Source organism: Hevea brasiliensis, chromosome 7, assembly GCF_030052815.1.
Source record: "Hevea brasiliensis isolate MT/VB/25A 57/8 chromosome 7, ASM3005281v1, whole genome shotgun sequence".
In the NCBI taxonomy this organism is placed as follows: Eukaryota; Viridiplantae; Streptophyta; class Magnoliopsida; order Malpighiales; family Euphorbiaceae; genus Hevea; species Hevea brasiliensis.
Window position 1 is genome coordinate 8,570,536 of NC_079499.1, and position 70,064 is coordinate 8,640,599.

General features: G+C 30.9%; 7 protein-coding genes and 2 long non-coding RNA genes across 17 annotated transcripts in view; 2 read left to right on the top strand and 7 right to left on the bottom strand.

The window, feature by feature from the left end:
- Nucleotides 1-6,474: 6,474 nt before the first annotated feature.
- Nucleotides 6,475-10,856, bottom strand: LOC110633354 (uncharacterized). 2 transcript variants are annotated; one of them, XR_009150033.1, is made up of 3 exons: nt 10,351-10,831; nt 8,710-9,677; nt 6,475-6,819 (listed from the first exon to the last, which is right to left on the bottom strand). It is a non-coding gene; the product is annotated as an uncharacterized LOC110633354 (long non-coding RNA). The 2 variants fall into 2 exon arrangements; XR_009150032.1 differs by lacking the exon at nt 6,475-6,819 and having other exon boundaries at nt 8,413-9,677; nt 10,351-10,856.
- An 8,647-nt stretch (nt 10,857-19,503) lies between these two features.
- LOC110633342 (uncharacterized) lies at nt 19,504-22,602 on the bottom strand. The gene is made up of 14 exons (XM_021781901.2): nt 22,010-22,602; nt 21,728-21,832; nt 21,592-21,651; nt 21,397-21,495; nt 21,210-21,290; nt 21,008-21,126; nt 20,829-20,930; nt 20,642-20,758; nt 20,464-20,529; nt 20,296-20,362; nt 20,146-20,199; nt 19,956-20,045; nt 19,844-19,882; nt 19,504-19,768 (listed from the first exon to the last, which is right to left on the bottom strand). The coding sequence occupies exons 1-14, from the start codon at nt 22,031-22,033 to the stop codon at nt 19,670-19,672; spliced, it is 1,122 nt and encodes a 373-aa protein (XP_021637593.2). The 5' UTR covers nt 22,034-22,602; the 3' UTR covers nt 19,504-19,669.
- A 4,412-nt stretch (nt 22,603-27,014) lies between these two features.
- Nucleotides 27,015-32,716, bottom strand: LOC110633369 (uncharacterized). Of its 3 annotated transcripts, none has more exons than XM_021781945.2 (13): nt 32,498-32,704; nt 32,326-32,383; nt 32,188-32,243; nt 31,806-31,906; nt 31,582-31,651; nt 30,480-30,549; nt 29,717-29,773; nt 29,528-29,595; nt 29,344-29,424; nt 28,756-28,833; nt 28,458-28,613; nt 27,630-27,782; nt 27,015-27,217 (listed from the first exon to the last, which is right to left on the bottom strand). In XM_021781945.2, the coding sequence occupies exons 1-13, from the start codon at nt 32,657-32,659 to the stop codon at nt 27,137-27,139; spliced, it is 1,191 nt and encodes a 396-aa protein (XP_021637637.2). In that variant the 5' UTR covers nt 32,660-32,704; the 3' UTR covers nt 27,015-27,136. The 3 variants fall into 3 exon arrangements, with proteins under 3 accessions (XP_021637637.2, XP_021637638.2, XP_021637641.2); XM_021781946.2 differs by having other exon boundaries at nt 32,326-32,380; nt 32,498-32,703; XM_021781949.2 differs by lacking the exon at nt 27,630-27,782 and having other exon boundaries at nt 32,498-32,716.
- Nucleotides 32,717-35,656: 2,940 nt separating this feature from the next.
- On the bottom strand, nt 35,657-36,652 carry LOC110633361 (photosystem I reaction center subunit XI, chloroplastic). Its single transcript, XM_021781931.2, has 2 exons — nt 36,334-36,652; nt 35,657-36,232 (listed from the first exon to the last, which is right to left on the bottom strand). The coding sequence occupies exons 1-2, from the start codon at nt 36,484-36,486 to the stop codon at nt 35,861-35,863; spliced, it is 525 nt and encodes a 174-aa protein (XP_021637623.2). The 5' UTR covers nt 36,487-36,652; the 3' UTR covers nt 35,657-35,860.
- Nucleotides 36,653-36,943: 291 nt separating this feature from the next.
- On the top strand, nt 36,944-41,955 carry LOC110633360 (uncharacterized). Of its 3 annotated transcripts, none has more exons than XM_021781929.2 (9): nt 36,944-37,232; nt 37,444-37,525; nt 37,953-38,032; nt 38,401-38,503; nt 38,611-38,767; nt 38,917-39,045; nt 39,233-39,319; nt 40,982-41,026; nt 41,506-41,955. In XM_021781929.2, exons 1-9 carry the CDS (start codon nt 37,121-37,123, stop codon nt 41,644-41,646), a joined length of 936 nt encoding a protein of 311 aa, XP_021637621.2. In that variant the 5' UTR covers nt 36,944-37,120; the 3' UTR covers nt 41,647-41,955. The 3 variants fall into 3 exon arrangements, with proteins under 3 accessions (XP_021637621.2, XP_058005927.1, XP_058005925.1); XM_058149944.1 differs by having other exon boundaries at nt 36,985-37,232; nt 37,947-38,032; nt 38,611-38,752; XM_058149942.1 differs by having other exon boundaries at nt 36,996-37,232; nt 37,947-38,032.
- Nucleotides 41,956-42,612: 657 nt separating this feature from the next.
- Nucleotides 42,613-44,847, bottom strand: LOC110633339 (ubiquitin-like-conjugating enzyme ATG10). 2 transcript variants are annotated; one of them, XM_021781899.2, is made up of 7 exons: nt 44,703-44,847; nt 44,305-44,476; nt 44,162-44,207; nt 43,985-44,082; nt 43,746-43,845; nt 43,415-43,512; nt 42,613-42,956 (listed from the first exon to the last, which is right to left on the bottom strand). In XM_021781899.2, the coding sequence occupies exons 2-7, from the start codon at nt 44,455-44,457 to the stop codon at nt 42,753-42,755; spliced, it is 699 nt and encodes a 232-aa protein (XP_021637591.2). In that variant the 5' UTR covers nt 44,458-44,476; nt 44,703-44,847; the 3' UTR covers nt 42,613-42,752. The 2 variants fall into 2 exon arrangements, with proteins under 2 accessions (XP_021637591.2, XP_021637592.2); XM_021781900.2 differs by having other exon boundaries at nt 44,698-44,840.
- A 5,398-nt stretch (nt 44,848-50,245) lies between these two features.
- Nucleotides 50,246-54,335, bottom strand: LOC110633364 (rhodanese-like domain-containing protein 4A, chloroplastic). The gene is made up of 4 exons (XM_021781933.2): nt 53,531-54,335; nt 52,212-52,314; nt 51,104-51,343; nt 50,246-50,490 (listed from the first exon to the last, which is right to left on the bottom strand). The coding sequence occupies exons 1-4, from the start codon at nt 54,163-54,165 to the stop codon at nt 50,443-50,445; spliced, it is 1,026 nt and encodes a 341-aa protein (XP_021637625.2). The 5' UTR covers nt 54,166-54,335; the 3' UTR covers nt 50,246-50,442.
- Nucleotides 54,336-55,218: 883 nt separating this feature from the next.
- LOC110633368 (FRIGIDA-like protein 3) lies at nt 55,219-59,777 on the bottom strand. 3 transcript variants are annotated; one of them, XM_021781939.2, is made up of 5 exons: nt 59,563-59,777; nt 59,189-59,260; nt 57,099-58,159; nt 56,742-56,917; nt 55,219-55,835 (listed from the first exon to the last, which is right to left on the bottom strand). In XM_021781939.2, exons 3-5 carry the CDS (start codon nt 58,147-58,149, stop codon nt 55,419-55,421), a joined length of 1,644 nt encoding a protein of 547 aa, XP_021637631.2. In that variant the 5' UTR covers nt 58,150-58,159; nt 59,189-59,260; nt 59,563-59,777; the 3' UTR covers nt 55,219-55,418. The 3 variants fall into 3 exon arrangements, with proteins under 3 accessions (XP_021637631.2, XP_058005929.1, XP_058005928.1); XM_058149946.1 differs by having other exon boundaries at nt 59,189-59,296; nt 59,563-59,746; XM_058149945.1 differs by lacking the exon at nt 59,189-59,260 and having other exon boundaries at nt 59,563-59,747.
- Nucleotides 59,778-67,845: 8,068 nt separating this feature from the next.
- The window catches only part of LOC110633341 (uncharacterized), a 4,094-nt gene continuing 1,875 nt past the window's right edge, over nt 67,846-70,064 (top strand). The window contains exons 1-2 of the long non-coding RNA XR_002490809.2: nt 67,846-68,344; nt 69,795-69,927. This is a non-coding gene — a long non-coding RNA (uncharacterized LOC110633341). The remainder of the gene's footprint in view (nt 68,345-69,794; nt 69,928-70,064) is intronic.

The following is a 70,064-nucleotide window of genomic DNA, read 5'->3' on the forward strand; positions in this document are numbered from 1 at the left end:
CTCATCTTTGGTGGTCTTCTGCATTTCAGGGATGATATGCTTTATATTTTATGTTGGACCTATTGCTCCTTATTCAACTGGTTTGGATTGAATTGGGCTTATCTCATCTTAGTGTTCTCCTATAGTCTAAGGATGTGTTGCATTTTATCTGTCATCTAATTTTGTCTTTTGCTGACTGTGTAGGGTTCCTTAATGGTTTTGCTTTGTTTCATTTTATCTATTGGACCATCATTCTTGTATGTTGTATCTAGGGACCCTCTTTTTGTAATCCTTTTGATGGTTGTCTTGGTATGCTTTGTAATGTGCACTTTTCCAGGTTTTTCACTTAGCATGCTTTATATTAGGATGGGTTTCTTGGGGAGGCCTAATGACTTGGATATTGCATACTAAGTTTTTCCTGGATAATTTATTAATAAAATTGTTTTGCTTATAAAAAAAAAAAAAAGGCTTCTAGCAATTATAGAAATTATATTAGAATTAATTTGGAAGTTTCCTACTCTATGTAGGACTTATTAATGTTTTTCTACCTTATTTAGGATTTAGATTTCTTCCAATTTAATTTAGGACTCTTACTATATTTTAGTTTATTTAGTAGTTTCATATTCCTATTAGGTTTAAGAGATTAATATCTATAAATATCTCAGATTTTATGTACTTTAGAGATAGATTATTATTAATAAAAATTCAACAGAGATTTCTCTCCTTATTTTCACTCTTGAGTATAAAGTGTGTTTCTATCTGAGCTTCATGCTACGTCACTCTCCACCATGACAAACTCAAATATAAAAAATAAAATATGGAGCAAACTAATCATTCTACATATCCAATTGCACAAGCACGAAGAGGAAAAAAAGGACCCATGCGAGTGTAGCAAACCAGAAATGCTAAACCCAGGAGGGATTGTAAACAATGGAGGAGGAGCCACCATCATATTCACAAGCCTAGTCTACTTAAACTCCAAATTACTATTCTCAAACCTAAATTTATTAATTTTTAATAAAATACAGTAACTCCGCCTAAGTAGTTTGCGCTTAGCCGGTCCCAAGCCCGGATAAAGGAGGAGGGTTGCGGTAGGTGACAACCAGCGTAAAAATTTCGTCACACCCTATGATATGGATTCAAATGATATAAACGTTGGGGCGTCCTCTACTAACGACGCGCTACATCGGAGCCCGGGTGTAGTGATAAATATGCAAGGGTGTAGGGCGTTCACCGAAAGCGACGCGCCATGCCGGCGCCCGGGTGTGGTGTTAAGTGAGCAAGGGTTCCCACATCATGGACGGGTGTGGGTAAAGAAGTTAGTCCATAAGACAGATAATAGAACAAATAGTGGAACAGAACACAAGATAGAGATAGAAAATAATAGAAGATATCATAGAAGGAGACCAATTAGGAAGGAGCAGGATAGGAGGAGGATCAGGGTTGGTACTTGGAATGTTGGATCACTTACAGGAAAATTAATGGAGCTTGTGGATACCTTGGAAAGGAGAAGGGTGAATATTGCTTGCATTCAGGAGACTAAATGGGTAGGAGAGAAAAGTAAGAAAGTAGGTAATTCAGGGTACAAACTGTGGTTTACCGGAAAGGAGAGAAACAAGAACGGAGTGGGCATAATCATAAATAGAACATTGAAAGACGCAGAGTAAATGTGGAAAAGAGTAGGAGATAGAATTATACTAGTAAAGCTAGTACTAGACGGAGAAACAATAAATATAGTTAGTGCTTATGCCCCACAAATAGGACTAGACAGTGAGAGTAAACAAAGGTTTTGGGAAGATATGGATGATTTAATGCAAAGCATACCGAATGAAGAGAATGTTTTCATTGGTGGAGATTTGAATGGACATGTAGGAAGTGATAGGCAAGGTTATGAGAATGTTCATGGAGGTTTTGGTTTTGGCAGTCGAAATGAGGAGGGAAAAAGCATCCTGGATTTTGCTATGGCATACGACCTAATACTAGCAAATACCTACTTTATAAAAAGAGAGTCACATTTAGTGACTTTCAAAAGTGGGCAACATAGAAGCCAAATCGACTTCCTCTTAACCAGAAAGACAAATAGAGCTCTATGCAAGGATTGCAAAGTCATTCCAGGAGAGGCTTTAACAAGTCAACATAGGTTGGTGGTCTTGGATGTCAAGTTTAGGAACAATTCAAGTAAGGTCAGAAGAAATAGTGTAGCTCGAACAAAGTGGTGGGAGTTCAAAGGAGTAAAGCAAGTGAAGTTCAAAAATGAGCTTCTTGAGTCCGAAGTATGGAAGCTAGATATGGAAGCCAATGATATGTGGATACAGATGGCATCAAAGATTAGAGAAGTAGCTAGAAAAGTACTTGGGGAGTCTAAAGGACATGGACCACCCTCAAAAGAGAGATGGTGGTGGAATGAGGAAGTACAAAAGGCAGTGAAGAGAAAAAGGGAATGGTATAAGAAATTACCTAAATGTGATAATAATGAGGCATATGAACAGTACAAGATAGCAATGAAAGAGGCAAAAGGCGATTAGCCAAGCAAGAGCACGTGCCTTTGAAAAGTTATATGAGAAACTTGGAACTAAAGAAGGGGAGAAAGATATTTATAGATTAGCAAGGAGTAGAGAAAGGAAATGTCAAGATCTCAATCAAGTTAGGTGCATTAAGGATAAAGAAGGAAAAGTGTTGGTGAAAGATGAGGATATTAAAGAAAGATAGAAAAATTATTTTGATGATCTTTTTAATAATAGTCAAAATGGTAATAGCGTGAATATAAACTATAGAGCAATAGAAAAGAATGTGAATTATAGTAGAAGGATTAGATCTTTAGAAGTAAAGGAAACACTTAAGAGAATGAAAGTAGGTAAAGCCTGTAGACCCCATGGAATACCAATTGAAGTGTGGAAGTATTTGGGAGATATAAGAGTGGCATGATTAACTAAATTGTTTAATAAGATTCTAAACTCAAAGAAAATGCCCGATGAATGGAGGAAGAGTATTTTAGTACCCATTTTTAAAAATAAATGAGACATACAGAGTTACTCAAATTATAGGAGAATTAAACTCATGAGCCATACTATGAAGCTGCGGGAGAGAGTTGTGGAACATCGACTACGTCATGACACTTCTATCTCTCTCAATCAATTTAGCTTCATGCCCGGTTGTTCAACTATGGAAGCGATCTTTCTCATTAGAAGCTTGATGGAGAAATATAGAGATGTGAAGAAAGATCTACACATGGTTTTTATTGATTTGGAGAAGGCTTATGATAGTGTTCCAAGAGAGGTCTTATGGAATGCGTTAGAACAAAAGAGGGTATCTATTAGGTATATACAAGTATTGAAAGATATGTATGAAGGAGCAACTACTATTGTGCGCACAGTGGGAGGGGACACAAGAGATTTTCCGATCTCAATTGGATTACACCAAGGATCACCATAAGCCCTTACCTTTTACATTAGTTTTAGATGAACTGACGAAACATATACAAGAGAGTATTCCTTGGTGCATGATGTTTGCGGATGATATTTTTCTGATAGATGAGACACGAGAAGGAGTCAATAGGAAGCTAGAACTTTGGAGAAGTACTCTAGAGTCAAAGGGTTTTAAGTTAAGTAGAACGAAGGCAGAATACATGCATTGCAAGTTCGGTGAAGGCCAAAGCGGTGATATGGAAGGAGTTAGTTTGAATGGAGTGGCACTGTCCCAAAGTTATCACTTTAAATATCTAGGCTCAGTCCTTCAAGTAGATGGGGGATGTGAGGAGGATGTTAGTCATAGGATTAAAGCCGGATGGTTGAAGTGGAGACGTGCCACGGGAGTTTTATGTGATCGTAAGATTCCCAATAAATTAAAAGGAAAATTTTACCGCATGACCATACGACCTGGCTATGCTATATGGTAGTGAGTGTTGGGCACTGAAAGAGTCGTATGCATCTAAGATAAGAGTTGCAGAGATGAGAATGTTAAGGTGGATGAGTGGCCATACTAGACTAGATAAAGTCCGTAATGAAAGTATTAGAGAAAAGGTAGGAGTGGTGCCAATTGAAGATAAGTTGAGAGAAGGGAGATTGAGGTGGTTTGGTCATGTAAAGCGTAGACATACGGAGGCTCCAGTTAGACAAGTAGAGCACATTAGGCTAGAGGATAGAAAGAAAAAAAGGGGTAGACCTAAATTGACTTGGAGGAGAGTAGTACAGCATGACTTAGAAGCATTACACATTTCTGAGGATTTAACCCAAAATCGTTCAGAGTGGAAAAAGCGAATCCATATAGCCGACCCCAAATTTTTGGGATAAAGGCTTAGTTGAGTTGAGTTGAGTTGAGTTAATAAAATACAGTCCCAAAACCCTAATTACAGTAGTTTTGGTCCATTTCCCCAATGTTGTACCTAAGTCATCGAGAGCATCAAGCACATTTTCTCATTTGCAAGCTCCTAATTTTCTCTTCCTAGCCTATCATCACCTTCACAAGGTTCATTATTGCTCCAAGTTCGGTTTGTTCGTTTGATGATGAATAAGGGAGAGATCGTGTTGAATAGTGTAGGCTCTTTAATGCTTTTCTTAGCTCTTCTTCGATTTGATAGCCTCAGCCTAGCAAGGATCATAACATCTTGCAAGGATCACAATGTCGATTTGGCTCTCTATGAACTTGATATGGGTTTAGGCCTTCTAAAGTAGCCATAGAATCTACTTAATATCAACATGCAAAACCCAATTCTCAATCTCCATTCTCTACATCAACCCACTCCTTAATACCCACTTACCAATCTAACCATTCTTGGCACCACCAAGCATACTAGCCTTTCTTAAGGAAGCAAACAACTCGACTAACAGAAAACTGAAGACCAACCTTTAGAGATGATGTTGCATATAATTTTTTAGTTTTAACATTAGACAATATTTTGTTTCGTTACTACAAATGTTATTAAGATGTCGATCTTATGTATGAAGGTGAGGAAAGTTGATTTCATGAAGGTATGTGTGTTTCAAGGGATGTGAGGTCTATGTGGGTACTATGTATCGTGGGGAATGGCGGTGATAAAAGCAGCATTGGGAGAGAGGGATAACAAAGGGGGTAGAGGGAAATAACTGGCCTATGGGATGCTATGGAACCAAACAAAGTTAGATGGTGGAGCGAGATTGTGTGTGGAGGTGGCAAGAGATAGGGAGTTAAGCGGTAGTTGAGGAGAGAGAGTCGAACTTTGATGGGCGATGCTATCGAGATGGGCAAGGAAAATGGTTTCATGATCAAGGTTTGTGTTTGCTAAGATGAGGGAAATGGGTCAAAGGCGAAATAGAGGTGTTATTGCGTTGGATGGAGGTACATGTGTTTGAGAGGGAGGGTGAAAGGGGGAGAATTTGAGAGAAGAGAGAGTGACATGGAGGAGAGAGAAATATGAGCACGAAGATGACACATCAACAATTTACCTATAAGTCAATTATAACAGGTGATGAGGAGTTTCGCATTAAACAAATTGATATTTATGGAGTTTGATGTTACAAATTAAAGTTACTAAGAAGGCACATTAAATAATGGTTTAGTAACTTTATATTGCTCGGAAGGAAAGTATGGAAAGGTAAGGTAAAGTATAAATATTACAAAAATACCCTTACTATGTAAGAAAATATATTTTAATATTTAAATTGATCATAATTATTTAAAAAAATATATATCACATTATATTATATTGCATTAACTTACTAAACATACTCTAAAAGATCTATATTTAAGTGTTCAATATAGCTAATATGTGCTATGAAAATGACTAAACTAGAAATGATAATACTTAACCAATAATTTTAGTTCAAATGAGGCAATTGCTGACATATTTAGAATTTTGTTAGTGAAAAGAAAAAAAAAACTCTTTCCATTTAGCCACTCCCCATAGTTATTAAAGGCGCGTCTCGGGCACGCCTCAGGCTCAAGGCTCACCAGGCTCGAACCCTAGCGCCTTATGCGCCTAGGTGTGCGCCTTTGTTCTAGGCACAAGATTCTAGAAAGGCATGCTTTCTTTATTTCTATCTTTAGGGAGCACTTTCATTGGCAAAAAGGACAACCACTTAAACTCAAATCAGTAAACCCAATTCAAGATATATGTCAAAGGAAAAAAAAGAAAAACATCATATTTATTTGATTTTTATGAACTTTTTAAATTTTTTACTTTTGCGCCTCACCTCGCTCAGGCGCGCGCCTGAGTCTTGCGCCTTGCGCCTAGGCTCTAGGACTCCTTGGCGCCTTAGTGCGCCTTGAGCCTTTAATAACTATGCCACCCCCTTGGATTCGTCGATTAGTCCCATCTAATTCTTTCCCAGACTTAGTCCGACTTAGTCCAACTTAGTCCATCTCTTCTAGCCATTGAATTGGAGAAAAACCATTAATATTGAGGCCATCATCAATTTTGTAATAATTTACTTTTTCACGCTTTTGCCTTGTAATAATTAAATTTTAATATTAGCATCATTAATAATATATATATATATATATATATATATATATATATATATATATGTTAACGCTTCCTAAATTATGTTATTAGGATAATAGTGTTACAATTGAGTTTTACTATAATGAAAGAGAGAAAAGAAGAATATAGCCAATGTAAAAGAGTTAATTTAGAAATATATAATAAGGATAATATGTGTAATATAAAATTTATTATTTATTAAAATCTTCAAAATCTATATATATATGGCTGAAAAGTAAAGGTTTTGGAGGCTTTGAAAAACCTCAAAAACCTTACCTCATTGAAAAACTTTGCTCCCAAACATGTCAACTATATACACATTACCTTGAAAACCCACACCTTACCTCCAAAAACCTCCTCCCAAACAGTGTTAAACATCACATCTACAAACATACACATATAATTTAGTAAGATAGCAAATTACCCGTACATCAACCACAAAAGAAAGGAATGGAATGCAAAAGGCTTGATTTTTGGAATGAATGCAAAATGTTCAATCATTTATATTAGGCCAAGACATACAAGTGAAAAATTAGCACTTTTGGGATGGTATTAGTGGCTAAAATAGAGCGAAGGGAGAAGTTGCAATGGTGTTGTAATCTATATGAGATTGGCAAAGTGCTATGAATAACTAATAGAGACAATCGTGATGGAAATTGAAGTTCACATATTTTGGTAGTGTGCAACAAAAGCAAAGCAGAGACAATGGTTTTACTAGAACCACATATTTTGGTAGTAACAGGTTAATAATCATTGAAGTTCACACTTAATTTCATTTTGAATATATACATTCAATGTACAACAAATTCTTTCACATTTAGGCAATGTGCAACAAAGCAAAGACAATGATTTTACTACTGTTAATAACGACATATTTGGTAGTGACAGGTTAATAATCATTGAAGTTCACACTTAATTTCATTTTGAATAAATACATTCAATTTGTTGAAATTATGTCAAGTAATTTTAACTTGGATAAAAGATCAATTTACCACCTCATCTTGGCAGAAAGGCTCAAAAGTTGGGCCAATTAGACCATCCAGGTTGGTAAAATTGTCAATAAGCCCCCAAATTCTAGCTATGTAGAACATGCAATGTATAAGGACTAAAAACAATATTTTGACATTTCACAATTTGCTGCTCAAAGTTTATAAAAAGCTATAAATTGATCCCTCTCTTTATCTCTTATTTCCATCTCTCTACTTCTTTTCTCTTACCCCATGTATCTCTTTGTTTTCCCTCCAAAAAAAACCACAAGAACGGCAAAAAATAATACTAATATGAAAATTAAAATAAAAAAAATATCATCAATTCATTTTTCTCTCCCTCAATCTCACCTGAAAATTGAAAACCAACAAATCCAAAAATATTTTCAACAATTCAACAACAAAAACATTTTTTCTGAAAATATTTTCTTTGGAAAATTCTTTTCTTTTAAAAAAATCTTGAAAATAAATAAGGACTTATTACTTTTATAAAATTTCAAGAACAAAGTAGTATCTAAGAGTAATAATGTGAAGCACCATCCAAAATTTTGGCTACTTACGCACCTCTAGTGCATGTTGTGCAAATTAGGGCAAATTCACCACTTTGCCAACTTAGATGGTCTAATTGTTTCAGTGTTTACATTTTGGGTTTAATTGAACAATGCTGCCAAAATGAGGGAACAAATTGACCTTTTGTCCTTCTAACTTTGTCTCAGTTTCGATACTCTCATTTAATTCCTTACAAAATTCACCAAAATGTTGATCCACGCCACCATTTTTTAAATAACCAAAATTACTCATTTATCTCCACTAATATCCAAGTTAGAAAAAATGTCATATATATGTATACAACCCATAGAACCTGAAAATGCAAATGGATGTTGCTACAAAAGTAGGTTGAAAAAGATATGAAATGATTAAGACAATTTAACAAGTAGAAATCAAAGAAGTAACGCTAAAGCTTCTCCAACGAGACAAAGGAATAAAAAATTTGTCCCAAAAAAATGTTATCCCCTCAGAATTAAAAGTTTAAAACTCATAAAACACTCTTTCATAATACATTAAATTATAAATTCCTTTCTGAAGCAGAATTTATTCTTGCATTCCAAACATAAGTATGTTCCGGAAGTTTTTAAACCATACAACAGTAAGAAAACTATAGAAGAAGATTAATCACAAAATGCATGGATAAGAATTTGAATTATATAGTATATCATTACAAATTCCACATGAACAAGCATACAAAGAGAATCATAAAAAACCAAATTCCAGGTAAGAGTCAATCACCTGCTTGTCCCCCTGCCAATGAACATGGAGAAAGTGAAAGAAACCTACTTTGAGCACATTTTATGACAACGTTAGAGAGCACGCATGTAAACAGTCATGTCACTAGCATGAAATGTTGACAAACGTGCTCTCTCTCGTTGTCAACCAATGATGTCAAAGCTTGGAAATTATCTGCTAAAATAGGAGCATATACACATTGTAAAAACATATAGTAAAACAATCATGGCGGAAGGGAAATTATTATAGATGTCTTGCATTCCTTACCAAGAGAGAATATGAGTTGCCAAAACTTTCTTCAAAGCATAAGATCTTGCAAGCCAACGTAAAACAGTATCAGTGAGATTGTTATGATTGTCATTAACCAACAGTGTCCAACTATAGACACCATGAATAAATTCAAACTTATAAAACCACATCATATCATGCTAAAGGAAAAATCAAAATTTCTCTAAAAATTGGGATACTAAATTTTATAAGCAGAATAAATGAAATCTCTTCTACACGTAAAATTAACAATGGCAGTTATCAAGTACTGCAGCAAATTATAGAATTAGCAAAGGCAAATATAAATAATATAATTAAGAAAATTAAGCAAATATGCATAAAGAAATGATTTTAATCAGAAAAATAGAAGTTGGCTTACCCCATCATCTGGAAAAACAAAAAGAGGACACTGATCCACACCTTAATTTTTTAAACAACTATGATACCAGTATTTGTTATTCTAGATTTCATAAATAGAACAGCAACCTCTTACAAGCTAGAAAGTCCAGAAAATAATAATTCATTTTGAACTATGAATGCAAGCTATGAAATTAGACATGCTGGGACAGTGGAATAAGTATTAAGAAACAAAAGCAAGGAATAAGTATTAAGAAACAAAAGTAAGGGCTTCTTGCACTATATTATTAGAATAGATTTACCATTTCACCTTCTCAACCAAACACCCAAATTGACAAGCAGGTAAGCTACAAAAAACAAGATCTTCCAGGTATTAAGAGGAAGCCAACACATTATACGATTCCTTAAGGAAAATTTTAAGAAAGAAGAACATAAAATAAAATAAATTTAGTAGAAGAAATAAAAGAGGAAAAAAAACTACTCCTGCCCTATGGTAAATCAGAAGGCCAAAGTTTTCCAGCCATTCCGAACCCAAATTTCACAAACTTCCAAGCCTGGAAATTTTTTCAAACCCAAGAAAATTGTAACCAGCTTAAAACCGGATCAGACACAAGAACTCGCAAACAAATATTCAACAAACTTAATATATACCCTCTGAATAAACAAAAAAAAAAAAAAAGAAGAAGAAACATCTCCCAGTACCATGTTTAAGATCCTTTAAAACAAAAATCCCCACTTCATATGTGCTTTTCAAATATATTTTCAACATGCAATTCATAAACTAGCCCAATTAACATAAAAAGAGTAAATTCCAATTCACTTTCTTGGTTTTTCCTGAAAACAAACACCTTCCAAGATAAAAGAAAAGTTTCTTGAAAACCCTAGAACTGATAACCCATAGGAAAACCAACCCTTCTGCAAAGATCTACTACCCTAACATGAAAACATGCATAAAATTCAAGATATTAAGGAATATATCATAATACTTTGAATAAAATGATTAAGCACACAGAATCTTACCGTTCCAAACTCAGATCCAAATCCATTAAAACCAAAAAAAAAAAAAAAGATAAAAATAAAACCCTCGCCTCTCCTCTCCTCTCCTCTCACAAAGCTGGGGAGGGGAATACCAGTGGATAGTGAAGGATCTCTCACAGACGAATTTCAAAAGAAAACTGAGAGCTAGAGATACGGAGAATCGTGAACCTTCGCCAACCTTAGACAGATGCCTTTTCGGATTCCACGTTCAGGAGGGGGAAAAAAAAAAGGCCAGTACAATATGCGAGGCAAGAGATAATTAGGAATATAAATAAATAAATAAATAAATTTTTTATTTATAATTATATTTTGACGGTACCATTGGATATCAACCTCTTTTTCCAAAAAAATTTGTGCTTAGTGAGGAGGCCATTCATCTGGAAATCGGACGGTTGATTATCATCCACGTAGGTTTACATGTCACTAGGCCACGCTAATACAGTAATAAAGCAATAAATCAAGCAAAAGTACGAGACAAAGCAAAATTCATCACTTCACCTGAGATGTTCACCGTCCGATACCTGCTCGTGAAAAGCACGTACGAAAAATAGAGTCAACCGTCCATCCGTCAATGGCCAGTGTAGGAGGCAGGTGGCCGTAGCTCACTGGGTTGCAGATTTTGGGTCTGGTTACGGGTTTTAAGGCCTGAAGGCTGAAGAGGTTCCCAGATTCGCGAAATTGCCCCCGCATCATTGTACCATTTTGGCATTGTACCATTTTGGCATTGTACCATTTTGGCACTCATTCTTTCGTCCAAGTGGGCTGCTGGTCTGCTGACAACTTTTTAGAAAATATTTATTTTAACCTTAACTTTGTTAAAGAAAAAAAAAATGGCACACAAAAAATATAATTTATCAATTTATTTAATTATAATATTAAATTAATAATATATATTTATATATTTTTTATATTTTAATAAAATTGTTAATATTTGTAAAATGGAGGATAACTTATTATTTCTTAAAAATAGATTATTTTTTCTCCAATTAAAAAAAATATTTTCTTTTTTATTAATTTATTTTTTAAAATATTTTGAATATTAAAAAATATAAAAAATATTTTTCATTAAACAAAACGAACCTAACTATAAATAGCTATTCATTTTCTAAATACTTTAGTTTATAAAAATAGATTTATTTTTTATTTTTTTCTTCATAAATTTAGGTGAGAAAAGACTCGTATGATTTTTTATTGAGTTTACCGATTGGACTAATCTTGGTTGGCTAAACCATTTTTTAAATAATAATTTATTTATTAATTTATTGATGTCTATATTGAAAAATAAAAATTAAATTAATTCTATTAATAATTTAATAAAATGAGTTATTTAACTTTCAATAAAATAATATGAGTAAATGATTATATTGGAGAAAGATTAAATAAAATTTAATGTTAATTATAATAATTATATTTTCTTAAATTATAAATGTGAATATAGAAATAAGTATATTTTTAAAAGATGAAATGAAATTTAATAAATAATTGTTATTTCTTAAAATATAAGAAAGTATTTAATTTTTTTTTTCTATATTTTCTCATATGTGCCCTCATCGTTTTGTTAGTTTTTCCCAAGTAAGGTGTTATTGATGATAATGATATGTATTTTTATAGTTTTTATTAAAAAAGTTATTTTTCAAGTTATTTTAAATATGTAAATATAATTATAATTAAATTATTATTAATAGAATAATTAAATATAATCAAACTTATTTTCATAAGTTAAACACCCTTTAAAAAATTACAGATAATAGTTGGTGAAAAAATATATCAAAATTCAAAATAAAATATTAGAGTTATAATATAATGTTTTCAAATAATTGGGAATAAATTTTTCTTTATTTGAAAAGATAGAATAGGTTGAATAAAACTTTGAATTACATCATAAGAGTTTTTCTTTTTTTTAATATAAAAGTGAATAATTTTACCCTATGTAGATAAAAAAGAAACTTCAATATGTGAGCGTTTTACCATCGGGGTGGAAAGAGAAAAATAATTAACAAGAAAGGGGTTTGTTTAAGAAAAATTACGAAATGCAGGTAAGTAGGAAAAAAAAACCCTAGTCATATTGGTGTTAATTATGCAGAACACTAATATTAGTAGCGTTTTGAATGAAGAGAATCATTTAAGGGTTAGGATACTAATTATAATGTCATTTTGGTTCGGCGTAATAAGCATGAAATACATTTAAACATTGGGCGCTATTATAATTAGCGTTCAAGTATTGTAATTAGCGTCCAAGAATTAGCACTCTATGCTTGGATGCTATTATAATTAGCATTCTTTTATATATATATATATATATATATATATATATATATATATTTTTTTTTTTTTTTTTTTTTATGGGATGCTTGTAAGAATAGAGTCCACTAACAATAAAAAGCCATCTTTTGCCAATTTATGTTTACTTTTGCTTTAATGTTCTCTGGTCTAGTCAGTCATCTCTCTCGTCCATCTCCATTTCATGCTGTTTTAAGGTATGTTAATTAATTTTGTTTACTAACATCTATTTCTATTATTATTATTATTATTATTATTATTATTATTATTATTATTATTATTATTATTATTATTATTATTATTATTATGTTATTTTTTTAACATTAATGTTAATATTAATGGATTTTTTTAATATTTTTAGAAATATGTTAATTTATAGAATTTAAACATGTTAATTTTTATAATGTTCAGTAACACATCATAAGAGTAATAAGAGAGAATTTATTTAATCACTATGTGCAGAAAAAATATATCAGATTCTATATGTTGATTTATTAAAAATATATTAACTGATATATTTTAAATGTACACGTTATAAAATATTGTACTGAAAAAAAAAGTTGATTTTTCAGATGAGTTGCAACATTTTTATATGGATTTTATCACCAACTCATCTTAAAAATCAACCTTTTTTTTTTTTTTTTCAATACGATGTTTTACAACATGTACACTTAAAATATATCAATTAATATATTTTTAATAAATCAACATACAAAATATGATATACCTTTCCGTACATAGTGATTAAATAAATCCTCTCTTATTGTTTTTACAATGTGTTATTGAAAATTATAAAAATTAACATGTTTAAATTTTATAAATTAATATTTTTTCTAAAAATATTTAAAAAGTCTCCATTAGTATTAACAATAATAATAAATGTTAACAAAGCTAATATAAATATTAATAAAAATAATAGATGTTAATAAAAAAAAAAACTAATTAACATCCCTTAAAACAACATGAAATGGAGATGAACAAGAGAGACGACTGAACAGATTGGAGAATATTAAAGTAAAGGTGAACATAAATGGGTGAAGGATGACTTTTTTATTGTTACGTGAACACTATTTTTTACTAGCATCCCATGTAAAAAAAGGGCAATCGTAAGAGTGCTAATTATAATAGCATTCAAGCATCTAAGGATGATAATAGATAGGGTGCCTATAAAAACCATCCTACTCGAATCCGATTAATTTTTTCAAAATTCGAACCCAATTAAAATTTATTTTCAACTACCTGAACTCATGCTAAATTTGATTAATATTTTTTGAAAAATACTCAAACTTGTTTAATTTTATATTTTTTAATTAATAATCTACATAAAAAATTATTTTTTATTAGTAATTTATATTTTAAAATTTTAATAATTTCATAAAATGTTTAAATTATATTTTATGTAAATTAAAATATATAAATATTCATAAATATTATTATAAAAAATATATATTTTATATTTAATTAAGTATTTATATAAATAAGTTAGAGTAACAAATACCATAAAACTCAAACCAACCTGAACCTATAACGAATATCATTTTTTAAATTCGAACCTATTACAAACTTAATTATATATTACTTAAATCCGTTTTATTATAATTCAATCAGATTTAATATCCATAAAAGTTCGAGGCAAGCATATAAACATAGAGGGCTAATTATAATAGTTTTTAAGCACTTAGATGTTATTGTAGCATCCAATATACAATTTGACGTCTCGACCCTTAAATGCTATTAACAATAGCATTTCACATAATTTTACAATATTATTAATATTAGCATCCTACTTAATTAACACTAATATAATTAGCATTCTTTTTTTTTTAACTCACTCCTAATTCGTAACTTTTCTCAAACAAATCCCTTCTTGTTAATTATTTTTCTCCTTCCACCTACATGGTAAAAAGCTCTCAAGACGGCTTCGCTTTATGTAGTAAAGTGGAGTAAGACCCTTTAAAAAGGGAAGATATACAAAGCAGTAAATTATGGGCATGCAGGAGACAGAAGTAGAGGACAGCGTTAAAGTACGAGTGGATAATTTCAAAGTGATGGGTGGACCAAAGGGCACCTGAAAGGGCCAAAAAAGAAATGAAAATAGTCAGGACAGGAGACCCCATTTGGCACATTTATCTATTTATTCTAGTCACTGTTACATTATCATTCAATCGCCATCGTACATTGCCAAGTTGCTTAAATAATTGGCCCATTGCCCACTTGCACCCGTCGTCCTTTTACATCAACTTGGCTGTAAATTTGCTTTGAATTGATTTGACGAAATTTATTTTTCATAAATTTAATTTTTAAATTCATTTAATAAATAAATAGAATTTATATTTACTAATATTGATTAGTAAAGATATGTAATTTTACTTTTTTATGAGTTTATATTTAGTGCATCCCTACAACACCCAAGGCATAAATAAAAGGTCCAAAACTCAGACCACATGAAGCCCTAGAATTACAAGCGGGTGCATAACTTGAATCCAAATCTCCGGCAACCAAAGCATAGGGATGAAGCTACCATCTCCGATTAAAGACTCCGGCTAACTTAGAAAAAACTATAAAACCTCAAGGAAACACACAAGCATAGGAGGCTTAAGTAAAATCATAAGAAAAAAAAAAACACGTCTCGCTCAAATCAAAGAGTTTGCAAATAAATTTTTCAAACTTAGAAGAAAGCAGGTGAGCAATATAGCAAACAGTCGTCGCATAGATAGGCTAAGAACCAAGGCCAGGAATACCGAGAAAAGCATGACAGAAATTTGGGCTTGTCAATCTCACAAAAGACCATATGGAAATGTTAGATCAACACTATCATTTTCATAGAGTCGCAAGTCAACAAGGAGAAATCTCTGGAATTAAATTTTGATCATCGATGAGCATATCAGAAGATATTATGCAACTTTTTACATCAAGGAAGACTCATTTTCCATCACAGAAAAAGTATTATATTTATGTATATAGGAAGTATTTTATAATATTTTCCATATCGACATAGACAGTGGCAAAGACAGGAGGGACAAGAGGTAGCCTTAGCCCTCATATATATATATATATATATATATATAGAAGAAAAAGTTTCATTTTATTTTAATTGTTGGCCTACTCTCAAAATAATTTATATTTTTTACTAGGATTGAGATAATGTAAAATATTAAAATATATATTTCTTATTATATATATAAAATAAATTTTTATAGTATTAGCTTTCTAAAAAAGTACAACTTAATTACATTTTATTATAGTAATTTTTTAATATATATAATATGGCAGAGAATAAGTGTAAATTATTTTTTAATTAATTTTTATATAACATTGGCGTCTTTCCCCCCCCAAAAAAAAAAAAAAAAAAAAAAAAAATCTTTTTGGCTTGGGGTATAGAATCCCTTACCTTACCGCATAGATCTGCTGGTCCAACTAAACATTCCAAAATCAAACTATCGACAACCCAATCAAAGAGGAAGAGGCATGATCACTCTTCGATTGGGGAAGAACCCATCCCCTGCCTTAAGGGAAACTGTTAGAGAGAAGAAGGAAACTCTTTCTTTCTCTAAAACTAAAGAGACAAGCTCTCACTTAATGGTTCTCTAAACTAACTTATTAAATATATTCATAAGTTAGTTTATGAGTGCACTCGTTAAATAAATTTGTGAGCTATTTTATTAAAAGTTTATGATTTAACTTGTTTACAAACTCATTAACCTTATTTTGGAAGCTAAAATTTTATGATAATTTAATCAATGGATTTGAAATGAAATAATTTAATTCCTTTTAACTTAAAAAAAATTCATTTAAACAAAATACTAATCAAGTATAATTGTGCGAGAATTTAATTAAATGCTTTTATTTTGAAGGAAGCTATAATATAATATGTTAATAATTATTATTTAAAATTATGATATAATTAAGTTACATGAAATATAATTATGAAATTAAATCTATAATTAAAATCAAGTTTTATGATGCTAATACAGTCATCTTTTAAGTTATTTTTTACATCAATAATTTAAATAATAAATATATTTCCAAAGCTCAATTTGTATTTGGATACATGATATTTTAATTTAATTCGTGTATTATAAAGATTTAGTTGAGTTTAGTTGAGTTAAATAGTGTTGTATATGATTGTATGCTTTTTAATTCTTCAAATTGAAACAAAAATAGAACCATAATTAAAAAAAAAAACACTATGGAAATTAGGAATTGAATCATCTTCAGATAGAATTTATATTATATCATATAATATATAATTGTATACATTATTATATAATTATATGTTTATGTTTAGCTTTATATAGAATTTATAATAAATATGTTTAACCTTCTTTCAAATTTTTTCATCATATTTAATTTTTAACAATATAATATCTATATTCATAAATATATTCAGCTGTACATGTTGCTTTTGAAGAGAATTCCACCAAGCCATTCTCTAAAAATCCAACTCTATGGATTTTTTTTTCTTGCTGTGTATATATAATTATAAACTATATACAATCAATTTAAATATCTTTTATTTCATCAACTTTTCTTAACAAGTTCTCATAAATGTAATAAATTACATTATAATCCTTAATTATAAAATGTATCATTATATTATATAATGTATCTTTTAACGAAAAATTACTATTTAATTTTTATATTTGAATAAAATTAATTATTGTATTTTAAAAAATATATTATTTACTCCCTGAAAAATTTTTCGTTAAACTATTTAGTCCATTGTCAAATTTTTTATTAGTCAATATTGGTCAACCTACTATTTAATCAATTTATTTTAATGAAATTAATTAGTTAATCCATATATTTTAGAAAAACGCATTAGTTAATCCCTGTAATTTGACTGTGTTAACTATTTAATTTCATAATTATTTTTTATACCTCCTAAACTATCCTAATTCTTCCCCTTTTTATTTTTTCTTATCATTTCTTATTTCTCTCTTCATGTTTCTTTTCCTCTACACCCACACTTTTCTCTCTTCTTCTTTCTTTGTTTTTATATGTCAATAAAAATAGTATAAGCTGTCTACACAAAAAAAAATAATGACTTCTTTTAAATTTCTAAATAATTAAAGAAAATTATTTATAAGTAGAGAAAACATATAAAAATAATATTCAAAGAATTGGAAATCAAAAAAAATATAAATTAAGATTTAGTCTTCACATAACAAAATTTATATTTTTATCTAAGAATATATTTTTTAAAATATATGAACCAACTAATTAGTTTTACTAAAATAAAATGACTAAATAGTAGTATTTTTTAAAATATAAGAAAACAACTAACTAGTTTCTTTAAAATAGATGGCTTAAATAATAGTTGAATGGTATGAGCAATGGAAAATTTGATGGATGGACTAAATAGTTTAACGAAAATTTTTATATTGACTAAATAATATATTTTTTAAAATACAGAGATCAAATAGTTAGTTTCATTAAAATATAAGAACTAAATAATAATTTTCCTATCTTATAAACCTGTTATATAATCTTTAAGGGATGTCTGATACGAGATTAATAAGGAGTAATTATTACTCATGTAATTTTTAACTCATCTTAATATTGTTTGAATACTTAAAAAGATTAGGTTAATTTTTTACCTTATTAATATTTATACCTTCTTGGGGAGTTAAATATTGACCTTGGGATCTAGATTAATAATTATTATCTTTAAAGGGTGTTTGGTACAAGATAAACAAGCGACAACTATTACTCTTGTAACTTTTAATCCCTCATTAATATTATTTTGATACTTTAAGGAGATTAGATTAAATAATTATAATTAAAACTTACAAGGATAATATTTAACTCTTGATTTTTTTAACTTTTTACTAAACACATCTAAATTAAAACTTATAAAGTTAACATTTAACCTTAATTTTTTAACCTCCTACTAAACACATTTTAAATATATACTTTTTAATTAAAGAATGTATATACATAAAATAAAATTAATTACATTATAACTAATTAAATTATATAGGAATAAATTATATAAAATGTTAAATATGTAAACATACAAATGATTTCTTTAAAATTAACAAATTATTTATATGTTACCGTTTCCACAGCTAAATGGTATTAGCCCATTGAGTATGCCAAAAAATATTTTTCATTAATTTATTTTTTTAAATGTTCCAAACACTTAAAAAGATTAAAAATATTTTTCATAACATTAACAGAGGCTTAGATTCATTTTCAATGTTTATAATTTTTAAATTTTATTTTGACCTTTTCTTTTCATTATATTTAAATTCATTTTCTTTTATTTCCACGTTTATACTTGATTAATTTCAAAAATTATAAATTTTGTATTCGAAATTTACTGAAAGTCTAATATAATTTATTTTTTCCTCTTTGAGATTCAACTATAGGTTGGTTTGGCACATGACCTGGACTGACCTCTTATCGGCTGGAATGTATTACATAAGGCGTAGCATGTGGTCAGGTCAGGATTTCCACTTTCCAGGCCTGTTGATTAGGGCTGTTGAAGTCTCCATGCTGGTAACTCCCTGACAAGCCCAAGCTCAAATCTGAACTAATTGGGCCTGTTCTGGTTGAAACAATTAGGTCCATATGACATCCAATGGCTTACATTAGGCACATTAAGCTTCATGGTTTTCTTGCTGCCTTGATGTGGCTGCTGCATGTGGCAGCAACATCAAATTGAAATTAAAAAAAAAAAAAAGAAAATCACTTTTACTTGAAAATGTTTAACCATATAAAATTAGATATATTCTCTTTTTTTCCTTTTAATATATTTTTCCTTGTATAAATAAAAGGATTAAAAATAACAAAAATTTATATATACAAGGATTTTAAAAATAATATATTTCTTATTTAAAGTGTTCTCAATTGAAATTTAAGCATAAAAAATTTTATATATTGAAATTTAAATGTTCTGAATTAAAAATTAAGTAACAAATTAAAGTTTGACAAGCAGTGAGAGATGATTAGGTGCATCAGTGCATCTAGTAAAAGCATTCTAGTTTTGTAAGGCATTGAATTTCCACAAAAGCAACTAGCTTTGATATGTATCAGTCCAACAATGATCATTTCTAGCAGCTTTTCTCCACCTGTTTTTGAATATCTCTAGCTCAACAAATGACCATTTCTTGACCTGCAAAACATAGAGGCAAAAGCATTCAACAAGGTGATCGAAGAAGGAAGGAATCACTTGAAAGCTTACCCTTACCGTTTGTCTATCATGGGGTTGCTTCGACAATGGTTGTTCCTGCAAATTAGAATCTCATTAATTCACATAATGGAAAGATTGTCAAAGGGTGAAGAGAGGCAAAGTTGAATACCTTATTTGCTGCAGAACCTCCAAGTGTAGGAAGAGCATAATGAATTATGTACTCAGAATCAACAATCCCTATATTTTTTGATCGATCGCCCTGTCAAAGAGTGCCCCATCGGAGGAATTAATTGATGTTCAAACAGAATGAAGAGATTAAAAGAAAAGGAATTAAGAGTTAGGATGGATTTGTTAATTGCCTGTGCACAGTACCCCAGTTGAAAATCCACACCCCATCCTTGAACCAAGTCATTCTGACAGATTGAAATAGAAGAAAATGAGACATGGGTGAGCCTGAGCTCAATTCATTAGGCAATATCTTCAGGTTTTTTTGGTGAAGAGTGTCATACCTGAATCATATACCAAGAACAACGCCAGGAATCTTTTGAGAAAACAGGAGCCATCATTTCTACAAACCTGTATACCCAATTTCCTTTGAAATGCACATCTGATATCTGTAAAATTGTATTTTCACTTGGAATTAACTAACAATTCATGTATTGAAGCCAGTTTTCTACCCTGAGCATGGAGGACCTGTGACATTTTTATCGCACCTTGACCCACCAATCTTTCTATCTATCCTCCTGTTAACGTTAAAAATAAAACAAAGATCTAAAATCACAGAATATGATTCCAATGTCTGAGTGTCAGCAATAGAGCTTTCAAAACATGTTTATGTTCTAGCTAATAGAGAACCTGTGCACTCTTGATCCCTGGCGTCTCATTGTCAGCTGATGATGCACCTCAGATTTATTGGGATCGAGTGCTGGTTGTGAAATCTCAAGTCCTTCTTCTTTAATAATTGAAAGGTACCTGCATTATTGCAGTAAAATCAAGATTTTCTCAAATGAGGGATACCAATTAATTCAGATTCTTCATGTACCTTCCAGGATCGAAGTAGTCAACTCCAATATCTTCATCCCACAGGAAGATATAAGCGTACTCAGGAACAATATCTGGGTGTAAAAAACGCTTGGCAAACCACCTATTCAATGTATAGTAAGAATTGATGAAGAAAAAAGAAAGTCTATTTTGAAGAATTTACAGTTAAATCACTGCTACCATTTGGTTTGACTGGTAGCTGCTATGTGTATGACATGACCACTCCATTCAAAATCTCTCCATTCATCCACAATTCCATCATAATGAAAAAGCATTACAGCAAAATCACTTGAAAGAAACTGTGATGAAAGTTCAAAAGGGAAATTTAGATTATGCAGGACAAAGAATATAAGCAGAGGGCTCTGAAAGTTTTACTTTTCACCTTCTTGACAATTTTGTTAACGTTATCTTTTTGCTTTATTCCCACAGCCATGGCCAGTAAGTTACTAGGTGTCTTAGAGTTCTGAAACAAAGCAGCAGTAAAATTGTCAAAATTCAAACCTGGGAAGCCATATTTTTTGCATCCAGTATCAATAGTCTCTGGTGAAGAATGGCTATAATTTATGCACCTTTTGCTGATGACCCCATAACGGTTTCATTTCCAGGTCAGATGTTGCTGAAATGATGCCTCCAGGGAGTGTCTCACTGCCATGAGGCTTGTTTTGGGTCTAAATGGGTATCAGATAGCAGAGCTGATATAATTTACATATATATAACAGAACAATATCAAAATTAGAGTTTATATCATATAATAGCATCAAAACCTCGCAAATTTTCGATTTTTCATCCTTCACAGCATGAATTGATGCCAATTCTAAGAACTTCTGCAAAAGGAAAATCACAATAAGTTAATAAGGTGTTTCCAGGCAACCAACCAAACTTAGTAATATGTTTATGTACCTCTTTGTAATCTGTGATCACAAATGCACTGCCAATGAATAATGCTGCAGAAAGCAAAAATATTGTAGGGAGGAAACAATAAAGATATCTCTGCTTTTCAGATATCTGAGAACAAGAGGAAACAAAGAAAAAGACAAGTAAATACGTGCAGCTCTATCAAGTTGATGTTGCATGATAATTACAGAGGAGAGGTTGAGAAAGGCTCATAATTCATAACAATTCTTGTGAAAAGAACCCCATGAAATTAAAAAAGAAAGAGATCAGAGTCAGACAGAGACTTACAGGAATTGGCATGTTTATGTTCATATTTGCACAACAATGGCTGCAATTTGATCGTAAAACGTGGCTATAGTATTGTTATTATTGTTAGAGATGATAAATTAGCGTAAAAAGCAGCGCAATTCCACTTGTTTTCAAAGTAACTTAGCGTTGTACAACTTGTACAAGGAAACGGAAAACTTGCTACATGCGCAATTCATTTTTAGTTGTAAGCTAACTCCGCAATTCCTAATAAATTATTGATAATTGGGGTTGGCAGAATTCCAATCAAACCGATAAATTTGACTAAATTGGTTTCATCTAGAAATTCAATTCATCAGCTTAATTAATTAATTATTATGAAGTCTAATAAGCACTAAGTGCTTATAAATACTAAGTTGATTTTGATAAGCAAGTCAAACTCTTTCTTAATTTTATTATTATTTTTTTTTTATGTAATTTAATGTAATCAAGTCCTTTGCCTGATTACCAGCTGCGCTAACGGGCAGCACACATGCAAATTGCATTCAAGTATTGCTTGTGCAGACGGATCAACAAGAAAAAAAAATATTTACAAATAATTACTTGTTTTCTACACTTGACATAAAGTCAATGGAGAAATTTTTATTGAAGGCCTTAATATAGGATTAATTTTATAATATTTTTATAATATACTACTTAAATTTAATAATTTAATATTTAAATAAGTTTGTTAATAACTCAACTTTTTATTACTTCTCATTATAAAATTATGATTTTTTTTTATACTATAATCCCCGACAGTTTAAAATTATATTACACTTTAGTCTCTTTTAAAATTTAATACTACTTAGGCTTTATTTGTTTTACAAAAATTTCACATTTTCTAGCACTTGAGACACTTAGGTAAATAGATCAACAAGAAATATTTTCTTAGTCAAAGGAAAGTTAACCTAAAATAAACATAACATTGTAACTAAATAATGAAAAATATTTTCATGAAAAAAAAATTTTTTTAGAATATTTTCTGTATGTAAGTTATTTTCTACAAAATAAATAGAATCTTAATTTCAAAATTATTTTATTATAAAAAAAAAAATAATCCCTCAAGTTCTTGTTCTTTACATTGATGTATATTAGCTTAAAAAACTAAAATTGCAAATTTTGAAAAATAATATGGACCAAAGTGTATTTTCAAGCTAACCTAAAAAAAAAAAAAATTATAGTAGTTGACCCTTAAATTTTGCTTGGTTCATAATGAAATGGTGCAGCTATTCCATGGTCTTTGAATAATTATTCTTCACTTATTTGTGGAATTTATATTTCACAAGTTTAAAATAACATTCTTTTGATTTAATAGAAATAATTCATTATGTTAATAATTAAAATTTATTAATTTTAAATAATTTTAATATTTTTTAATTTATATATTTAAAAAGCATCTTTTTTCAACAATAATTCTAACAATAATGTCAAACAGAACTTACATACACATATAAGCAACTACATTTATAATTACTATCGTTACATATTTTTCTTTGTAAATGAAAAATCATACCTTAATACCTTCATTTTTTATTTATCTAAGACTCCGTTTATTTTACAAAAAATAATTTAAATATAAAAATTGTATTTCGTGAAAAAAAAAATATTTTCATTGAAAATATTTTTCATTGTTTAGTTGTAATACTAAATTAATAATATATGTTTGTAGTATATATATATATATATATATATATATAAATATTTTCATATTTTAATAAAATTATTAAAATTTAAAAAATATAAATAATTATCTTTTTGATAAAAGAAATTTATTTTTCTTAATTTTTAATTTAAAAATATTCAGTAAAATACATAGAATTTAACGTATATGTAATGAATTTACTATCGCACATAGCATAGATATTTTGCTATTTTATATACATATATATATTTAGAAAGTTTTTCCTACAACATGACATCTTAAAAAGAAAACTTGTCATTTGAACATATTTTTTTTTAAGTTTTGTCATGCAGCACTTGCCATATATAAATTATTATATTTTATAATTATAGTAATTAATATTTTTTATATTAAATATTTAATTTTATTTTTGATTTAATTCATTTTTAAATTTCTTTTTAAATATCTTTATTATTATTATTATTACCATAATTTTTATGACTATATATATATATATATATATATATATATATATATATATATATATATATAAAATGAAAGTTTTCTCTTAGTGTGGCAACGCGACATTTACCATATATAAGTATTATATTTTATAATTATAATAATTATTATCTTTTATGTTAAATATTTAATTTTATTTTTTTATTTAATCTTTCTTTTAATTTTCTTTTAAATATTTTTATTATTATCATTGTTATCACAATTTTCATGAATAACTAATTAAAAATATTAGATATTATTTGAATAATTTAATTATTTCATTTAATTATAAAAATTTAAGAATTATATATCTTAAAATTAATAAAATAATTTAAAATTATACTATAAAAAGTAATCACATTAAATTAAATACCTTATCCTCTCTCTCATTTTGTATATATTCAATAAACTTTAATTTACTTTAATATTATTTTATACGTATTTAATAAAGACATATTTTCAATTATATATATATATATATAAATAAATTTTTTATTTACCATAATTATGAAAATAAAATTTTATTTATTTTTTCATAATTCAATAATTCTTTATTGAATTATGAAAAAATAAATAAAATTTTATTTTCATAATTATGGTAAATAAAAAATTTATATTAATATTTAATTTTTATTTTTTTAGTACTTTTATAGTATAATTAGTAAATAATTAATATTCTTTATTGAATTATGAAAAAATAAATAAAATTTTATTTTCATAATTATGGTAAATAAAAAATTTATATTAATAATTAATTTTTATTTTTTTAGTACTTTTATAGTATAATTAGTAAATAATTAATATTATTACTTTGGTTAATATTAATTATGTTATATTGTTTTATTATTATTTAAAAAAAAATTTATTATATATATAAGTAATTTCATTAAATTCTCTTTATTTTTTATTAACTAGTTATACAATTTCTTTAAATTATAATTAAGTTATTAATTCTCTAACAATATATAAATAAGTAGCTATTATTATTATTATTATTATTATTATTATTATTATTATTATTATTATTATTATTACCTAGAAATATCAATTTAATTAAATATAAGAAAAACTAAAAAGATGGTTCAGATTTTTATAAAATAAATTCAAGAGAAGATAAAATTTTAAATCTATTATATTTATGCTAAGTGATAATTTTTAATTAAATTTATTGATTGCAATGTTTTATATATTTTTTAAACAGTTGTAACATACATTTATTATATAATTTAATTTTTTAAATATAATCATTAATTAATTTAGTTTTCTATATTTAAATAATTAAAAAGTATTAATTAATAAATATAATTGACAAGGTTTCCTAATTTTTAATTTAAAATATCAATGCCAATAAAGTTAAGATTCATATTTCCTAATTTTATTTAGGGGTGAGTATACGGTTAACCAAATGAAATTTTTAACTAACCGAATTATTAACTGACTCTAAAAATATTAACCGAACTGAAATTGAGAGAAAATTGAAATTAATCGAAATAAAAAATATTCGGTTAATTATTGATTATAACTGAACTGATCGAAAAAAATAAAATATACATTTTATATTATTAATTATTTAATAAAATATTAATAAAGCATATTTATATTCTTTTTTATTTATAAAAAATAATAAATATAATTTAAAATTAATAAGATAATAATTATAAGTTAAATAGTATTATAAAAACATAAAAATAATAATTATAAATAATATAATATTAATAAAATTATAATTAATACATTAATTAATTAAAATTCGGTTATTTCAGTTAGTTCGGTTACTAAATCAAAGGTAATTGAGCCGATAACCGAAAACTGAAAATTTTTATTATTACTAATTAAAAACCGAACCAAATTTATTCTTACTAAAATAACCGAATTTTATTAGTTCGGTTCAGTTATTCGGTTATTATCGAATAGTGCACATCCATAATATAATTTTCCTAGTTTTTAAAGGAAAATCAAAATTATTTAGTAGAATATTTTTAAACAAATTTATTGTAATTAAATATAGAATTTAATTAATAATAATTTACTAATTCAAGATGTTTAATTTCAAAATTCAATGAATATTATAACAGCTCTTCAATTATTACCACAATTGAAATTTTAATTTCTTCTAAAATATCAGCTCCAAATTAGAGTCAAGCATTGTGAGAAATTAATGATTGAATTTTCTTTTAAATAGGTCTAATTATTAAAGATAATGCATATCTATTAATTTTTAATTTTTTTAAAAATAAAAAAGTCAATATTAATTTTTTTGTATTTCCTAAATAGTTATAATATATAATTACTAAATACAATTATCACATATTATCATGTTCCCTAATTTTTTAATTTTTAATTTAAAAATGTTAATAACAATAAAATCAAAACACATATTTACTTTAAAGGAAAACTAATACTTAAAAGTTTTATCTCTCCCTCTTATATATTTAATAAATTTTAATTTACTTTAATATTTAAAATGATTTAATAATAATAATAATAATAATAATAATTATTATTATTATTATTATTATTATAAATAAAAAATAACTTATGGCCATTAAAATAAAAAAAAAAACTTATAGCCATTAAAGCAACTGATTTGAGAAAAATTATCAACTTATTTTGCTAAAGTTTACTGCTAACATTTTAGAGTTTTAAAAATTTAAGTAGCAATATTAAAATTTTTTAATTAGAAAATATAATTTTTTTTAATTAATAATAATTTAATAACCTAATTAAAATTGATATAAACTCTCTCTCTCTCTCTCTCTCTCTCTCTCTCTCTCTCTCTCTCTCTCTCTCTCTCTCTATATATATATATATATATATAAACCACGGGTATTCCGCTAGATTTGGTTTATAACTGAATAAACAAACCTGGCTGGTTTGTGCATCTGATGCATTTCTCATACACAACAATGTACAGCAAGATGGTTACGATTACAAGAATGGGTTTTATCAAAGACCTCACATTGGATTTTCGAACATTAGCAACCATATATAATTGTATGGCATCATCAAATTTGGTTCCTTCTAATAACTCCAGAAATGATTCCTCCAAGTTCTTCACCGCTATCCTCCTGTACATGATGCCCTGCCTTCAAAAAATGCAACAAGTTTAATTTACTGCAATTTTCCCAGCATAAGAAGCATAATCACAGAAAATGGGCTAAAAGGAAATCATAAAAATTTTATTGCTCAATACTGACTAGTTTATCAGACACAGAATTGCATGTGCAGATAGCGATACACTAGAAAGCAAGCCAACAGGCAGGGAAAAAAGGATTGAAATAGCATCCGAGGCAGGCATATCAAGTTTGTGATTTAGAAAGAATAATAGAGATCAGCAGAAAGAGTCGAGCATGCCGTAAAAGCCCAAAATTTTGTGCGTGGTGCGAAAGAAGGCAAATGTGCAAATACTATTTTCCACTTAGTAAAACTTTCTTCTCAGGGAAAAGAGTTGCAAAGTTTAAGCTTCTCTGCAAATGCACAAGAGAGAACAGTTTCTACCATGGGAAGTTCAATCAGGTTGCATTTTGAATCCTCACAGAATTCTTCAACTCCATCGAAGCCGAACCAACGATCCCTCTGACCCCAGCACACCGTGGTTTGAATTTTCCAACTTTTGTCCAGAAGTGTCATTCTCATTTCTTCTACATATGTCTATCAGGCAAACAAACTGGAATCATAAATGAACAGGGCAAACATTGGCAGCCTAAAAGCTTTTTTCATGACAAGAATCATTAGGTAAGTCTGCTATTGAAGCAACAAGGAGTTTATATTTAGATTATTCGAAAAATTGGAAATAATAGCATGGTCAAGTTTTTGAATCTATTATTCAGGAAATATTAAATGTTGTTGTCTGAAGCACAAACTAACTTGTTTTCTGCCATTGAAATTCCCTATGCTAAAATCTTATTCGGTATGTAATACACATTTTGGACATCATTTTCACATTCTTCCACCTAAGAAATAAAGTAATTTAAATGGTATGGTACCCTAGAATTTGTAGATTCAATATTGAGGTCAATAAAATTGATTTTTCTTAAAGAACATTGCCCCGGTAAATGCATTTTTATCCATGAAATGGTGTAAGAAACACCATGTGGGATATGTCAATATAAAAAACAACAAAGCCCTGGAATGATCTTATACCTAAATAATTACAGAAAGTGCAAACAGCTGATCCCATTTTAGTTGGACTAGTTAAGCCTTTGCTTAGTTGAGACTTGATAATAGAAACCCAGAATAGACAGAGTGCAGTAACTCTATTTTTTTTTCTATAAAACTAATTTATAAATAGGAAAGGAATAAGAAAGGAAAATAAATTGAATTCACCTTTAGGCCCTTCTTCATGGCCCTACTAATTGCATTCAGTGCAAACCCTGCAGAACCAGATGTAAGATATGGTCTTCTGTATACCATTGCATCATCTTCCTTCATTTGATAGGGACCACAGCTCGTCAAGGCTTTATCACTGGCCCTTAGAGGATCCTATTTGGTCATTTGAGCAACCAAACTGAGAAAATGTGTGAAACAATAAACATATGCATAGATGCCATAAGCACACAAAGAAAGTAGAACAAAAGCACACAGCCCATGTCACAATCAAAGATTTGAAACACATCTTTCCTACCTGGGAAAAAATTTCACCCAGCAAAAAGTTGCTGAATAGAGACAAGGTCGATGGAAGGTTGGCATGTTTGGCTGTTAGCTTAAGTAAAGCAAGAAAAAGAGTAAGTGTCAGCTATTATCATCCAAGAAAACAGCATTTATTTCATCATTATATTGTTATGATGTGCATGCAGTACCATGTAACACACTTATAAATTCCTCTTTTTTCAAGGAAAGAAAATAAATGTGCCAATTTCACGCTTTCAAAAAAGACAAAATGAGAGTTTTGTCAACGCAGAAAATAGAGGTCAATCCATGGTATCAAAATCACACTCCTACCAAAAAGAAATTTTGATGGAGCTATTGTGATGGCACAGGGACAATTGCCCAGTTGTACAGCCCAACTATTGAAGCAGAAGCCAAAAAAAGTCAGTGCTACTTTAATCCTCGAGGGAGATTGCCACTATTTAAAACTTCAAATATAAATTTAAAATTTGACCATTTGGACAAACAATAAGTTGACTTTGCAAAATGCTATATGATGAAAATGATAGAACCTGTGGCAGTGAAAAGCAAGTCAATAGCTAATGAAGGTTGAAGAAATCCATACAGGAGGATTGAGGAGTATCATATCATTAAGCTTGTCCTGAAAACTGCTAGCATATTTAACTACAACTGGTGAGAAGTAGCCCTGAGAAGTAGATCAAGGATTAGGAGTTCTTCAATTAAATGCAAATAGTAAATGGAAGTTATTGGTGCATTAATGCTTCGTACATAGAAAGTAGGCAAAATACCTGCACAACAAGTGAGACCTTATCCTTGGCAACTTCATTAACAAAGGACCCTAAGGATGATACATATTCTGCAAACCATCACAAAAAAATTACAATAATCTGTTTTCTAATGACATCTGTAAGAAATTGTAACATAGGACCCGATCATTAATTGTTTCATGCCACCATTAAGGCTAATAAAGCAATTACCATCTAGAGTATAGTCAAATCCATATCCAGGTTGAGGCTTATCTGAAAAACCAAAGCCTGTAAAGAATGAGAAAAAGAGGCAGAAAAGGTTTACTTGTTAGCTTATAACCAATAAAAATTATGCTGAGAGGATAAAATCTAAAATCTGAAGAAGGAAAAATTACATAGAACATATGGATTGGAAAGCTGCCAAACTGTGATCTGCTTTGAAAATAGATAATTGCCTAGAGCTGCTTAAAATTGTAACATGTAGCTCTAACCAAACACCTAACTAAAACAAACTTTCAACCATAGTTACTTGGCTACTTGCTTCTTCACATAAGAGATTATAAATAAATTCAACTAAGTTTAAGATTGTACATCTAGTCACTCTTTTGTTGCCCAAATACCTCTGACAAAAGGAAAACTTTTATACATATTGTACAGTTACTTTAAAGTTCAAGTCTATTGTCTCTTTCAAGCTCCACCATTGTCATTCATCAAGAGGCTTATTTGACCTTGAAAAATAAAAGAGGATCTCCTTGGCTCCTTTATTTCATTAACCACACCTCTCTATCCCTGTAAGTTGGAAGCCCAAGTTTTAACCACTGTGATGTACCCTTATGGATTCATATTCATATATTTGTCATGATTCCACTTGTGTCATTGATTATCAAGTGATGGAAAAAATTCATCCATTTATTCCAAACTTTAGCACTAGAAACAGAAACTTGTGATGAATTAAAAACAACTGATTTATGACAGAATGTAACTACAAGCTTACCTAGCCAATCAAAAGCAATTGCATGATAGTTTTTGGATAGTGTGGGAAGAACTTTGCGGTAAGAGTATGCCTGTGACAACATGAAATTTTCTTTTATATATCAAGTCTACATACAATGATTAATCAATAATATATTAGTATTTTCCATAACGTTAATAATGAAAAAGACAAATAGATGTACATACACACTTCAAGAACAATATGCTAACTCCAAATATAACCAGAAAAAAAAAAAGTTAACAATTAGAAAAAAAATCAGTACAAATAAAAGCTTAATGATAAAAGACTCTGTTTGGATAGTTATGCATTTGAAATTATTGAAAATTTGAATTTGTTTTACGTGAAAAAAAAAAGAAAATTTCAACATAATACTAAATTCAAATACCTCATCATTTAAAATTCACACCTATCCAAATGGATCCTAAGGCAATTTTAAATATCATACATGATAACTTTACATCATTGCCTTTCATAAACATATATGTATATATATGTATATCAAACACCATAAACTGAATTATTCTACCCTATATACGAAGAACACTCTTGGTAGAAGAGACTTATAGAACACATGCTTTTCCAAAACTGCTCTTTACCAAACTATGTGCACTTATTGTATTACACTGTTATATAATTAACTATATAAATAATTAACTATAAAATGTGCACATATTGAATTACATTGTTATATAATTATGAAAGAAAATACATTAAAAATTTAATAATCCCATACATTTTACATGTGACATTGAATGCTGAAGGAAAAATAAACTTCCCATGAAACTTCAAAACAACATAGCACTACCACAGTCTCACCCTCAATTTCCCAAATTACAACCAATTTAAAATAGTATCACAATTTACAAACCCATAGTAATTGCTAGCTGAATTGTCATAGCATAATTTGTTGTTTGGAAAATTTATTAAAATGACATTAGCACAAGAAGGAGAAAAGTATGTAACTTAGCAAATGGAGACTCAAGTTCATCCTCTGCGATTATATACAAATACACACATTTTTCTACAGAGACGGCGTGAAAAAAAAAAGAAAAAAAAAAGGCAACATAGCACATAGAATGTATGCATTGAAGAAGGAATTCACCTGTGAAGGGAAACCATGAATTAGTATAACTGTGGGGTTATTGGCATTTCCGCTCTCAACACAGAACCATCTATTGCACAAAATCAAATATACAGAGCATGTTTCAATCGGAATCCCTGCAAATAAATCAAGCTCAATTCCTGCATATTTTAGATACCTTAAAAGAAACCATCATAACCAGATGCACTCATAATGTCCTAAACGTGATAGAAATAAATTTGCACCTGAAAACATCATCTGAGGCCTGAGAACTAGCGCCCATTTTAAGTCCAAATATGGGATCTTTTGCCTTCCCACCAGAACCAACAACAGGATGAGCTTTCACCTAGAAAAAGAAAAATCATAGGATTAAAAACTAACCCTAAATAATCAATACCACGTTTGAACTCCTTTTATTTTTCTCTCATTGATGGGGTAATTGCCGCCATAGCTAAAAATCTAATGTGCCCTCCTTTACTCATGGCATTGATAACCCAAAAAGCAATTGCTGAAATTATGGATTTGAAGGTAAAAAAAAAAGATGGAAACTTTGTGCGAAAACGCCTACTAACGATAATTAAACGAACCGTTAAAGTAGTAGAAATGCAACTAAGGGTCAAAACTTACCATCTTTCCTTGCTTAAACCATTCATCAGCCGGGCTAGGCTCATCTGAATATTTTCCTGTCCATATCAATTGCCACAGTTGATTTATTAAACTCTCTGTAGTTCATTACATGATAAAAAGGAAGAATTCGAAGGGTACCTCCACTGAAAGAGAAGCCATCTCCAGCAGAAACCGGAGCATCTATCAAATAATCCTGCTCAAATTTCAAGGGAACGAATCATTATTCGCATATATAAATGGGTAATATTTGAGTGTGATATCTACGGCACAAATTAATCAATTCAAACACAATGGAAAGAGGGAATCGTACATCGTCACCGTTGGAACTGCAAGTGAGCCTGAGTGATTTTCTAGGGGAGTTTGGAGCCGCTGATTTGAGAGGCGCGCGAAGAAGGGATGAAAGAGGAACAGTAAGAGGGAATTGGAAATGGTGGGAGTGAAGAAAAGGAGAGGTTTTAGCTTGAATTGCCATGGCTGAATAGTGTAGCTGTAGAGAGAGAAATTGTGCAAAACAACCGTTAACCGTTAAATATGCTTTGGCGAGGATAGCCCTTCTTTGGCTCTCATTTTTTTTATGGGAAATTTAGTGGATGTGGGTAGAACTGGCTGAGACCCATTTCAGAATCAAACCGAGCTAAAATTGAATTGGTTCATATTAAAATTTGAATCAATATTGAATTGAAATTGATTAAAATTGATTTTTAATCAGATTGAAAGTAGATCAAAAAATAACTGGATTAGTTCCAAATGAAACCAGATTTAAGAAAAGAAAAAAAAAACTATTAAATTTAATTGAAATCATAATCAAAATCAAATCAAAACCCTAGAGTATCGGTTTGGTTCCATTGACCCTTAAAACGACTCACTCACTCACACGAAATGGAGATTTGCCAATTTTTATAATAGCTCAAGCGAGATTATTTAGTAGAATTAAATTATACTGGACATTTAAAATTTTAAATAATTATATATTTAATTAAAGTGTTTATAAGTGATTAATACGTAATTATTATTAGGGGTGTGCAAACGGTCTGTTCGGTTTTGAACAAAACAGAACCGATAAAACTGAAAATCGAAAATCAAAAATTTTAAAAATCGAATCGAACCAATTAATAAGAGAAAACTGAACTGATTTGAATCGATAAATATCGGTTTGGTTCGGTTTTAAACCTATCAAACCGAAATTTATAAAATTTCATATTTTTAACATTAAATCTAAATAATAAAATGTAAAAACAAAAAAAAATAGAAATCAAAACTCAAAAATCTTAAGGTTCAGTTCGGTTTTCTTTGATTTCGGTTCTATTTGATTCGGTTTAGTTCGATTTTCTTTGATTTCCTATATATATTAATAATTTTGGTTCGATTTGATCTTTTTTATTTTTATGAAAATAACCGAACCAAATCGATTAACTAAATTTATCAAAATTATAAATCGAATCAAACCGATTGAACCGAATTAAATCGATTCGGTTCCATTTTTCAGTTTAAACCGAAAACTGCTCTCCCCTAATTATTATGTTTAATAAAAAATAATTTAAAAATATATTTATTATTAAAATAATTAAAAAATATATTAAGTGAGATTTATTTTAAAATTTTAAAAATTAAATAAAATAATATAATAAAATATTTTGTTCAATTAATTTATAAGTATAAAAATAAAAAAATTTAAATTTTTTAACTTATAATTTCAATTTATAAATTAAAAAATTATTATAAATAAATAGATCAATATATCTTTAAAGCTCATAAACTAATTTTATAAATTAAAATAAATACTCTCTAAATAATAATATGCAGTGCTCACTAATTCATATGTACGTGACAATTTTTGTCAAATAAGAAAAATAAATTTACATTTATGCAATTAAAACATATTTTTAAAATTTTAATTGACATATATGTAAATTTATTATTACAAAATAATATTTTGATCTTAGTAAGCTGCCATGTAAGTATCACAAATTTCAATTTTATCATGTAATAAATTTACAGTTAAATTTTAAAATTAAAGATAAAATTATTAAATTAAAAATTGAAAACATTGGATTTTTTAACCCTTAATCCCAAATTTTATGATTTATGATTTATCTAATAAAAGCAGTTAGAGGAGTTGGATTGTAAAAACCCATATTTAAATTAACCTTTAAAATAATTACAGACAAATTGCAAAGGGGATGATCTTGTATTTGAAGCAATTTTTTTTAGGACTTGTTTTTCAAGCCTAAGAGAGACCGCTCCATCACGTTCAAATAAGATAAAATTATTATTTAATCTCTTTATATGAATAAAATTAATTATTAAATTTTATATTTTAAAAAATATATTATTTAATTTATATATTTTATTTTTATTAAATCATCTAATCTCTTTATTAATTTTGTTATTAGTAATACTAGTTAGATTACTATTTCATTTATTTATTTTAATAAAAATAATTAGTTAGCCTGTATGTTTTAGAAAAATATATTAATTAGTCCTTATAATTTGACTCTATTAACTATTTAATCTTATAATTATTTTTTATATCAAAATTACTCTATTCATCTCCCTTTTTTTTTCTCTTTTATTCTCATTTATTTATTTCTCTCCATTTTTCTTTTCTTTTACATTCACACCTTATTCTCCCTCATTCTCTTTCTTTTTATCCGCTGATAAAAGTAGTATAAGCTATCTAAAAAAAATAATTAATTTTATTAAATTTCTAAATAATTAATGAAAATTATTTCCTAGAAAAGAAAACACAAAATAATATTCAAGGAATTGAAAATTTAAAATAAAAATATAAATTCAGATTTAGTCTCCACATATCAAAATTTTTATTTTTATCCAATAATATATTTTTTAAATTATTATATTTTTTAAAATATATTGACCAACTAATTAGTTTCACTAAAATAAAGAAACTAAATAATAGTATTTTTTAAAATATAGAATCAGCTAATTAGTTTCCTTAAAATAGAAGAACTATATTTTTCAAAATACAGAGATTAACTAATTATTTTCCTTAAAATAGATTGACTAAATTACAATTTAAATGGCATAAATAATAGCAAATTTAACAAAGGGACAAATAGTTTAATGAAAATAAAATATAGAGATCAATAGTATATTTTTTAAAATATAAAGATTAAATAATTAATTTTATTAAAATACAGATATTAAATAATATTTTTCCTTTAAATAAATATATATACAATTTAAACACTATAACAATAGAGTCAATCGATGAAAGTCTTATCGATTTTACAATAGAGTCAATCAAGGAAAGCCTTATCCATTTTCATTTATCTCTAAGGTATAAGATTAGAAAGGTCTTTAACTTTGAATTTTTTTATCTACCTATTATAAAATTATTTATTTTATGATAAAAAAAGGAATAGTGACTTCTTGTTGTGTAGTGAATTAATTATTAACTCATCTATTGTAATTTCATTGAATAAAAAAAAAGTCATAATAATACGAATACTGTAACAAATATGCTGTTATCATTTGCAAATGTCCAATGCCAAATAACGGGCAGATGATATTGAGAAAGGGAGAGAGCCCTCTACTTTACAAAATAAGGAAGGTTAAGGACATAGAGGAGGTAATAAGCCCAAATGACACCAGAAATTCCACCAAAGAAAAACCCTCCAGTGAACTTGGCCCAACCATCAGCTGTTTGTAGCTAGTCAGGCTCCTTCTTTCTTCCAGTCAAGGTAAGGCTAGGTGCTGTTGATGACACTCCTTCATTGAATGAAGCTATTCCATACATTGTCAAGCATATGCTCAGAATCACAACTAGTCCTCCTGCTGCCAATGACCCTGCTGCTCCTGCATACTCTGTGTTCCTCAATGGACCTGCCTTCACAAATGGGCCTACCAACAATAGCCCGTGGGCCAGCCCCACCTCAATTCCCCTGAGCAGTGGACTCACTGCTGTTCTGTAGGCTGGTAAGTTGGAGAGGTACCAGGCCATAAATGGGCTTGATGTTACTGGAGTCTCTAGGCTTCCTATGAAGGGGTCTCCATTGATTGGTTGAATCACTTGAAAAGTCGGCTTCAGAATCAAACAAATTTATCAGTACAGCTTTCCTCTACCATTCTCAATGAATACCAAGTAAGAGTAGCACAAAGTAGAAGAAAGCAAGCACTAGTTACCTTCTCAGCCTGAACGGTCTGGACTGTGAAGGATCTCTTGGCGGGTGAGACTCTGAATGGAGCTCCAGAAATGCCTCTGGGAACAACCAGGGCCCTGGTAACTACAGATGAGGCAAAGCTGCTCTTTAGTTGGCTGGCCATTGGAGAAGCCATTTGATTGTTTTTGGTAAAGGTGCCTAAGCCTCTACAGAGGAATCTACAAATTTGCGGAAACAGAGCTAAAGCTAAAGCCTAAAGGAGTATCTATTGCTTGCAAACTAGTGGTTGTAGTTGATGAGGTGTCAAGCTTCTGCCATTTTCATTGGATGAATGAATGAATGTTGTTTGTAGCCCTATACTCAGCTTATCCACAATTGCTAATTTTTATTTATGGACCTTTGTAATATTATATTTATTTTCCGTAATGTGACAATATTTAAATTTTAAAATTATTTAATTCACTTTTAAAATTATGAAAATATAAATATAAATTTTATTTAATATCCAATTTTTCTTAATTTATCTTACATTTAATCAAGAAATTAAAAATAAAATGATCCTCAACTTACAAATATATGCTTATAACTTATCCTAAAAATAAAATTAAACAAATGTAAACCGGTGTCGTTTGACATTGATAGTCCTTGGAGAATCAAGCCGGCTGCCTTGTTGCGGCTTTGCAGGGTTGCGGGAAGGAGAGGGTTTTAGCCTTTGGGAGTTTGGGTTGGCAATTTGTGGTTTTCTGAAATCTGAATATTAGCTGCTGAGCTAAGCTATACAAAGGGATTAAGAAAAAGAAGGCCTACAAATGGCGCTGCAATTTCTGAAGCTTCCCATAATCTCTCGTTATTTTAGTAATGGCAACGCCACTAGTTCCAGCTTCTTTTTCTTATCCAGATCCTACCCTTATAATCTTAATGGTACCCTCTTTTTCTCTTGTTCTCTGTTCTTCATATATGTATATTTAGGGTTATGTTAGACTCAAATTTGGCTTCTCAAATTCTCGTGAAACTGTTTGGTTAGTTTTTATTGAGTGTTTTTCACAAACACTTGGTGATATTAAAGAATGGTTCAATTTCAGGGTACCTTTTGCATTGTTTATTGTTGTGTTCTAACCATTTTAATTTTCAGTTAAATGGGTAAAACTGGAAATGCATCGTTCTTTCAGAAGCTTTGCTGTTGCAAAAGCAGGAAAGATTCAAATACCTAAAAAGTAAGCTACTTCATCTCTAGTCAATATGTAACTTTGCCAAATTCTGCCTTTCCATGCTTATTTAACATTGATTTTGCATGTTAATTTCATGAATTTTTGGGACTAGAATTGTCATATGGTAGCTAGCAGCCTAGCAGGATTCTGTTATATTATCTTTGAACTTAGAAATAACAGTTAAGCACTACTAGCTCAGTAATGTTGACTGTTATACTCAGATTTTGAAATATGTTCAGTTAGAAATAAGCATAAAATCTCCAAGAGTTAGCCCACAAGAACTAATCATAGATCAGCCTTAATTTTAAAATTTGGAGGCTGTTCTACATCGTAGAAGGTTGAAAAAAATAAATAAATACAAGGTTGTTTGTTGCATTTGGCTCTTTCTATATGCTCCTTTTTTCATATTCTTATTCTACTATTGAACATTTAGGAAAAGGAGACTGGACGAAATATGTCTTGAAAGGTTCCAGCAGTACAGCCGAACATTTATTCAGTCATGGATTTTACAAGGTTGGCTGTGTTCTTGAATTGCATACTGTCATATCTATTTTCTACTTTGATCCATTGTGGCAATTTGACTGCTTAATGAATGTTGAATTAATGAAATGATATTCAAAATTTCTTGTCCTAAAAACCTGTTTATGGTTTTTTGCAAATGTTAGTATGTCTGCCGTGTGTTTTGTTATTGTGACTTTGCTCTAGTTCTCTGTTTGTGTGCATGTATGGGAATTCATCTTAGTATTGCCGTGTATAGATGCTACTGTGAAAAAGTGTCAACTTGAACCCACTTATGCTGTAAACTCTTCAATTTTTCTTCATCAAAAGTGTAAGCATAAGCATATTATTTGACTTAAGTTATTGGATGCATCTTTGCTTAGGCAAAGTGTTTGTAGATGGGAAGATGGTGAGCAAAGCTGGCACACCTATCTCCAACAAAGCTGTTGTAGAGATTATTGCTGAAATTCCAAAATACGTATGTAGGTGATTACTGCCCCTGAAAGAACCTGTTTCTGCAAGAAACTTAACCTGTCTGCATTAGTTTTGGTGAGCTAGAAATGTTGACTTTACTCTTTTGTCTGCTAATTCAGAGCAGGATATAAGCTAGAAGCTGCCATTGAACAGTTGGGTGTTGATGTAGCTGGCAAAGTGGCCCTTGATTCAGGGCTGTCAACTGGGGGATTTACTGACTGCTTGCTTCAGCATGGTGCATCATTTGTTTATGGAGTTGATGTAGGTTATGGACAGGTGTGGTTAATCTTTATTTTTTCTATTCTAGCAAATCTATGAGTCATAACCATGACAACTGGTTGCTTTGTAAATGATAATATAAGGTCCTGAGTGACTTCTTGTTTTTTGAGTGATTGTTGATGGAATTTGGACAATGACTGCGTCAGGTGGCAGACAAAATTCGCAGAGATGACCGTGTTTGTGTGGTAGAAAGAACAAACTTAAGATACCTCTCTGGACTCCCCCAAAAAGTTGATTTGGTGACTCTTGATCTCTCATTCATCTCTATTCTCCTGGTAAGCCTTCAAAGTAGGCTGCAAGCTATGTTTACTTACCTTGGACTACTGGTTGCATTCAACCATTTACACGTGGCTTTCTGTCTTCCTACATGATAGGATAGAGGGGATTTTGTCCTAAGGTAGCATCCTCTTTAACATTCCTAGGTTCTGTGCTTTGTGGTTCTTATTTATTTATTTTATGCAGGTCATGCCTGCTTTAGTCAATGTTATGAAAGAAGATGCAACATTAATTACCTTGGTTAAACCTCAATTTGAAGCTCGCAGATCACAAGTAAGAAACATTCTTGTGCTATTTTTTATTAGAAAAAGGCTTTCTAGTATATTTTTGCCTTTTTTTTAAACCATAATAACATATTTAATTTTTTTTGAAAAATAACTAATTTAATTAATTATCAAAAAATGAATATCTCAAGTTTAGCATACTCTATAAAACTGAAAGTGAAGCCTCCTGTATTTTTTGGGGGAAACTCTACTGCATCATGTCTCTCAAAAAAAAAACCCTGTTCACTTGCTTGGATGCTGCATGTAAAACTCTTAGTAATTTAAATGACTGAACCTTTGTATTTTTGTGACATTCGAGATACAAAATGACTTTTAAAGCTTCCTTTTTTATGACTTGTCTTAAGAAAGAAACCTGCCAAGGTCCAAATATAGATGCTAGAGTTCTGGTGATTTTGTCTAGAGATTTTTTCAATTCCAATCAATCAATAGCATATCATAATAGCAGGCTTTTGGATAGAGTAACCTACACCTTTTTGTTCTTTTGTTTTTAAACTTAAGTAGAACAAAGTATTAAGCACAGATCAGTTCAAAAATAAAAGTATTAAACACAGAGACACCAAAATATTGTGTGCATACTGCATAGAAGACATTTCAGTGCTCACATTGAACCATGGATTTAAATCGCGTAATGAAAACAAGCCTGTAATGGAGCCTATTGCTACACAAATGTTTTTGAAAAATTTGCAAAGTTCATGAAATGAATAGATATTTAAAACTATAATTAAAATTAAAATACAATACTAAATAACCAGCATAAACATATCAAATAAATACATTAAATCATTCATTCTTAGGTATCATTAGCGTTAATCAATTTAAAACTAAAATAACTAGGATCCTGAATAGGCATATGGAGTGTGGCTTATTGTAGTAGGATCCTGAATGGGTTGGAAAAATATGGATGGAGTAGTGTAGATCAATTGCTCTTATTCACCTTCAAATAAACCTTCACTATTCGATGATCTTAGCTCAAGAAATGAAGATTTATGAAGATGAAAGTTTTAAGATGGAAATTTTGAGAGAAATAGATGGAGAAGTGTAGAACCTAGAAACAAAATAAACTTTCTGCACCATAAATAAAAAGAATTTTTATCTACCCATGTGGTAATAGCCATTACCCATTAAGTAACGACGGTAACAGTTGTTACGATTACATAACAGTCATTGCCAATTTTAACTTTTTTCAGCTGTTTTTTAAAGCAGCTATCAGTAATGGTACTCCCAAAAACCTGTAAATAATGGCCGTAACATTATATAACGGCCGTTATTTAAAACCATAGTGAACTATAAGTGCCTCAATCAAATAGTCATTAATCATCCCAATTGCTCTCCATTTAGAATTTTTGCTTGGTAAGGCTGCCATTATACTTACTGGTAAAAAGTTGGTAAACACCACTATGCATTGTTACAGAACAGTCCAATATCTTTATGTATTTATATGGCAACTGGCTAGTAATATGTTGTGGATTCATCTTGCTTCTTTTTCTAAGTAATTTGATATTTAGCTCTTCTGCCTTTTGGGAGATGCCGTTTAACCGTACATAATAATTTGAAGATGAGGGCTCATTACTACTGCACAGTCACATAATAACAAAAATGAAATCGCTGTCATCATTTAAATTAATAGTTGAATTCATGGTACTATTTGCAGGTAGGAAGTGGTGGAATAGTAAGAGATCCCCAAGTCCATCAAGAGGTACACATTTTTCTCTTATCTTTCTGATAACACCAAGCAGTTTAGGCCAACTCTGACTGACCTTTGTGCTATTCCAAAAAAATTATCAAGTTTTTTCAATTCACAGTTGGTCATTTCATTTAACAATTATGAGAATGTTATGAATGTCTATGATGTGCTGGTTATCCATGAATAATTGAAAAGGAAGTCAAGTGTGTTACCCTACATAGCCAGTACGAGCACGTTGTGAATTTGTATGATGTGCTGATTGTCCATGAATTATTGAAGAAGTCAAGTGTGAGTGTGACAAAGATTATTGTAAACTTTATATTCTTGTTCATGCTATATCTCGAGTTTGAGTGATGTCAAAAATCAACTACAGTGCAAAGCAATGGAACTATCTATGGCTCATTGGATATGTGGGATTCAAAGTAAACAAAATTGATTGGACTCGATAGGACTATATAACAGTGTGCTATAACTTTGGTTCCATTATGTAGGTTCTTGAGAAGATTGTAAAGGGTGTGGAGAACTTTGGATTCTGCAGCAAAGGGTGGATTGAGTCTCCTTTAAAGGGTGCTGAAGGTAACACAGAATTTCTGGTTTACTTTAGTCGAATAAGTGAGAAAAGTACAGAATAATGTATTCATATGAAAGAGGGGACTGCATCAGCCTGGATGCAAAATCTTCTCAGAGGCTGGCACTGGATGGGTTAATTTTCAACCTGCAGCTTGGCATGCATCTGTAAAGAAGAAAGTTCTATTGCCCCCAATGTTTGTAAATTTCTATCAACCGTAATTTGCTGTAGAGTTAAAAACTCAAGAAATGAAAGACGAGCAATATTAGCCCACTTCTCTGGTGGTTCAAGGCAATTGTCTCTTGTTAAACAGCTTACTTACCTTTGCACGCAAATGGTGTCCCAATGAATGCTGGTTAATGAGTTTGATAAATTGCCCACCTATTACATGATTTTCCCACCTTAAAAAAAAAAGAGGCTGCGGGTTCACTTTTTATGAAGCAATCAATTTTTCAAAGCTAGCTATTGATTTTTTTTTTCTTCTTTCTTTATTATTATTATTATTATTATTTTGGAGATTCAGTATACTTGAGCTGTAGGGTTAATGTTGTATAAATGACTTGGATTCTACAGAATTAGTTGGAAAAAGTTCACACAATTGGAAGCGTTTGCTACGTGTTCTGCAACAAGTGTGGTGGCGGTGGTGATAAAATAATTTTATATATTAAAATTTTATTATATATATAAACAAACATGAGATTGTGAGATTGTAATAATAATTATATTACATTTGTGTTCTTCTAAATAAAGTAATGTAATGCAAATTACAACTATGGAATTTGATTATATTTCATTACATTAAGTTGTATCAAAAGTAACCTTAGTTTGGTGGCGGAATGAATAGAAGTTGAAAACCATGGAGCTACTTTCTGTCTCCTAAAAAATCCAAAAATTCTTCAATTTTTATCTTGCAGTGGCATATCGAGCTGTTTTTGCAAGGAAGACGAGATGAGCAATATGCAAACTTTCTCTTTCATATGTGTACATGGAAAAAGTTCTGGAGATGAACCATGGGAAATTAACCACACCATAAAGAAAAGCTTTGTTATATTTCTTGAGAAGCATTGTTGAAATTGTACAAACTGCACATGCTAGGCATCTTGCTTCTCACATTAGGTCTCTTTCTTGACCACTAGTTCATTTCTTTAAACATTTTGTGTTAAGTTTCAACTAGTTAGTACGATCATTCATCATTTCGATTGGAATCCTAAGACCAATAACCTGACCGACGACTGAGAACCAGGACACCAGATACAGTTCAATTGCCACTCTCTTTTCTGCCAACGCAGCTTCACCAAGGAAAAGCAACTTCATCCATTCACTGGTCCCGCATGGATGTAACTTGTACCATGGCCTATTTAGGTATGGATGCTCCTAGATTCAGAAGAGCACTCAAAATATTAGAAACATCAAATTCAACAATTAAAAGAGCAGCTTTCACAACAAAGTGCCTGTTCGGCCCTTCAACCATTAGCTGCCAACCATCAACATTTAATCATTGACTGCAACCATAATGAACCAAATAAGCCAAAAATGTGACAAGCAATGCGTTAATATCATCCACTACATACAAGAGCATTTACTGATGTGCTGTTATATGCCAGCATTGAGAAAGATCATGTCTTTTGCATGTTAGTGGCCAAAGTATATACAATCTATTTATTCCTTGGCTTAATTATACAAACCCTGGCCAATGTACTCGTCAATTTCAGGAGGTTAAAATGCTATTGGCATGTCTATTTATAGCTTCCCCAATACTGTAGCAATCTAAAAAGAAAGCAGAATGCAAATTGGAATTGTTAAAGGAGAAGTGGACAGAATAAAAAACATACCTCCTGAGTTATAAAAGTCCACTTTGATTCCAACAACACCTTTGCAGAGCAAGCAGGAAGGTCCTTTTCAATTTCATTCAACTGCAATGGGCATCCATCTATATGAATAATTAAGATCAGGACAGTGTATGATTGGCAAATACTTCAAACAATAAAATAAAACAACCCAGTGTTAACACTTGATCAAATTGTGGAGTTATCTTTCAGTTGCATAACATAAGAAATTTCAATCTCAACAACCGTAAAATAGAATGATAATCAATCAACATTAGATGATTAGAAAATGTTGATAACTATAAGAAATTACATACACACAGGGAGCTGAACCTACCGCTGTAATATCCACGGAAATATAGCACTGGAACCCCATATGAAGCACTGTAGACTATATGGAAGTCATAGTAATGCATCTCATGATGATTGCTAAGCACCTTGCAATAGAAAAGAAAAAATGGATTGGTGCTGTAAGGAAAACGAGAATGAATAAGCAATTATTTGAAATACGCAACTTGCATATACAAAACATATATCTAGTTGGATAAGCTGATAATATACAAAAGAAGGGAATACCAATGTGGCATCATCAATTGCAACTTCTTTCTCAGAGAAACCAGTCTCTTCTTCCTCTAAATGACTAACTTCAGCACGACTGTCATGTGCAAAAAACACTAACAATACATGTGACAACAATCAATCGTAGTGCAAAAGAGATGAAAGATTTATTACACCATCAATACCAGACCTTACTTGGCCTGATAAGGCATATGTTTTCCAATGACAAGAATCCATCAACCTGGCAAGAGAGATAACAAGAGAACATTAAATAAACAAACAAACATGAGAAAGGCAATAGAACATGAGAATTGCAATTGCTAAAAATGTTCACCAACTTGTTGAGAAGCAACAAAAGGTCGTTTTGGCACGTTAACCCATAACCAAGGAGGGAAAGCAGAATTGCTTATTTTCCATTTCTCTGCAAAAGTTCGAGCAGCACGAGAAAATTCATTCAGCGAAAGGGTTCCATCCCAACATGAAACATCCATGATTGCCTCACTCAGAAATCTGTTAGGCAGAAAGAACAAATTTCACGCTTTCAAGATTAAAAATCAAGAAAAAGAAAACAATTGAAATGCTGAATCAACAAAACAACAAAATATTTTCATATCACAAAAGTAAAGTAAAGAGAATTTAGACACACAATATATATGATAAAACTCGAATTTAAATTCGACAATTAAGGAAATTTCCAATTAGTGTAGGGTTTAGAAATTAGAGCTCTCTACTTTACTTGCTCGTTCGATTGGCCTCCCTTGTTTAGGATTTTCGCTTCCTGTTGGTACGCCAATTTAGAGATGATAGCTTAAACTGATCATGCAGTTTGAACAATGACTCAACCTGAATCTCGTTTGTTTCTCACGAAACCTAGAAAGTAAATGGAAAATTACCATTTAACCCCCTATTTTAGTAAAATTAACTATATAATTCTCTAAAAACATTAATTAATCCTTATATTTTATTTTATTTACTATTTAATCTTTTTAATCGTTACATATATTATTTTAAATTTCATTCATTGTCTTCGATTTAAAAAAATACAAATGTACATTTTCTATTTTAACTAATTTTTACTAATTATTCCTCAATTTTAGAATTTATTATATTTTTGTTCCATCCTAACTTTATTATCATAAAATCTTGCAACATAAACAACGTTATGTATTTAACAAATGAAAAATAGGGGATTTTAAAGAGAGAGAGAGAGAGAGAGAGAGAGAGAGAGAGAGAGAGAGAGAGAGAGGAAAGATGATAATTTGAATTTTACATTTTTTTTTTATTTTTTTTTATTTTACACGCACTCTGGAGATTTTAATATGAGGGACATTTACCTAACATTTTTTAAGTTGGAATATTTTATGGTAACAAAGTAAATATGGGATAGAAGCATACTAAATTCTAAAGTTAGGGACCATTGATAAAAATTATTCTTTCTATTTTTGAAGTTTGAATTATTTAGTTATCGTAACAATAATTTCTTCCTCCTTTGAATTCATTGGCTAATCAAAAACATGATTTAATTGGATTGGGTTTAAAGCTCGATTACACACTATACTTATTAAATAAGTTTAATTTGATCTATTTTTAATTTTTTATTCAATTTAATTCAGAATTTTCAATTTAAACTCAATTTAACAAAAAAAAAAATTGAGTTTCTTAATTTTTAAGCCAAATTAAGTTTAAATTGAAATGTTATGGCTAAATTAGATAAAAAGTTAAAATGGATTAAATTGAACTCTTAATAGATACAAAGGCTAAATTTAATATTTTGCCAATTAAATTGAGTACGAGTAGACATTTGGTTAATTGGACTGAATTTTCAATTAGCTAATTGTTAGTTGACTATAAAATTATTAGTCGAACCAAATGAAATTAAGAGAACCAAAATTAACCTAAATTAAAAATATTTGATCAATTATCAGTTGTAATCGAATTAATAAAAAAAATTATATTATTAATTAATTAATTATTAATAAAAATATATTTATAATCTTTATTTATTTATAAAAAATAATAAATATGAATTAATATTAATAGGAGAATAATTGTAAGTTAAATATTGTTATAAAATTAAAAAATAATCATTATAAATAACATGTTATTAATAAAATTATAATTAATATATTGATTAATAAAAATTCGATTGTTTCGATTATTTCTATTATTAAATCGACGGTATAAAACTGATGATAAAAAAGTTAAAATTTTTTATTATTATTAATAAAAAATTAAATTAAATATATTTTTATAAAAATAATTAAATTCTATCAATTTGATTTAATTATTTAATTACAGTTAAATAATACACACTTCGAGAGACTAAAAAGTAATATATATATATATATAGAAAGTAATTCTAATTTTTTTCAAAAGAAAAATAGACCCTGAGCTAGTTTAATGGACGACTCCTTGCGTTTACACTTCAATTAACCGTTGCTAATCGTTTTATTTCATTTTTTATAAAATTTTCTAACAAAGAATTTACCTTAATCATATTTCTTCCTTTGTTTTCTTCAAGCTCTCTCTCTCTCTCTCTTTTGCGCAGCCGACAGTTGCATGTGCCTCTATTTCTATAATCCCCAGACTGTCTTTTGCTACTGCTGGCCATCAGGGACTCGATTCTCTTCAATTACATGGCACACTTGCGCACCTACTCCACCCATTGTTACTAACCAAATCAAACCTGAAAGGCAAATAAGAAAATGCGAAAATGGCGAAAAATTTTGGAAAATCATATCCAAATTCTTAAAAAAAAAAAAAAAAAAAAGAAATAAAAAATCAAGTTCAAGCCATATAAAATCAAATCATAACCACAAACAAGCCACGAAGAAACAAAACCACAAATCCTAGAATCGTGAATCACTAAAATCAATTTGAATTGAGAGAGGTTGGGAGGAGAAATCAATTTATGGCACACTCCGTGGAGCACTTGCCGAATTTTGTGGCCTTTGATTATAGAGTAAAAAAAAAGAAGTAGAAAATGACTCCATCACTGTCGCGTCAAGCGCCATTGGCATCCACTGAAGATTTGAAAAGAGATAAGATTAAAGTTAACTTCATAAGATATGCACTCGATGTCGGATCACTTGTGAATGCAACTGTAAATGGAGAATTATTGAAAAGGCAGCTGTTAGTTATCACTTATTTCGCATTTATTTAGGATATTTATTTAAGAATTTTTGTGTGCATATCTGCTCTTACTCTTTTGTTATATGATTCTGATAAAATTTTGATAGTTTAACTTGATTAAGAACCTATTTGTTAGCTGTAATTTTTTATATATATCTTTAATTTCTGATGCAATAAACATCAGAATTCTTATTCCAAAATTTCTTAGTTTTTTTACATAGTATCAGAGCCATGGCTGATGAAAAGAAAAATGAGAGTTCTGGATCAGGGAAGAAAACTTCTAGTTCTTACACACTGAATTCGAATGACAACCTAGGTAACTTGATTACCCAAGTTCAGTTGAAGGGCGAGAATTACGAAGAATGGGCGCGAGCTATGCGGACTGCATTGTGGGCCAAAAAGAAATATGATTTTATTGATGGATCTGTTAAGCAACCAGCAGATGACTCACTGGAACTCGAAGATTGGTGGACGGTTAACTCTATGCTGGTTTCTTGGGTGTTTAACACCATTGAACTGACGCTTCGCTCGACCATCTCTCACATGAAGAACGTAAAGGATCTTTGGGAGGATATTAAACAGAAGTTCTCGATTGGGAATGGTCCACGAATGCAGCAATTGAGATCGGATCTGGCGAATTGTAGGCAGGAAGGTCAATCGATCGTGTCCTATTTTGGAAGACTCAAAACGTTATGGGATGAAATAAACAACTATGATCAGATACCAGTGTGTATCTGTGCAGGCTGCAGATGCAATCTTACCATTGAATTGGAAAGAAAGCGTGAAAAAGAGAGAGTTCATCAGTTTTTGATGGGCTTGGATGAAGAAGGATACGGAACAGTGCGCTCTAATATTTTGAGCACTGAACCCTTGCCCAATTTGAATCGTGCCTATACTATGGTTGTTCAGCAAGAGCGGGTGCGAACTATGACACGAACCAAGGAAGAAAGAAGCAATCCCATGAGTTTTGCAATTCGAGCAGGAAGTCGAAATTCAGGGGGGGGATAAAGACAAATCCTCAATTTGTTCTAATTACAACCGAGAGGGATATGATGCTGAAAGTTGTTTCCAGCTGATAGGTTATCCAGAATGATGGGGTAATAGACCACGTGGAACTTCTGCTGGACGAGGAGGTGGTCAAAAGCGTGGCAATGGAGCAGGATGTAGCAAGGGAGGAGTTGCTTGTGCCAACGCCACACAAGCAACTGGAGTTAATGGTGGGTGTGGAATTGTGATATTCAGATCAAAAGGGTCTTAGTGGATTAAATGAAGAGCAGTGGGCTGCTTTGCTGGGCATGTTGAATTCTTGTCAGAATGGTGGCAATGAGAGGCTGACAGGTACACAGAGGATATTTCCTTGGATTATTGACGCAGGAGCTTCCCATCATATGACGGGAACGTTGGCATTTTTGAGTGAATTGCGTGACATTGTGCCATGCTCAGTCGGGTTACCTAATGGAGAAAAGACCTTGGCAGTGAAAGAAGGAACTGTGTTGCAACGAGGAGACTTGAAATTGCAACGAGTCCTTTATGTGCTAAATTTGAATTGTAATCTGATCTCTGTATCACAACTACTTAATGATTCAAATTTGGTTATTCAACTCACTAACAAAATTTGTGCTATACAGGACCTAAATTCGAGGAACCTGATTAGAGCGGGTGAGCAACGCGAAAAAGTCAGGTATGACTTCTCTTAAAACTTGTGAAGTTTGTGAGAGCTTTTCTTTTTTGACCGATTATTTTGTTCTTTTGGGTGAATCCCCTATCTCGTGGAAGACTAAAAAGCAACAGACAGTGTCTCGCTCATCTGCTGAAGCTGAATATCGGTCTATGAGTACTACAACTTGTGGACTTAAATGGTTGAAAGGATTATTCAATTCTCTTGGTGTGGTGCATACTGAACCTATGAATTTTTATTGTGATAGTTAGACAGCTCTGCATATAGCTGCTAATCCTATCTATCATGAACGTACCAAGCATGTTGAAGTGGACTGTCATTTTATCCGTGATGAGATATTGAATGGTAACATTCGAACAGATTATGTACGTGGTTCAATGCAACCTGCGGATATCTTCACAAAGGCGTTGGGAAAGGATCAGTTTGACTTTCTTCTTCGCAAGTAGGGCATTCGAGATCTCCATGCTCCAACTTGAGGGGGGGTATTGGAAAGGCAGCTGTTAGCTGCCACTTATTTCGCATTTATTTAGGACATTTGTTTAGGAATTTTTGTGTGCATATCTGTTCTTACCTTTTGTTGTATGATTCTGATACAATTTTGGTAGTTTAGTTTGATTAGGAACCTATTTGTTAGCTGTAATTTTTTATATATATATTTGATTTCTGGGGCAATAAACATCAGAATTCTTATTCCAAAATTTCATAGTTCTTTTACAAGAAGAAGCCTTTAAAAAGAAAAATTTGGTTAAGGAAAGATACCCACCTCGTTTGATTTTGATTGAAATTTCAATTCGAGATATTAAATGACTCTGATATTACCGAATTAACGTTCATTAATAGAATAATTTCAAGTTTACCACGAGAATTGTGAGAAGGTACAATAATTATTTTGGATCAAACTATCATTTTGGCTTGGAGTTGGACGAATTCTAAATTGAAACTGAACCGGAAATTGCATCTAGTGGTTCAATTAACCGGTTAAATTGGTTTAATTAACTTTTTTTTTTTTTAATTTTTAACCATTAACATTAGGCTTGAATATTTTTTTGTTTTTTATCTTCTTAAATTTAACATCACTAAAATATGGCAAAAATAAAATAAATTCCTACAAAAAACTGAGACAAAAATATCAAAGGACAAAATAGGACATAAAAAGTGCCACCTAACCCAAAGCATAAACACATTGGAATACATAATTTTATGATACATAAAAAAAATAATGAATTTTACATTAAAAATTATTTTTTTTAAAATTTATAATACATAAAAATATTTTAATGAATTTTACACTAAAAAATAAATGAAAATTGATATTAATGTGTTATGATTGTTAAATTATTGAGGAAGAAAAAATATGGGTATTGAGAAATAATTATAATAAAATATTTTTAACCTTCGATGCATGGTCATATTGTCACAATCGTCATCCAGGAAGCAGAGATCCTCTGCCCAAAAGAAATGTAGTAAAATTACAGATAATTCCAACTAAGGGGAGATAATGGCATTTTCAAAAATCTTCCATATAATCTCAGAATACAGAATCAATTACTACCAAAATTGATGAATAAATCAATAACAATACACAGTAATAAAAAGCTGCACCATGGAAAGGTACAAGCTTCAAGCCAAAGAAGATACTTCAATGCAGTAGACTTGGAGCAATTCTTTATGGTTTTGATGGGGTTGGAGAAGATGGAGGTTTCAAATCTGGGTACTGCATAAAAAATTATAAATAAAAAAAAAATGTTAGCATTTGTTTCTTCAAGTTTCATCCATGTGCAAATTGCAGTAATAAACATGCTTCCGAGTGATAGTCACTGCGACTGCTTACCATGCTTTTTACAGGAACAAAGACATCAAACGTTTCAAATCATCAATCCTTCCGCTTCGTTTTCATTTCATTTATAGAGGAAATCATTGGAATGTCTAATTATCTATATGGCACTACCATCAGGAATTGTTGAGATATATACACACTTCATATAAGGTTGCAATATTAATCAACATATCAGCAATTACTTATTACTATCATATTAATGGAAATGACTTGTCATTCTAAGTTTCTTTGCCAAGGTACCTTTTATAAACCCACTCTTTCTTGGATTCCCTCCTACATTCAAACATTACCCCATATAATGTATGATTCATGAAGTCATGCAAATAGCTAGAACACGAAAATTACACCTTAGCAAGCCCACAAAAAACTTCTGGAGAGTCAACTTTCCATTCCAAAGATGAATTATCAGCCTTATTCAACACAAACATGAGAGAGAGAGAGAGAGAGAGAGAGAGAGAGAGCGAGAGAGAGAGAGAGAGAGAGCGTGTACATTAGGGTAGGGAGATCGGGAATCAATCTTCAATTGAGGTGTGGAATTCAACAACTGGTTTATGTGTACATTTTCTACTCTTTGGCTTTCCGCTATGGATAGAGCCATAGTAGAGGGACTGCCATTCTTTTCTTCACTCTGCTGACCAACTCCTCCATTAATTCCCAGTTGTGAGCTTTTAGACTTCTTCTTCTTGAGATAAATATGAACCGAAGGTGGCAAAAGAGTTTCTTGTATTGCCTGCAGTAAAGCAAACATAGAAAAAAAAAAAAATATATATATATATATATATATATAACTGTTACAAGAACTGTTTATCTGTGTCTTCTACTATCCTTTATCTTTTATTTTTGGGAAAATATGCAAATAAGACTATAAGAGTGAATTGGTTCCAGAAGAAAAGCCAAGCCAGAGAAAAAAAAAAACATCTGAGAAATTTAAAAAAAAAAAAAAAAAAATCCACTTGCACACATAACATGTACGGTGTACCATTGGGCAACAGATCATGTATGGCATCTTCAGAACTCAAATCAATAAAAGAATTCCCCAAATAGCCCCACAAAGTATGGCTTATATTGCTATGTGAATTTCCTGTTAGCATTTCATCATATCCATGTAAAATCTCCACATTAACCATCAATGAGACAAAATAGTAAAAAAAAAAAAAAAATTCTATCAATGAGACAAACCACCCAATGAACATGAATTCTACATTTTTAGAAATTACATTGCAAATAGGATGAAATTTGACACAATATGTTCGATCATAAACAAACCTGCCTATTTCAGGCTTTTTTTAAAAAAAAAAAAAAAAATCTCCATTCAAAGGGTTGAAAAACTTGTCTAATCAGTTGGGCCAATTTCCCGTAAAGTATCAGCTACTAAAAAGTTGTAATTTAAGAAGCCAATCTAGAAAACTTGCATGCAGAATTTTCAAATTAGAAATATCTTTTCTTCCCAGAGTAGAAGTGAGGTTTTCTCCAGTCAATTGCCTAAAAAAGAAGTTTATTTTTAATCATTTTATTCTATCAATCAGACAGCGCCTTATAATGTTAGAATACTAATATAAGAAAAGAAACAAAGTAAACCATAAAGAAAATAAGCATACCATCCAACCCTTTTTGCCTCTGACCCCGCCCCTTATTGCATAAGCCTCTTTGAATCCATTCTTGAACAATAACTCTGCCACTCTCATTGAATTACCATCAAAACTACCTTACAAAAGGAGGAAACAAGGAGGAAATTAAAGATACATACTTTACACGGAAGAAAGGAAATTAAAATCAACCAATACAGTGCATGACTCTATACTTTGGTTCACTTTCAGAATACAAAATCAGCAGTAAGAAACAAAGAATGTGTTTACAGCTAAAATAAAAATGCAAGACTTGGTGGGTTAGATCAGGGCCCAAAGCTGTTAAGTGTATATTAAAGAAGGAAGGTCAAGAAGAAGGGATGCAAGGAGTCAACTGCAAACGAAGAAGGAAAGGAAAGTTTCAGAATTAAACAGCTGGAGTTGATTAACTGGGAGGTTAAGCTGCTAGAGGATAAGAGGAAAGCACAGCCACATGGTACTGAGAACAGAGGGAATGATCCATCTTCAATATAAATACGGATTTTGGCAGAAATCAGAGGCAGTCAGTATTTTATCCATTCAGCAGCAGTAGCTGGGGCTAGCTTGGCTAGTTTGGGAGATTCCTCCTGGTTATCTTGTTGGTTTTATTATTTCTATTGTACTTCCTTTTCTGTTAAGAGCAGTAGAAGAAGAAGAGAGGAATTGTAATTGAAAGCTGCTGTGCTGTGTAAAGGAAATTTGCCAATATTCATTCAATACAAATTACATTTCTCCATTTCCATTTTCTCAGTTTACAATTCTGCAATTGTTCCTAACTCATCAGATTGATATATATATATATATATAAAGGAAAAAGGGAGAAAACGAAGGGGGGGGGGGGGGGGGGGGGTGGGGGGGGGGGCGGGGGGGGGGGGCGCGGGCGGTGTCGGGTTTGTGCTGTTTTGATTCCAGTTCAAGTAAATCTCCTTGGGATATGCCTCGACAAAGAAGAGAAGAAAGCAATATACAAGATACCCAGTTCACCAAAATGATACAAATAGTTCTGTTTTAATCAATAATCTACAATGCTCAATTTGATAGGGCTTTGTCATAGATTTTAATTATTAATAGCTACATGAATATCACCATGCTATCAATTATCAGCTTTAAGCCTGAACTTAGTGAAACCAGAACACTTAACTCGGGAATAACCATCCAGCACAAAATCCATCTTTCACCAATTCCTTTCTTAAGAATTGTGTGCAAAAATATGGTATGGTTACTACCCAATTCCCAATTCTTCTAATTGTAGCAAGCACTAAGTGGAAAATTCAAGTTAAGAACTCGAGAAGAACACCGACTATGGCACTTACTTGTCCAGAATGCATAAGAAGGTGTTTGCTGGGTCTGGAAACTTCTCTAACACGTTCTTCACAAACCCATCTTCATCTTCCTTGGAGAACTCAACCTGAACCACACTCTTATTCAAAATCTTTAAATTGGGAGACCTCAAAGCCACCAAACTCTTCTTGTCCCTGATATCCAAAAGCTGATAATCCTTCTCTTGTCGCAGTTTTCGAAATGCATCAATGGCAGAGATAAACTTGTATTTCCTTAAGTACTGTTCAGTTAGAGGTATAACGACCAGCCAAATGAATGTACACCCAGCAACAAAAAAGGGGTTTCTGTTGAAGAAGTCATCAATTGAGACTAAGATCGATTCCAAGTTTATTTTGTCAGAGACTTGTTCAGTTGGGGTGATTAAAGCTTCAGAAGCTAAGGAAGGAAGAGAAGTGATAAGCTGAAATGTAGACAAAGAGACAGAAGTTTTGGATAAGACACAGTTTCTGAGACGTAACAGATGGTTTTGAAGAGAAGAATTTTTTGCAGATAGGAAACAGGTTTGATGAGAAGAGGGTTTAGAGGTGGAGAATTTGAGGGTTTTGGAGTGGTTCTGGATGGGTGGTGAAGAAGAAAGGATGATGGAAAGGGACTCCATGATAGCCATGACAGAGAGACAGTCACAGAGAGGATAATAAAGATCACTGCCAATGGGTTGGGCTTGTTGAAGCAAAGGCAAGTACTGGTGAGTTGTGAGACGGGCGGGCTTGGTGAGGATTGGCTTAAAATTGTCCAAGCGGTGAGTCCAATGGCTTCTAAAACATTCTACTTTGAATTTTTAACTGAAAATTTGCAAAAGTAACACTAATTAAAAATATTATCTTAATATAATAGGTAAAAGTGGGAACAATTTTAAGCAATTAGTTAAATTAAAATTTCTCCACCTTTAATATTTGAAAGTAAATTAATAAAAAAATTAATAATAGATTCAAAATATAAATATTTAAAAACTATGATAATTAATAAAAAAATATTATTCTAAATTTATTTTTATGTTTGAACATAAAATTAAAATTATAAACATTATGCAATTATATAAAATGATGCGTGTGAGCGTTAACACAAATTTTAAATGCATCCCTATACACTTAAGATTATTGAATATTATAGTAGATACCAAAATATATTTTAAAGCGAACTTCAAGGAGCTCTTAACACCCAAAAGAAAAAAGGGTTCTTTTCTCATATCAAGGAAAAAAGCAGCTACTAAAAAACTGCCCCTACTCATGAATCCAATGCGTTTAATGTTAAATAACCTAACAAATATTTTTAAATTTTCTTGTTCAAAACTGCAAATATATATCTGGCAGCTAAATGCTTTCATGACAACGGCAGGGTAAACTACCTATGGAACTTCTCATTTCACCAGAAACTCTCTTCATATGACTCACTAGTTTTTCGAGTAAATTGAAGCAACACGGATGCTCCTGCTGTTTCATCATACCCCTTCTTAACAAACATAACATTACTGAAGAAAAGTATCAATTTTCACAGATTATATTTCACCTAACAATTATAGATGAACTCATCTCTTTCTGCCAGCCTGCTTGGGCTCATCCAACCCAATCTTATCCGTATGATTTGTTCAAATGAGACAAAGCATCATACAGAAACAACTCACCAGCCAGAACAAATGAAAGGGGGAAAAAGAATAGCAGCATATACACAAAACAGAGTGCATATATTAGAGGATCAAAGTATGTCTTGTACAGCAGATTAAAATTAACAGGACAGTTTTTTTTTTTTTTTTTGGGTCTTCTTCAGATAACTAAGTTCATTCATACAACATCAACGGACTGAAGGGTTAAGGCTAACAGTTAAAATCAGGATCGTAGTCACCTTTTTCGCCATCTTTACTAACTAGTGAAGATATTGGGCTTGGTACTGGTAGCCATTTCCAAAGTAGTTGCCATGACTGGGAGAGAAGTTGTAAGTAGCAGAACCCATTAGAGGGGGAACATGATTTTCAGTGGGTCCAGAGTAAACATATGGTCTGTCATACACGTACTGCGGGTACCTATCAGTGACTCTAGGATAGAATGTTTTGTCAGCAGTAACGTTAGTGACACGGGGCCCACATCCAACACCATTAGCACGTGGTCTCTTGGGTTGAGGCTTCGCAACTTCAGTTGCTCTTTTCTTGTCTGCCTTGGCCTTCTCCAGCTGAATAAGGCGCTTTTGCAGTGGGTCAACAGGATACTGCTCCTCAAGCTTATGCTCTTCAATGCACTTTATCACAGCCTTAAGGGCAGTCAGCTCTCGCTCATTGACATCATTCTGAAACAAAATAAAATAATAAAATTTACAAGTGACACACAAATGCATTCACCAAGAACACTGTTCATTATGCAACCTCATTGAACATCAGCAATGGGCAGAACTCTAATAGATCTCCTCTGATATAAATAATGTTCACAAAAGGAAGCAAATGTATAACCTTCATGTAGGAAGAAAAGCTACCATATCAAGTAAGCTTAAATCAAGTGAACACTCAAAGGCTTGAGAAGTGCCCCAAAACCCTGTGAACTGACATAAATTATAAGAACGTTGCCAATTCAGCTACTTTAGGTTTTGATACTTCTCTGGGTTTAGCATATTCCCCCCTTTTCTTACTCTCCACCTGTATTCAACCTTGTTCTATGGTTTGCCTCTTGTAACTATTCCAAAACTACAAGGATTATATGATTACCACTTACCACCAATCTGAATGCATATAAGACCTCAAAAAGAAACAGAACTTTTAAGCGACAAGGTCTCGCAAGATATTTAATGGTAAGGATCAAGGGCATGGTGGATATTTGTGTTCAATACGGAAGCAAGAATGCAAATGCAAACAAGCATGTGCATGATATACCTAAAAAGATAACATATAGTTTCGGGAGAAACTGTTCTTGAATATCTACAAACTTTATTAGCCTTCTATCTTTTACACACACAATTACCATACACTCTAGGGATAATAAGCATCATAGTTCTCTACAATTATTTGGATTGGGCTGGGCTTAGCATTAAAATCCATACGAATGATATAACTTCCTAGTAGGAATTGTCAAAAAGCACATTATAATGACACAAACAATTAATTATACTATAGTTGACAGTTGAGGCAAATTACACACCTGCACAATGCAGCAAACGCCACGTTGTAAGGAGAGGATAATTCAATGAGTAGAAAGTACATACCTGCACAGCAGTTGGTGACGCATTTCCAGGTTTGACAGGTGAAGAAATTTTTCTTGCCTCTTTCAAGTATGATTTGAGTAAAGGTACAGGTGAAAACTGTTCTGTTAACTCAAAAGCAAAAGCCAAGTTAACTGCATCAATTTGCCTACCACTATTGACCAGTACTTCAATAACACCTGAAGAATCCACAATTTAAAATATTGATAAAAAAAAAAAAGAAAAAAAAAGAAACACAGTTAGCAACAGAAAGTTGCAAAACTAGCAACATTAAAGGGAGCACTTCGACTGTATTATTTCTAATAGATAAATCAGTGCAGCTCTATAAACATCACCAAACACGCAAATAGAAAGACAAACCTGGCATCTTCTCTGACAACCCAAGAAAACGACAGAGTACAGCAGCTTGGCGACGACGAGAAACCATTGGAATTAGCCTGGATAGTTCTTCTTCATCAAAATCAGAAGCGATGCCAAAGGTGGCCAGAAGTTGCAAGAAAGCATGTGCCTCCAAGGAGTTCCCATTGCTAGCATCCACATCTAGATCATCCAACTTGGGTTTCCATTCTTCAGCAATTGCCTTTGCCTGCTCCTTAATATCTTCTGATATTACATCAGAAATAGAAACTAGATCTGTATATGTAAGCAAAATGCTAAGGCACTCCATCAACATGATACAGGTTCGACGAAGACCCAATAGGCCTGAATCTTTCTTTCCATCAAAGTTTGGCACTTCCATTGGATAGAAATCATCCAAAGAGTTCAAGACCAGTTGGGCTGGGTTTTCTGCAGCTTTTAAAGCAAGTGGAATTTCCTCCCTCAGGACAGCAAGGTTCTTTCGATTGTCTGATATAAATTTGTGCAGCCCTTCCGAGTCCATTGCTTCACATAATTTGACCAACTCTGGATAAGATATCACCTCGATATTTCCATTTTCAGAAGAATTATTACTCTCTCCCAAATTACTTTCAGCAGCCATAGTATCAGGTGGCTGGTCTTCAATAGTTGGGAGCTCACCTTGGACATCACTGGTCACAACAGCAGGTTCCACAGATGATACCTTCCTGTGCTTCTCTAGAGCATTAGTAATGGCAAAGACAGCAGCATCTCGTTTCTCTTGGAGCCTCTTCAGTGAAGCTTGTTCCTTGGCCATCACAGCAGCTTCCCGCTTCTCCAACATTTCTTGGGCTTTTCTTGTTTTGGTTTCATACTCCCTTTCCTGGTCTTCCAACTCATGAAAGCGCCTTTTCAAGGATCTTTCAAGCCCATGGAAATGTTCTTCGAGTTCTTTCCATTTCAAGTTGAGTGTTACAGCCCGGTGACTTTCAAGTTCAGCAAATGCTTTCTGAAGCTGTTGTATCCTAGAGGTCGTGGAGTCCATAAGTGTTACAACTGATTCTGGATCTTCCATGGCAGAATAGCTGGATAGAGGAAAATAGGGCAAAGGAAATTACAAAGAGAAGAAAGTAAATATACAACATGTTCGCACCAATGAAATTTGTTACATTACTTGTATGGCCTTCGCAGCATGCACAATGCATTAATGCAATACAGAAGGAACAAACAACTAAAATGTAAGAAAAAAAATAAATTGAACAGCAAATGAAAATAAGGCTTAACATAGCTGACAACTCAACTAGTTGATCAAAGTTGATAATCAATTCCCAACAGAATCAGTATTTTATTCCAACATCTCGTAGACATAAGTATAAAAATCATCAGAAAACCACAAAAAGTTTATAAAGGAGGAAGAGGATCAATGCATTTGCTCAATTAGACGGGCTCAGATTAGTCACAGTTTGAGGCATATGACTACAATCAAGCAACAAACTCCAGCTAACAACTTTTCAAGGAGCTAAAACAATATACTTTACCATGGTTAGAGCATATATATATATATATATATATATATATAGAGAGAGAGAGAGAGAGAGAGAGAGAGAGAGAGAGAGAGAGAGAGAGAGGTCATGTACAGAACTTCCCCAATCCTACTTTCAATATCGTCTACCCCAAAGAAATCGATAGACGAAAGTTGATGCACTTAAATTTTGCCTTCAGGCTTCAGCTATCCCCATTAATATAACTACACTACAATTAATTTTTATGCAAATCCGTTACCAAATGTGAATGACCTTATCATTAGTCATATTGCCTCATTTGGTTGAAAAAGTAGTGCAGATTAATGTTTTCTACCACCTTACTAGCGAAAATAGGAGGTTAAGTAAAGCATATATATCAAAAGTAGCCTAATTTCAGAACCCCGAGTAACCCAAATAATAAGCACAGCACACTATATTTTCTTCAAAGAATAAATGACAAAGGCGAACCAACACCCAATTCAGCATAACTCAATGAACCATTATAGAAATCACAAACGCACGCACACTCTCTAGTACACAAATGCATAAGAAATCAGTTAACATTCTTAGCAACAACAGACAATAGCTTACCACTGGCTTGACTAGCTTGAATACACCAAAACCCTAGATCGAGAAAATTAGAAAAACAAGACGACTGAAACCCTGAAGATAGAGAGCAAAACCATCAGAAAAGCAAACCTGAAGATAATACAAACACAAAAAAGAAGCCACTTAAACCAACAATCTAGAACACAGGAAATCCAATAGAAGTAAAAATTTATTTTCAAGGCAAGTACTTCCCGAGAAATATTCCCCAATAACAGCATCCAAGAACCCAGTGTGAAAATTGGAGAAAATCATAGCAAAATGGGAGCTAATTTTGGAGTAAAACCACAAGGCCGATCTAGAAAGAAGATAAAAAATTGAAAGAAATGATAAAGAAATTAGCTAAAACAGAGGCATACCTGAGTGATTCGAGCAAAATATAAGACAAAAACGTCGAAATTGAGCAGGGAAACGATCAATCCATGGCGGATTGGGTAGTGTTTGTGTGTGGCTGCTACTCTACAATCCCTAGAGAGAGAGAAAGAGAGAGAGAAAGAGGAAGAGAGAAGGGAAAGTTAAGACTTAAGAGGAGGCAAAAGGGAGGATGTTATCGCAGACGCTGCCCTCTATCTTTTGCTTTTCTGTGGGCACTCTCGTTCTTGCTATTTGACAAAGGGCAATGATTGGTTTCTCTTGCTGGGAGTGATTTCAGCAAAATTTGGAGTGCCTGAAATGTTGCAAAACGTGGGCTCTCTGGAATGGGATATGTCGCTATGTTTACGAAGCCTATCCGGCCAATAGTTTGGCCCAGTCCATTGACGTAATCCCTTTTCAGGAGGCGGGACATAAATTCTATTTGACATTAAATCCGAGAGTCTGAAATTACTTTTTTTTAAATAAAAGTATCATTTTAAATGTTATTAAAAAAATAATTTAAAAAAATTATTTTAATATTTTTATAATTAAAATTAATTTTTAATTATTTTTTAACTAATATATTTAAAAATAATTTTCTCAATAGTAATTTCAACATAATATCAATAAGGCTCGTAAATTTGAGTCTACCGTTCAATTTCTATATGTCTGTTTGGCATTGTATTTAGAGGGTTGAAATTACTTTTCTGAATAAAAGTACCATTTTAAATGCTATTGAAAAAAACTGTTTTGTTATTTTAATATTTTTATGACTAAAACTTATTAAATTTAATTTTAAATTAATTTTTAATACTTTTTAATTAATATATCAATAAAAGTGATTTTCTCAACAGCAGTTTTAACAGCCATGTCAAACGGACCCTATATATAGTCAGTGTGGGCATTTAAATGTAATCTTACATCCAATCAATTTAGGAAAAATTTGTAATAATAAAAAATGATTTCCATTATTCATTAATTTTAAATTATTTTTTAATATTCTTTAAGTAATATATCTATAAAAAATTTTTTTAACAGCAGTTCCAACAGTAATATTAAACAGGACTCTATATATAGTCATGTAGACATTTGAATGTAATCTTACATCCAATCAATTTAGAAAAATTTTGTAATAATAAAAAAATAATATCCATTATTCATTAAAAAAATTTAGATTACACACCATTTTCGAAAGGGAAATAATGAAAGGAAGAGTGTAAGTATTTTGATTTTTTAGTTCTTGGTTTATTAGAGACTCTTTTATTCATTCTTGCAGTATTAATTCTCCGCGATCCAAAATATACTTAGATTATTATTTATTTATGTAGTTCATAATTATAAATATGTGATTATATGGTTGACTAGTAGAATAAATATAGTGAAAATTTTAGAGTATTTAATATGAATATGGATTGTGATCTATATAATTAAATTCATGTCTTGAGTTTTAATATTATTTTTAAGTAGAAAAACGCTTTTGGGTTACAAATTTTATTTATTTTATTATTTTTGTGTAAAACTTTAAAATCTATGCATAATTAAAGTCTTTTATCAATTTATATTACCCATATTTATAAAATAATATAATTTATAAAATAAAATTTAATAAAAAGTATTGCATATGTAGATGAAACTCATATTCCACCCCATGAAAATATTTTGTAGGAGATAAAATTCATTTAAATGAAACTAATCCTATCTAGCTAAAAAAACAAAAATCCCAAGTTATAGTGGGTTTATTACCCAAACCAAGGATTTGGCAACATTAATGCATCAACGCCGCACGCCAGCTTCTCCTGACAGGGGCTTCAATCAAACAATGAGCATGCAAGGTAGTGTCTCGTCCAAACAGAAGAGGTGGGTTTACAACCCAAACCAAGGATCTGGCAACATAAATGCATCAACGCCGCACACCAGCTTCCTAACAGTGGCTTCAATAAGACAATGAGCATGCAAGGTCGTGTCTCGTCCAAACAGAAGAGGTCCATGCAAAACCTACTGAGAACACAACCGTAGCAATAACCCATTAAAAGCATAGAGGAGCACAGCCATGGAAGTAAACCTCGGTAGATCAGCAGAGGTCGACAAGGAAGGGCGATGGCAAAGCTCCATAACCTCTCAGTCTCTTGTAACTTGAAGGTTTGCCGCCAAAATCAGGACTGACACAAAAGACCCCGAAGGTGTAACCATCGAGACAGATGAGACCCTCCTGTCGAGCTAATCAACAGTAACCAAAGAAACAGAGTAAAAATAGCCAACCCATTATATAAATCAACCAAAGAAATACCCTCACTATCTTGTTCTTAGTTTGCAAAAACCAACAACCACCTCAAAATCTATTTACACGCCGACCCACAGTGGGAGGGTGGAAACCCACAAGCCAAGCCAAAAAGTTGCTCCCTAACCCGGATGAGACAGAAAAACCTCAAAGAAAGCCAAATCTGCTTGGCAAAATCCTCTTTAAAATGGTAAGAGCCTCACTCCATAGGCTGAAAATCAAATAACTTTTTTCACTATTCTCTTATTAATCTTATAATTAGGAGTCTCACTCAATTTAGAAATAACACTAAAATTTTGAATTATAATTTTAATAATAATATGAAAATGGATTTAAATTTTATCCAAATCCCATTTATTATTTTAAATTTATCCAATTACAATCAAATGTATCAGTATTTCTATGCACTTTCATGAAAATTATATTTATTGGCTAAAAAAATTTTAAATTTATGAAAATTCTAAATTTAAAAATCAAACATTTGAAATCTAGATTTTAAATTTAAATCTTAAAATTTAAATGCAACCTTAAAGAATTGAGTAAAGAAAAATTATTCTCTCTGGAAAACCTGAAAGAGAAGTATGATGCCATACAAAGGTATCACGTTCATCGTGCACACTAATAAACATGGACACAATAGCTAAAACATAAACAGAATGTTTCCGTTGGTACACTAACTCAAAATCCCACTCTTAAATTATGAGCCAATATCAATTACTTCATTAGCATTACTTATTGGATTAGCATTTAGATTCATAATGGCCTTGAAAGTGTACTCATTAGGCTTCCAAGGATCTTCACTATAAATGACAATTAACCCTGAACCAACAACCCAACGAATATCTTAAGGTGCACAAAACAACAACAAATCAAACCTCTCCATGTCGCACTAGGATTGGAACCAATAAGTCATCGTTTCCTGTTTTTTACATGATATTTATCAAGTTTGTCGGGTTGCAATGATCTATTGGAGGCCAATCAGGGGATATGGGAAAGTCCACATATATATATATATATATGAGGGGTTTCCTCTAGTCATTTTTAGCAATTGAGATTAATACTTGTTTGGCATTGAGTTTTGAAAGCTAAAACTACTTTTTTGAATAAAAGTATCATTTTAGATGTTGTTGAGAAAAGTAATTAAAAAAAAAACTGTTTTATTATTTTAGTGTTCTTATGACTAAAATTGATCAGATTTAATTTTTAATTATTTTTTAATACTATTTAATTAGTATATTTACAAAAATGATTTTCTCAATAGTAATTTCAACAGTAATGCCAAACACACCCTAAGACTCTTTTCTAGGATCTTAAGAGAGCATTCCCTTATATTGGCATAGTGAATTTAGAATAAATAATTTTACAATGTTCATTAGCATAATCGAATCTTGATTAACAAGAAAGAGGAGTTTTCATCATTATCAATTGGACTAATTCTTTTAGTTTTTATTGAAGATGGTTATAGAAACTTTATCTAAAATTTTCAAGATGCCCCATGTGCTTACTTTGCCATGGTCTAGCAATCTCTTTTCTTTGGTTTTGTGCAAATTAATTTTGATAATGCATTAAGTAGGGGTGTGCAAACGGTTGGTTCTGTTTCGAACCGAACCGAACCAATAAAATAGAAAATCAAAAATAAAAAATTTTAAAAACGGAACCAAACCGATTAATAAAAGAAAATCGAATCGAATCAAACCGATAAATATCGATTCAGTTCGGTTTTAAACTGATCAAACCGAATTTTATAAAATTTCATACTTTCAACATTAAATCTAAATAATAAAAACATAAAAAAATAGAAATAAAACTAAAAAATCTTAGGGTTGATTCGGTTTTCTTTGATTTCCTTGATATATATATATATAATTTCGGTTCGGTTTAATTTTTTTTGTAAAAATAATCGAACCAAACCAATTAATCAAAATTATCAAAAATTATAAATTAAACCGAATCAATTAAACTAAATTGACTCAATTAAATTTAATTTTTTAATTTAAACCGAAATCAGCTCTCCCCTAGCATTAAGTTTGTTCCTAATGGCAGAACTACGGGGCCAACAGCGCCCACTGCTTCCCCAGCCAAAAAAAAAAAAAAAAAAATTATGAAGCTTCCGATAATTGTTCTTGTGTAGATTGATATTGCCCCTAACCAGACTAATGCTGCACACTTACTTTAATCTATTTTTTTTAATATTAGAGTATAATCATTGTCACAATCTTATTTTGTCATATTTCATTATTTAAATTTTTAATCAAATAAATTTTCACCCATTAAAATAACAAATCATAATTAGTTATGCGTACATATATATATACTCGTAACAACTTAAAAGTTCAAGATCTCAAGATTCCACTTTCTTTCTCATCCATTCTCTATTATTATTATTATATTTTTTTTACTATATTTCATAATTAAAATCGATAATTTTATTTATAGAATTTTTATTAAATTTTGATATTTAAGTATATATGCATGAAAATTTTGGTGAAAAATTTTATTAATTTTTAAAGACTTATATTTTTATTTTAGTAATTATATTCATGTATAAACTTTAACTTTACAAAATTTTTCTTGAAATTTGAAGTTATTACTTTTACAATTGAGATTTTTTTTAAATTTAAAAGTTATTTTTTCAAATTCAATTAAAAATAATCACTTATTTTTTAAAAGAGAAAAAAATTATAAAATCTTCCACTAATATTAATTTCCTGATTTCACATTTGTCTGTATAAATTTTTTATGAACTATTTTTTTAATTATAATTAAAATATTGATTTTTATATAATATACAAAATTTATTTATTAATAATTATAAATTAAATTAATAAGTATAAATTATAATTAAATATTATTTACATTTTATATATTTTTTTACATTTTCTGATGTCACATAATAAAAGTTAATTATCTTAAAAAAATATAAAATAAATTAAATTGAAATAAAAAAACAAATTTCACTTTTTTCTATTTTATCAGTCTCTTGATTTGGTGAAATCATGATTCCAATCATTGATGATCTGAAAAATTTATGAGGTTTAGCTATTATTTTTTATTTAATTTTAATTGAAATTTATATTTTAAATTTTATTATTTTAAAAATAATTTTAATATCATTAAATTAAAATTCTTTTATAATTAAAGCATTATTAATGCGATCCTGATTTTGTTAGTTTGGGTTAGTAGACTACGAAAGTAGAATTTTGTTGGGAAGTAGAAAAATATTCTTCTTTCTATGTTATGAAACCAACTTATTAGGAAATAGATTATTTTATTTTTCTTATATAAGAGAAGTAAATTACTTAGGACGAATTTAGTAAGTTTCATTTCTTTAATTAAATATAATATAATTTTTTAATTTATTTAAAGTGATTACTTTAAGGCAGTACTACTCCATTTAAACTAATTTATTCCCTATCACCAATTCGGCATTTACTGAACTTGCAATGCATGTATTCTGTTTTCGTTCTACTTAATTTAAAACCCTTTGACTCTAGAGTACTTCTCTAAAGCTCTAGCTTTCTATTGACTCCTTCTCGCATCTCATCTGTCAGAACTATATCATCTGCAAATATCATGCACCAAGGGATACTCTTTTGTATATGTTTCGTTAATTCATCTAAAACTAATGTAAAAAGGTAAGGGCTTACAGCTGAACCTTGGTGTAATCCAATTGAGATAGAAAAATCTCTTGTGTCCTCTCCCACTGTGCGCACAATAGTAGTTGCTCCTTCACACATATCTTTTAACACTTGTATATACCTAATAAATACCCTTTTTATTTTAACACTCTCCATAAGACATCTCTTGGGACACTATCATAAGCCTTCTCTAAATCGATAAAAACCATGTGTAGATATTTCTTCACATTCTACATCAAGCTTCTAATGAGAAAGATCGCTTCCGTAGTTGAACGATCAGCCATGAAGCCAAATTGATTGAGAGAGATAGAAGTGTCATGACGTAGTTGATTTTTCACAACTCTCTCCCACAACTTCATAGTATGGCTCATGAGTTTAATTCCCTTATAGTTTTAACAACTTTGTATATCTCCCTTATTTTTAAAATATGTACTAAAATACTCTTCCTCCATTCATCAAGCATTTTTTTGAGTTTAAAATCTTATTAAACAATTTAGTTAACTGTACCACTCTCATATCTCTCAAACACTTCCACACTTCAATTGGTATTACATTTGGTCTACAGGCTTTACTCACTTTTATTCTCTTAAGTGCTTCATTTCCTTCTAAAGATCTAATCCTTTTAGTATAATTCACATTTTTTTCTATTGCTTTGTAGTCTATATTCACGCTATTACCACTTTGACTATTGTTAAAGAGATCATCAAAATAATTTCTCAATCTTTCTTTAATTTCCTCATCTTTCACTAATATTTTTTTTTCTTTATTTTTAATGCACCTAACTTGATTGAGATATTGACATTTCTTTTCTCTCCTCCTTGCTAATCTATAAATATCTTTATCCTCTTCTTTAGTTCCAAGTTTCTCATATAACTTTTCAAAGGTCTGCGCTCTTACTTGACTAACTGCTTATTTTGCCTCTTTCTTTATATGGATTCTCTTTCTCCATTCTAAACGATTTTGGGTTAAATCCTCGGAAATGTGTAATGCTTCTAGGTCATATTGTACTACTCTTCTCCAAGTCAGTTTAGGTTTATCCCTTCTTTTTTTTTCTATCCCCTTCGTATGTCTACGCTTCACATAACTAAACCACCTCAATCTCAATAAAATAAAAAACACTAACATTAGTATATTATTATTTTTAATTAGAATGATTATCTATAACATATATAAATTTATGAAGGGGAAGGGGACATTAGCTTTTCCTAAAATGCCATTCATTATTTATAGTATTACAAATATAATGGAAAAAAAAAAGAAATATAATTGATAAATCTCAAAATACTTTCCAAAAATCTTTGAGTTTTTTCTAGCCGGGTTATTGCAAACCACAAACCATCCACTTTTGTTTGGCCTTGATCTTAAAAGATGAAAGGAAAGATACACAGCTTTTTTATATTGATTTCCCATAGATGATGCCACTAATATTGTTCTTGGATTTTTCTTGTAAGTATGAACCTGCAAGATAAGAGAGAAAACACTAGGTAGGTTGCCTTGGATAACCCCTTTGATGCTTGAATCAGTAATTAGAATTAAGATTGAGAATAATTGACTAGAGAGAACATTATGCCTGATCATGGAGGCTTAACACTTACGTCAGTTTGTAATTTGAAACGACTTTTGAAATGGAAATTAATTAAAACAAGTCAAATATATTAGAAACTGATTAGCAACATATTTGAAACTAAAATTAGAAATGGAAACTCATCCGTTTCTAAAGTATGCATCAAAATTTAGTGACAAATTTTGCATCGGTTTAGAAACCGATTAGAAACTGATTTTTGTCAGTTTTTTATTTCTTATATTTAGAAACCAATTTCTTTCGGTTTCAAAAGTTAAGGTATTATTTGCAGGCCAAATTAGAAATGAACTGATGATTTTCGGTTCCAAAGTTAGATTTACTTTACTTATTACAAGCCAAATTAGAAACTAATTCAGTTGGTTTCTAATTCCTTGATTTAGAAACCGATTCTTTCGGTTTCAAAAGTCAAGATAGCATTATTGAATATTTAGGTGATAGTAGAAACTGATTCTAATCGGTTTCTAATTCTTTGATTTAGAAACCTATTCTTTCAATTTCAAAAGTCAAGATAGTCTTATTGAATATTTAGGTTATATTAGAAACCGATTCTGATTGGTTTCTAATCCCTTATTTAGAAATTGGTTATTTCGGTTTGAAAATTTAAGATAGTGTTATTGAATTTAAAAGTGATATTAAAAACTGATTTTATCAGTTTCTAATTCATTGACTTATAAACCGATTGTTTCTATTTCAAAAGTTAAGGTAGTATTGTAAAATTTGGAGGTGATATTAGAAACCAATGCTTATCGATTTCTAATTTCTTGATTTGGAAACTGATTGTTTCGGTTTCAAAAGTTGAGGTTGGATATTGAAATTAGGGCTTTCTCACCAAAAAGAGTAGTGCATCACTCATCTTTTTCCTCTCCTTCAAACACAACTCGCTTAAATGTCTCTCTGAACACCAGCAGCTCCATCCGAATCCAGCTTACCCTTAACGCTTGCCACCATCTCCACCTTTCATGCTCCGAAAACCCAACTCTCGTACATCACTAGCTCCACGCCCTTCATCCTTCCTATCCAAACTGACCGAAGCCCAGCACTTCTCAAATAGTGCATCACCATACCCATTTTGTCACAACTCATAAAACCCACATAAAACTACAACACCTTCGAAGTCACCCTCACAAAGTTTAAATCATCTCCTTCGATTTTCTATTTAGTCATAATCTCAGTCCCGAGGGCCACATAGAACTTCACTGTTCTCAGACCCACCTACGATGCCCCACCTTTGAGTGCTCACTCCTCCAAGGTTTCCTCTGCTCCGCGCAACTCCTCCTCGTGTCTATTAGGTACTCACTCAGCTGAAACAAAGACCTAAGCTCCTCCATTACCTTCAAACAAATTTTAGCTGTTGCTTTTGTCTCTGATTTCAGTTTGGGCCTCCGAAATTTTCTTTTTCCCTATCTTTATTTTTGCTTTAGGTGTTTATGTTTTTTTCCTTCTTTAAGCTATCTAAATCACAGCTATCATATTGTAACTAGGTAATTTTCTCTGGAATGTTAAATGAATGCCTATTTCTTGAGCTTATTTATCTAGCAACGTGCAGGTTGAAATTAGAGATTAAAGTTAGCATATTTTTGTTTACTGGATATTAGCTTTAGAAGTTTGTTTTGCTGCTCTTTTACTGGTTTTCTTTTTATATTTGTTGCCCTTTGAGATTAACTCTGGAGTTACAGGTGTTGCTTTCAGACTTCCTTCGAGGTTTATATCTGATAGTGTTCTGATATGGTGCAATATTTAACTTATTCAATTTGAATGTGGGGACAGTGGAGCCAAGATGTCTTTAAGTTTTCAAAATAGTCTTGTTGGGTTTTTGGGCCAGTTTAAGTCACCTAATTTTCTGATAAAATAGATGTGTTGAAATTTGAATATGAGTAGAAGACAGCTACTCTGTAAACTTCATATGTGACAGTAGGTTGTTCTTTATTTCATAGCTTTTTGCTCTAAGCTTGATTTTCTGACATTGGATCTTTTTTCATTTTCATATCAACACCATTCTGTGGTGTGGTCTTCTATACTGCATTTAGGCATCATGTTTCCTAAGAAATATCACTTAGTTGTTCTTATCAAATATGTGATCATTTCTTCTTTTGAAAGGTGAGACTGAAAATTACTTATGAATAAGTCTTGTTAAAAGCGTATGTGCTTTCATTTGGTGTTTGCATTTGTTATCATGGATTCAATAGACCAATTAAATGAATGCTTATTTATTGTTCAGTTCATGATAGTTTTGAAAGAGAAAAAATCAAAGATTAGAGAAAGTTTCTAATTCTGTAGATGCAGAAAACTAATTTTGTATAACTAGAATTCTCCTTGAAGAGCTAACCTTCCATATCACAATAAAAAGTGCTGAAAATTGAAAATATTTATATTGATTGCATAAAAAAAAAAATAGATTGCAATATAAAAAACCTAGTTTGCAATAGCAACAAACCTAATTTTCCAGTAGCAGAAAACAAATTATGCAGTGGTAGTACCTACTCAATACATTAAATATCTTGCAACCTGTACAGTAGAGAATTTAACTTCATAGTTGTTGTTGCATATATATTTGAAATGGGGAGAAAGATGAAAATCAAATCTATTGGTCTGTCAGGAGACATGTTAGGGGTCCCATGAAGGTGCTTTTGTTACTGTTCTGCTTCCTCTTTTTCAATTTTTTACTTCTTTCTTCCATTAACACTATTTTGCACTAACTATTTACTTGAATAGTATATTGAATTGATTTATTTCTTGCAGGAAAATGTCTTTTAAGCTTATGGCTTTACGCATAAATTTATTAAAGAATAAGAGATAAGCACAGGTGAAGCAGCTGAAAAGGGAATTGGCTCAATTGCTAGAGATTGGCCAGGACCAAATTGCGAGAATTCGGGTATGCAGAAAGATTTGTATTACAGTATTAGTACAATTAATGCTTATTCCCTTTTTTTTAATTGATTTCGTTCACAATTGCTATTGATTCTTGATCGTCCCATGGTTTGCAATAAGGAATTGAGGTTTTCTATAGTA

Coding starts and splice junctions, on each gene's coding strand:
- LOC110633342 (XM_021781901.2), bottom strand. CDS start 22,033: ATGAACATAAACATGCCAATTCCT. Junction 20,200..20,295: donor GTTCTTGGTATATGATTCAG/GTATGACACTCT, acceptor TCAATCTGTCAG/AATGACTTGGTTCAAGGATG. Junction 19,883..19,955: donor GAGGTTCTGCAGCAAATAAG/GTATTCAACTTT, acceptor TCTAATTTGCAG/GAACAACCATTGTCGAAGCA.
- LOC110633369 (XM_021781945.2), bottom strand. CDS start 32,659: ATGGCAATTCAAGCTAAAACCTCTCCTTTTCTTCACTCCCACCATTTC. Junction 29,596..29,716: donor ATTTGACTATACTCTAGATG/GTAATTGCTTTA, acceptor GATGGTTTGCAG/AATATGTATCATCCTTAGGG. Junction 29,425..29,527: donor AGGTCTCACTTGTTGTGCAG/GTATTTTGCCTA, acceptor TCTACTTCTCAG/GGCTACTTCTCACCAGTTGT.
- LOC110633361 (XM_021781931.2), bottom strand. CDS start 36,486: ATGGCTTCTCCAATGGCCAGCCAACTAAAGAGCAGCTTTGCCTCATCT. Junction 36,233..36,333: donor AGACCGTTCAGGCTGAGAAG/GTAACTAGTGCT, acceptor TTGATTCTGAAG/CCGACTTTTCAAGTGATTCA.
- LOC110633360 (XM_058149942.1), top strand. CDS start 37,121: ATGGCGCTGCAATTTCTGAAGCTTCCCATAATCTCTCGTTATTTTAGT. Junction 37,526..37,946: donor AAGATTCAAATACCTAAAAA/GTAAGCTACTTC, acceptor CTACTATTGAAC/ATTTAGGAAAAGGAGACTGG. Junction 38,033..38,400: donor TCAGTCATGGATTTTACAAG/GTTGGCTGTGTT, acceptor ATCTTTGCTTAG/GCAAAGTGTTTGTAGATGGG.
- LOC110633339 (XM_021781899.2), bottom strand. CDS start 44,457: ATGGATGTTTCATGTTGGGATGGAACCCTTTCGCTGAATGAATTTTCT. Junction 44,208..44,304: donor CTTTTGTTGCTTCTCAACAA/GTTGGTGAACAT, acceptor CTCTCTTGCCAG/GTTGATGGATTCTTGTCATT. Junction 44,083..44,161: donor CATATGCCTTATCAGGCCAA/GTAAGGTCTGGT, acceptor ATGTATTGTTAG/TGTTTTTTGCACATGACAGT.
- LOC110633364 (XM_021781933.2), bottom strand. CDS start 54,165: ATGGCTATCATGGAGTCCCTTTCCATCATCCTTTCTTCTTCACCACCC. Junction 52,315..53,530: donor TTCTTATGCATTCTGGACAA/GTAAGTGCCATA, acceptor TTTGTAAGGTAG/TTTTGATGGTAATTCAATGA. Junction 51,344..52,211: donor GAGGCAAAAAGGGTTGGATG/GTATGCTTATTT, acceptor GCTTTACTGCAG/GCAATACAAGAAACTCTTTT.
- LOC110633368 (XM_021781939.2), bottom strand. CDS start 58,149: ATGGAAGATCCAGAATCAGTTGTAACACTTATGGACTCCACGACCTCT. Junction 56,918..57,098: donor GTTGTCAGAGAAGATGCCAG/GTTTGTCTTTCT, acceptor TGGATTCTTCAG/GTGTTATTGAAGTACTGGTC. Junction 55,836..56,741: donor CGTCACCAACTGCTGTGCAG/GTATGTACTTTC, acceptor ATTTTGTTTCAG/AATGATGTCAATGAGCGAGA.